The sequence below is a fragment of the Cydia amplana genome, chromosome 5, assembly GCF_948474715.1.
Source record: "Cydia amplana chromosome 5, ilCydAmpl1.1, whole genome shotgun sequence".
Taxonomy (NCBI): domain Eukaryota; kingdom Metazoa; phylum Arthropoda; class Insecta; order Lepidoptera; family Tortricidae; genus Cydia; species Cydia amplana.
In genome coordinates, this window is record NC_086073.1 from 2,674,005 (window position 1) to 2,746,093 (window position 72,089).

The window sequence follows — 72,089 nt, forward strand, 5'->3', positions numbered from 1 at the left end:
CTTTGAATACTGGAACAGTCAATGTTGCTGTCTATCCAATGCGGAGGTCAATTTATGTTATGTTATGTGACGCTGATGAACTGCTCAGTCATGTTGTGCTAGAAAACTTAAATCGGATTTAAAGGTCCCTTTGTAGTTTTTTATAAATAACTCTTAAACGGTGACCTGTAGCAAAAATGTTGTGATACATAAGTAATCTTCATAAAATTGTCTACATTAAATATTCTATTCGCTTTTTCGCTAGGATCAATATTTAAAAAAATATTTAAGAGAGAAAGTTAATTATAATCAATTGTTAATATTTTTTTGTAAATAACTCGTAAATGGTGGCCTGTAGCAAAAAATGTTCTGATACATAAGTAATCTACATAAAATTTTCTACATTAAATATTCTGTACACTTTTTCGCTGGGATCAATATTTCAAAAAATATTTAAGGGAGAAAGTTAATTATTAGGGTTCCGTAGCCAAATGGCAAAAAACGGAACCCTTATAGATTTAATCAATTGTTAATATATTTTGTTAATAACTCGTAAACGGTGGCCTGTAGCAAAAAATGTTCTGAAGCATAAGTAATCTACATCCAATTTTCTACATTAAATGTTCTATAAAAAAATTCGGTAGGTTCAATATTTAAAAAAATATTTAAGGGAGAAAGTTAATTAATGGGGAAGTTAGTGCACTGAGTTGTCCCTTTTGTCCCAGGCGATGCCGCTTGACACAATTGTTCCTTGGATCATACTTAACTGATCTGAAGTCTTAACCTGGATATTAACTTTTGATTTCCCCCCAAAAAGGGAGAGGAGAAAAGTGGTTCCGGCGGTACACTGCGCTCTGTTTGATATAAAGCCGCAATCCGATGATTGATTGACATAATTGTTCTCCCAGAAGGAGGTTCGTGGGGTATTTGTCTTTGGTACGGTCGTATAGAGGGTGGCTGGGTGACCTCCAGAAAATTCCGACTTTTGGTCTACCGCTTCCGGTCAGAAAAATGTTTGACAGCCCGGCCAAATGGTCGGACCTAGGTGGGGGATGCTCGACCAAATGTCATAGAGGGACCCTGGCAGTTTTTGACGCAGCCATTTTTTTTTCAAAATGGCCGACTTTTTTATTTTAATTTTTTCAAGTTTGTCCTAGCGCGCTGAAATTTTGGTCACGGAAACTCGAGGTCCCCTAGATTCCTATGAAAATTTCTTTTTTTGAAAAATGTTTTAATTGCGGAAAAACTGGGCACTTTTATTATGTATGGCAACTTTTAAACGGTGCGTGATAGGTGGGGGGTGCTCGACCAAATGTCATAGAGGGCCTCTAAGAAAATAAAACTGCATTGAAAAAAATTCAAAATGGCCGACTTTTTTTTTTAGATTTTTGAAGTTGGTCCGAGCGCGCCGAGATTTGGCATGGCAGGAGATAAAGGCCTCTAAATTCCTATGAAAAAAATTATTTTTGAAAAAAACTCAAGATGGCGGAAAAAATGGCAATTTTTATTTTGTATGGCAGCTTTTTAACGGTGCGAGATGGGTGGGGTTGCTCGACCAAATGTCATAGAGGGCCTCGAGAGTAATGGAATTGCATATAAAAATTTTCAAAATGGCCGACTCTTTTTTTTTAAGTTGGTCCGAGCGCGCTGAGATTTTGGTCCGAGCGCGCTGAGATTTGGCATGCGGCTGACTGACGAACCAAGCAAAATCCTATATAAAAACTGTGTTAAGCGAGCCCGAAGGGCGAGCTTCAGGCTGGGAGTAGACGTGTGCGCCGCTTAAAAAACGATCGGCGGCGGCGTTTTCCAAAAAATCGCCGGCGGCGGCGTGTTTTCGGCGTAAAATCGGCGTGACCTTGACTTTCAAGTTTCTACAGAAAAATCATTAATTTGTTGTTTTTTCACGAAAATTTCATTAATCCTGAATGGTGGTAAGTGAACTAAGTAATCTACGTATAGTTTTGAATAGGTTGTGAGTAAAATAGGGTCGCGTTTGTAAATGAATATAGGATATAATAACTTACTGTTCCTAGTAACTGGCTTGCATTAAGGGGTTACCAGCGCTCGTAGCACGGTCGCATTTTTATCACCTGTCACCATGCCTATCACGTTCTAACAAGTATGTAAGTACGAAAGTGACAGGCATAATGACAGGCGATAAAAATGGAACCATGCTGCCACCACTGGTCCCAATGACTTTCGATCCGATCTGTATCGCTCTGTGACTCTGTTTTCTCATGCTTTCCATGGCTTATCTTTAAATATCCTTGAAATTTGCTAGACATAATGGACTGCTATGGCTTCCCTTTAATGGTTTTCTTGTCATACTAGCACCAGCCTCACTGAGACGTATCTTCATCTTTCTCGTTTTATCATTGCTGAGGATTGCGACCACTTGTAATTTGTCTCCATTTCGTGCGGTCGCGGTCATAAACCGTGTGGACTGCACGGTGCAGACTGCAGACTGCCACCAGCCATCGACTATCTCCACATGCTCCACTCTGAGCACGTTTGCCATCCATCCTTCACTTCACTTTGTTTGCCTACTGTTCGGTATTGTGAAGTCTCAAGCACCTCGATACCTGCATGAGAAGCTCCGGTTTTTGCAGCGCCAAAGATTATCCACTCTACTCATGTGTCCAAAACACAAAACTGCAGCATTTCGTGGCAGTTTTAAGTATACCGCCACAAAATGCTGGAACTACCTGCCACCACCTTTTAAGCAACTAACTTCTTTACAGTCTTTTAAAGTTAAACTAAAAAGTTATCTTCTGTCCAAGCAAAAAGTAGTGTCAGAGTCAAATTATACAACGGGACTTAATCGCGTATCTAAGTTTTAAGATTTACCTCCGACGTTTCGAGGACGGCGTTGTCCCCGGTCTCGGAAAAGACTGGCTTAAGTTGACATCAGCATCGTCTAACCGCGCGAGTTTTTCGAACTACCCGCACTTGGTCTTGTTTATCCGCTTGAACGTTTTGCGCACTAGGGATGTCACTCTGTCGACACACAACACTAACGATATTCGATTTATCGACTGTCGATATTCGTTTACGCTTACATTTACTAATGACTGGATTCCATGTGAGTAATGTAATGATGTAATGTAATGAGATCTTGAAACCCTCGTCCCGATTGAAATTACTATGTTTTTTGATTTCAATGGCTTCCCGTACTTTCCTGCTGTAGAAATGACGATCCGTGGACAGGATTTTAGGGTTATGCAGCTCAATCCAGTGGTTTGGTCCTGACTCCAGTAAATGCTCAGCCACGGCAGACTTGTTCACCTTACGATTTTTGACAGCTGCAATATGTTCCTTAACTCTTTCTGCTATTGTGCGCTTTGTTTCTCCGATATAGGAACTACCACAACCTCAATCAATTTTGTAAACGCCAGGTGACTGATACGGAATAACGTCCTTCGGTGACCTTAGGCTCCCTGCTACTTTGAATAAAGGAGTGTACACCGTCTTTATAGAGTACTTTCCAAGTACCGTGCCAACTTTATCGGTTACCCCTTTTACATACGGCAAAAATGCCGGTTGTCTGGAGACATCAGGACGTTTTCCTCTTGACTTCCGTCTGGGTTGCCACTTTTTTACCTTGTACCCGTTCCTCCTTAGTACCTCCTGAATATGCGATATCTCGCTCTTTAAATATTCAGGGTCACACAGATTTTGTGCTCTGTTGACTAACGAGCTAACAACTGATTGTAAGTGACGGGGATGGTGGTGAGAAAGGGCGTTCAAATACCTGTCAGCAGCCTTGGGCAGTGAAGTTGCGGAAGAGATATGTAGATGATGTTTTCTGTATTATGAAGGGTGGGAAGCAGGAGGTGGAGCAACTACTCCGATATCTAAATTCAATTCATCCGAAGACGAAATTTACATACGAATTAGGGTCACAGCGCAGTTTGCCGTTTCTGGACGTGAAAGTGATTGGTCGAGTGGACGGAACCCTAACTCACACAGTTTATAGGAAACCTACACACACTGACAGGTATTTGAACGCCCTTTCTCACCACCATCCCCGTCACTTACAATCAGTTGTTAGCTCGTTAGTCAACAGAGCACAAAATCTGTGTGACCCTGAATATTTAAAGAGCGAGATGTCGCATATTCAGGAGGTACTAAGGAGGAACGGGTACAAGGTAAAAAAGTGGCAACCCAGACGGAAGTCAAGAGGAAAACGTCCTGATGTCTCCAGACAACCGGCTTTTTTGCCGTATGTAAAAGGGGTAACCGCAAAAGTTGGCACGGTACTTGGAAAGTACTCTATAAAGACGGTGTACACTCCTTTATTCAAAGTAGCAGGGAGCCTAAGGTCACCGAAGGACGTTATTCCGTATCAGTCACCTGGCGTTTACAAAATTGATTGCAGTTGTGGTAGTTCCTATATCGGAGAAACAAAGCGCACAATAGCAGAAAGAGTTAAGGAACATATTGCAGCTGTCAAAAATCGTCAGGTGAACAAGTCTGCCGTGGCTGAGCATTTACTGGAGTCAGGACCAAACCACTGGATTGAGCTGCATAACCCTAAAATCCTGTCCACGGATCGTCATTTCTACAGCAGGAAAGTACGGGAAGCCATTGAAATCAAAAAACATAGTAATTTCAATCGGGACAAGGGTTTCAAGATCTCATCCACATGGAATCCAGTCAAAGCACATTTAAGCGTAAACGAATATCGACAGTCGATAAATCGAATATCGTTAGTGTTGTGTGTCGACAGAGTGACATCCCTAGTGCGCAAAACGTTCAAGCGGATAAACAAGACCAAGTGCGGGTAGTTCGAAAAACTCGCGCGGTTAGACGATGCTGATGTCAACTTAAGCCAGTCTTCTCCGAGACCACGGGGACAACGCCGTCCTCGAAACGTCGGAGGTAAATCTTAAAACTTAGATACGCGATTAAGTCCCGTTGTATAATTTGACTCTGACACTACTTTTTGCTTGGACAGAAGATAACTTTTTAGTTTAACTTTAAAAGACTGTAAAGAAGTTAGTTGCTTAAAAGGTGGTGGCAGGTGGTTCCAGCATTTTGTGGCGGTATACTTAAAACTGCCACGAAATGCTGCAGTTTTGTGTTTTGGACACATGAGTAGAGTGGATAATCTTTGGCGCTGCAAAAACCGGAGCTTCTCATGCAGGTATCGAGGTGCTTGAGACTTCACAATACCGAACAGTAGGCAAGCAAAGTGAAGTGAAGGATGGATGGCAAACGTGCTCGGAGTGGAGCATGTGTGAGATAGTCGATGGCTGGTGGCAGTCTGCAGTCTGCACCGTGCAGTCCACACGGTTTATGACCGCGACCGCACGAAATGGAGACAAATTACAAGTGGTCGCAATCCTCAGCAATGATAAAACGAGAAAGATGAAGATACGTCTCAGTGAGGCTGGTGCTAGTACGACAAGAAAACCATTAAAGGGAAGCCATAGCAGTCCATTATGTCTAGCAAATTTCAAGGATATTTAAAGATAAGCCATGGAAAGCATGAGAAAACAGAGTCACAGAGCGATACAGATCGGATCGAAAGTCATTGGGACCAGTGGTGGCAGCATGGTTCCATTTTTATCGCCTGTCATTATGCCTGTCACTTTCGTACTTACATACTTGTTAGAACGTGATAGGCATGGTGACAGGTGATAAAAATGCGACCGCGCTACGAGCGCTGGTAACCCCTTAATGCAAGCCAGTTACTAGGAAAAGTAAGTTATTATATCCTATATTCATTTACAAACGCGACCCTATTTTACTCACAACCTATTCAAAACTATACGTAGATTACGTAGTTCACTTACCACCATTCAGGATTAATGAAATTTTCGTGAAAAAACAACAAATTAATGATTTTTCTGTAGAAACTTGAAAGTCAAGGTCACGCCGATTTTACGCCGAAAACACGCCGCCGCCGGCGATTTTTTGGAAAACGCCGCCGCCGATCGTTTTTTAATCGGCGCACACGTCTACTCCCAGCCTGAAGCTCGCCCTTCGGGCTCGCTTAACACAGTTTTTCTATAGGATTTTGCTTGGTTCGTCAGTCAGCCGCATGCCAAATCTCAGCGCGCTCGGACCAACTTGAAAAAAAAAAGAGTCTGCCATTTTGAAAATATTTATATGCAATTCCATTACTCTCGAGGCCCTCTATGACATTTGGTCGAGCAACCCCACCCATCTCGCACCGTTAAAAAGCTGCCATACAAAATAAAAATTGCCATTTTTTCCGCCATCTTGGGTTTTTTCCAAAAATATTTTTTTTCATAGGAATTTAGAGGCCTCTATCTCCTGCCATGCCAAATCTCGGCGCGCTCGGACCAACTTCAAAAATCTAAAATAAAAAAGTCGGCCATTTTGAATTTTTTTCAATGCAGCTTTATTTCCCTAGAGGCCCTCTATGACATTTGGTCGAGCACCCCCCACCTATCACGCACCGTATAAAGTTGCCATACAAAATAAAAGTGCCCAGTTTTTCCGCAATTAAAACATTTTTCAAAAAAAGAAATTTTTATAGGAATCTAGGGGACCCCGAGTTTCCGTGACCAAAATTTCAGCGCGCTAGGACAAACTTGAAAAAATTAAAATAAAAAAGTCGGCCATTTTGAAAAAAAAAAATGGCGGCGTCATAAACTGCCAGTGTCCCTCTATGACATTTGGTCGAGCATCCCCCACCTAGGTCCGACCATTTGGCCGGGCCGTCAAACATTTTTTTGACCGGAAGCGGTAGACCAAAAGTCGGAATTTTCTGGAGGTCACCCAGCCGCCCTCTATACGACCGTACCAAAGAAAAATACCCCACGAACCTCCTTCTGGGAGAACAATTATGTCAATCAATCATCGGATTGCGGCTTTATATCAAACAGAGCGCAGTGTACCGCCGGAACCAGTTTTCTCCTCTCCCGTTTTGGGGGGAAATCAAAAGTTAATATCCAGGTTAAGACTTCAGATCAATTAAGTATGATCCAAGGAACAATTGTGTCAAGCGGCATCGCCTGGGACAAAAGGGACAACTCAGTGCACTAACTTAACCATTAATTAACTTTCTCCCTTAAATATTTTTTAAAATATTGAACCTACCGAATTTTTTTATAGAACATTTAATGTAGAAAATTGGATGTAGATTACTTATGCTTCAGAACATTTTTTGCTACAGGCCACCGTTTACGTGTTATTAACAAAAAATATTAACAATTGATTATAATGAACTTTCTCCCTTAAATATTTTTTGAAATATTGATCCCAGCGAAAAAGTGTACAGAATATTTAATGTAGAAAATTTTATGTAGATTACTTATGTATCAGAATATTTTTTGCTACAGGCCACCATTTACGAGTTATTTACAAAAAAATATTAACAATTGATTATAATTAACTTTCTCCCTTAAATATTTTTTTAAATATTGATCCTAGCGAAAAAGCGTATAGAATATTTAATGTAGACAATTTTATGAAGATTACTTATGTATTACAACATTTTTGCTACAGGTCACCGTTTAAGAGTTTTTTATAAAAAACTACAAAGGGACCTTTAAATCCGATTTAAGTTTTCTAGCACAACATGACTGATCAGTTCATCAGCGTCACATAACATAAATTGACCTCCGCATTGGATAGACAGCAACATTGACTGTTCCAGTATTCAAAGAAACTTAATTGCTAAATTGGGAATCAAAACAACTAAACATGTGCCAGAATCCCCAATTTTAAACTACTACGTTTTTTGCTTATCGATGTCAATGTCGTAAGCGCCATCGGCAATGAGGTCCCTTTTTATAGATAATAGCACATATTATTTAAGTCACACCCTTTCACATAGTTATCATTATGTAGGTACAGTGGGCCAAGAAAGTGGTCTACCAGTTTTGACAAAAGTTTCTGCGAGATCTAACGATCGCTAAGGTTGACAATTGTCACTGACATTCATGTCAAATCGACCTTGTTGTCTCATGACGTTCAAACGAACCTCAACCGTAGGGTGGTAGACCACATTTTTGGCCGACTGTACTACATGACTTAAAGTAAATTATCATTATCAATTCATATACAATGAGAGTACCTAAACTCCGAGTCGTAATTAGATTCCAAAAAAAGGAAGACAATGTTGCCACTTTTTACTAGCGCGTCTTGTATTTATGTAAAAATAAGTACATAAATAAAAGTACTTTTTTAAATCGTAGGAGTAAAATTACCAATAAATAAATTTATTATCTTAGCGTGTTTATTTATAAAAAGGAATTTACTATTTTACAATCAAATTATTGCAGCGGCAACATTCTCTTACTTTTTTTGGAATCTAATTACGACTGGGAGTATAATTAGCGGTGCATGTAATTTTATCAGTATCATTAAATTACTTGATCTTAACTTATATTATATTTTGATTTAATTTCATTTCTTTTTAATTTCAATTAATTAATTTATATTTTGCTACAAAAAGACATTGTATAGTTTATAGAGAATAATACTAACAATATTTTATAAGGCATAGTCGTAAGTACTAACAAAAAATGATCCCTGATGGTCCTTAAATAAATGAATTTATTTATTTATTTTATTTAACGATTAAAATTAATAATTAGGTATATTTTACATCAACAATTATGTTATTTAGTAGGTAGGTAGATAAACCACGCAGACTTTTCGTACACAATCTGCCGACTGATGACGTCAAGACGTTATCTTGCACGCTAGTCGGTAGATGAGCTCCGTAGAAGCTAAAGCGTAATTTAGCACGGGCCACTATCGCCTCCGTGGCGCAATTGGTTAGCGCGTTCGGCTGTTAACCGAAAGGTTGGTGGTTCAAGCCCACCCGGGGGCGTTACTTTTTGTATTTTTAATGTTCATGTTTTCAATGTTTTTATTTATTTGGTAATCAAATGTTTAAAAATGACTCGTCCACTCTTATAAAAAAAATCGGTATTTCAATGTTATTGTCATATGTCATATATTATGGGCCTCACTCGTTATTTTCGACGCTTTCAGTTCCTGAGTTCCCCCATCATACACTTAGTACATTTCTGTGTTTAACTACATATTATTTTATTTTATTATGATCTGTGTGTGTCACAGCATAGAATATAATATATATTATAATAGTTATCACAGAATTATCACTGTGGAACAAAACCGATGTTAAACAGCGAATAACGAGGTCCCTCTCTGACGCATGAGTCGCATGTAACGTTCTCTTTCTCGCTCATTAAACTGTGCCATGAAAACTCTCGGATAAGAATCATATTAATAGACAAATATTTTGATAAAGTAAAAAAAATGCTATTAAATAGGTTCATTCCATATATAGGCATGGCAAACAAACATACGGCCCGCCTGATGTTATGCAGTCACCGTAGCCTATGGACGCCTGCAACTCCAGAGGTGTATATCTAATACGACTGTACTTACATGTATTTTATTAAGTACATATTAAAGTTACAAAACAGGACTTTGTCCTTCGGGATTTATAAGAAATAAACAAAACATAAAGCCTACATGCCTTTTGTTTTTTTAATAAGACAACAAATTGAAACACAAAAAATGAATTCAGCAAACATTATAGTTTTTATAGCGCTGGCGCTGGTGGCCTAGCGGTAAGAGCGTGCGACTTGCAATCCGGAGGTCGCGGGTTCGAACCCCGGCTCGTACCAATGAGTTTTTCGGAACTTATGTACGAAATATCATTTGATATTTACCAGTCGCTTTTCGGTGAAGGAAAACATCGTGAGGAAACCGGACTAATCCCAATACGGGCCTAGTTTACCCTCTGGGTTGGAAGGTCAGATGGCAGTCGCTTTCGTAAAAACTAGTGCCCACGCCAATTACTGGGATTAGTTGCCAAGCGGACCCCAGGCTCCTATGAGCCGTGGCAAAATGCCGGGACAACGCGAGGAAGATGATGATTATAGTTTTTAATAATAGAGATTAATCATCCCTTTACCCTACGGTCATTCACAACTTTAAAAACCGGACCCACTATAATGTGACCTCCTATTACCTACAATTAGTATAAATCAAGGGGTCAAATTATACTTGGGGCTACTTTACACCGTAGTTTGTAACTCCACCCTGATTGATAGCATGTCATATTTTAAAAGCATTCCACACGCGTACATAAATCACGCAATTACCCACATTTATTTAGTTGGTTAAAATTTTTGTGTGTAAAAAATGAAACGGGGTGAATGTAGCTTTTAGGCGGGGCGTTTGTCAGCATCCATCATGTGGGTACTGAATTTGTAGATTATGGAATCATTTAATAATTGCTGGTTTTTTGTGATGTGGTACCTATTACAGAAAATATAATCTAAGAGACTATGCTACAGTTATTTATATTCTGTCAAAGGACTGTCTCATTTCAAACATGGACAGAGAGTATCATACTGTCTTTGTCTTACACTAGTACTAGAAAAGTAAAGGATCAGTATGGTTTTTTTGTTCTTATTTACTGAGAAATTTGGTTTGATCAACTATAAATATCTCTCGCGTCGAATGATGGTCCCTGTGACAGTGTAGACATTTTTTGGAAGATTTGCACATTATTAATTGACTTAGAAATAAAGACTTAATTTAAAAAAACGCTAAATACATAGTTTATTTATTAATGTTTTATTGAGCCCAACTAAAAGAGATTTAAAGGAACTGTCATAGTGACCATCATTTGACGTGATAGGTAAAGTTTAAAGGTGACAAAAAAGACAGGGTCAGGGCGGAAACAGTGGCTCAACTCGAAAAGTGGCGCAGTCGCCCAAATATCGCCTCTCTCGTGTTGAAATGAGGTTGAGTGAGCCACTGCATGTACCCTGGCCTTTTTCTACCGATCCACTGTTCCCTCCTTGACCCTATTCCATAGACAATAAAAGGAGAAAAAAAGGTTTTTCAATAATACATAGATTTATTTCATTTCAATACATCAAAATTAAGCAATTGCTTTGTGCAAAATCGGTAAGTAACATAAGTATATTTACCAGCCACCGTGGCCATAGAGTCCGCGTCCGTAACCAGCGCCGTAGCCACCGTGGGCGCCGTAGCCATCGTAACCAGCGCTGTAGCCAGCCCCGTAACCACCGTGACCAGTGTTGTAGTCAACGCGGTGAACGTATGAAGTCGCAGGAGCGCCGGTGTATCCCAAACCGCCGTAACCAAGGCCAGCGCCATAGCCGACCCCAGCGCCATAACCAAGCTCTGCGCCATAGCCGAGCCCTGCGCCATGTCCGAGCCCTGCGCCGTAGGCGACCCCAGCGCCATAACCAAGCCCTGCGCCATGTCTGAGCCCTGCGCCGCCGGCCAAAGCCCCAGCTTGAGCCAAGCCAAACAGACACCCGGCGATAACAACAATTTTAGTAAACATCTTGCTGTTTCTTCAAATGTTACTATTTGAATGATTCCAAACTATATTATTTCGTCTTTTATATACAAAAACGTAGTATAATATTATGTACATCAAGGTTCTTGAAGGACCATGAAATAATGCATTTTTTCTAGAAATTAGGCTCTGTCGAATAGGTATCTGCTTAGTTAAGAATTTGCAAATGTAATATTACAAACGGCCTTGAATGGGTTAATTAATTCTTGGAGACCTCGTTAATTAACGATATGTGAAAGATTAATTGCTTTGATGTTTACAAGTTAGATAACATGTATCGCAAGGTGTAAAATAACTATACGGACTTGGCGCCTAAAATATGTTTACACGACATTATTGCCTAGACATTAAGGTAGCGTTTATATAGTTTCCGCCCTTAATCTGTATCGGATCGATATTTTAGATCTTGACTGTAGATTTTACCAGTAACATAGGAGAGCAATGATAATTGGGTAGGTAACGGTCGCTTTTTACATACAAACTAACCCTTTTTGCATTGCACGATACCAGTCTTGAGTAGTTAGGTACAGATGGGTACAGATTATTTTTCTATATACCTAGGCGAATAACCGCAGATAGTAGATTTACCTAAATATCTAAAATTGCATTGATATTGTTTTCTTTCCACATTGTGGCTAAAGTAATTGAACATGAAGAATAATAGCGGGGCTACCACAGGTATACCTTAGTGTAAGGCCTGAGTGGACGCTCGAAGCGGAGCGTTCGGCGGGGCGTGCAGCGTGGCGTCGGGCTCTCAAGTAATTTGAGCAGCGTGCACTAAGGCCGCTCCCAAAGAGAATTAAATCACTACGGCCAGGGCCAGGTGTTCAAAATGATCTTGACGCGACTTTATTGTTTAAAAGAATAAGAGCGTGTCATGTCAAGGTAATTTTGAACACCTCGCCCGCTTAGTAACTTCTGCTGCTGACTGTACTTATAAAGCAGTCCACTAAAGTGTAATTTTATGTGCAACATACATTTTTGAAATTAAATTATTTGACATTAAGTACAGTCTAAATAAAAATTACATTATAAGATGGTGTAGCTAATTAAGTACCGGTCCAAAAGGGTTACAAATGAAACACTTTAATTTTTTACATTCTCCTTTAAAAAATATCCAAAGCAAACATTTAAATTAACGAGACGGTGTTCAAAATGAACCCCAATTAATAATCGAGCTACCGAATTTCTGTCCCGCTTTTTTCCACGACTTAAAAAGGGACGGCAGATGAAGAATTCGAAACTAATTAGACCTCCTGTGGATATAGTTTTAATTATTAATATCCTTATCGGGTGTTTTCCTCTTAATTAATTGTTATGAGGATAATGTTTATGGTTTTGTTGTTAGTTTAATTTGTTTTTGTAGTAACTTCTGAAATCTCTATCTTAATTATGTATGTTTATGGATTAAGATGCTATGGAAGCAGTTGATGTTTATATTTAACCACCGGCCTGATTCTAACTTTAAGATACGTCAAAATTTTGCTAAAGATACGATATGGATCAGATATGTCAGTGTCAGTGTAATTCTTCAAAAAATATGGCATTGTTTTACCTTATTAATTGACCGAAGCGTAGTTTAATAGTTTACCTTTACCTTACCTTAATAATTTAGATTTAACTTACCCCTTAATTTGTATTGTTATGAAATAATTTTTGATTTTCTTGGAAAAGGCACGGATATTATTTTTAACAATTTCTCAAGTAAAAATTAGTCAGTAGACCTATTTAATTGCTTGTATCGCATCATTTGATGATTTATTAAACATCATCTAAACTCCAAAATATTTCTAAATAACACCCAGTATGTCCTCCCATTTTATTTATGTTCTAAACACAAAACAAAACTAAATCAGGCCCCCAACGCCGAGCATCTGCGGTATCCCGCAATGTCCCAAAGACAGGTGGTCGGGCCACGGTCAGAGTTCGGTAAAAACGCCATCTGTTGGGGACAAGTGCGAATTTATAGCGTTTTGTGCCAAAGAGAACTTTCTATAGAGAAGTATGCTTAGAGTCGGTTAGCGATGATCACTCCATACATTACGGAAGGTAACTATGGCAAAACTTATTACTTAATTAAAAAGTCTTATTTTATTGAGTTGTAATTGTATAAAAATTTTGCAGAAGTTGGGATTTGACTCTTAACATTATTGCCTATAAATTTGTTTTTAATTAAACTCTTTGTGGTAAATGCAGGCTAGCATCAATCAATGATTCACAGCAGGTTCAAATTCAATTAAAAATAAGTTCAATCGGATAAATCAAGCATCAAAATCAATTCAGAACCCGTTAACTGAACTCCAGACTACAATAATAATTTATTGTTTTGTAAAGACAAATATAATTAAACTATAACAATAAAACTATTTCATTCAATGGCCGAATGTAGTAAACAAAAATAACCATACAAAGTTTAAATCATTGTAAATTGGTCGTATAATCCGCAAACGTTTATTTGATTTTAAGCTTTACACACTTGCTATAAGGTATGTTTTCTTTTATCTAAAGTTATAAGATAAGAGTTTTGGTAAGTAATATGTAGATTTATTTGTAATGGTAACGAAGCATACAAAATAATTAAATTCGAATGAGTGTAACGAGTGCTTTGTTTATTTTTTTAATATTTTATCAAGCCAATCGCGGGGGCGCGATTCTGCATCTTTAAAAAAAAGTTATGACATTGCTTGTATTTAGGGCTTGATTTAAATACTTTACCTAAGTGACGACGAAGCGGTAATGTATGTATGTTATTTGTGTTTCCATGTACATTTATTCTGAGGTTGTGCAATAAAGAGGATTTGTATTATATTTAATTGTATTGTATTGTATTGTAATGTAATAGTAAAATAAACTGCACTACGAGTAACAGGCCAATTCGAACGTGTACCTGACATCAATGCCTGTCATGGAATGTCTAAACTAACGCTGCATATACAAGAAAGCCTTTACTTAATTTTTGGACCTATGTATATCTAATCTATACCGTGCAGCTTTAAACCAGAGGTCCGCAAAGGTTTCGAAGCGTAGTCTACTTAACCATACCCGTATCTATGATTATATTTTTTCTCAAAGCTCATACGGCCATGTCACGACAGGTCAATAAAATGAGTTGAATATTCTTCAGGGCCTATGTTAGCGATAGCGAAGTGATTGGTTGGAGTGCTTTTCAATTAAATTTGAATAACTAACGCGGTTATAACACTGATGCGTACCCGCACGGCGCTCCGGTGTGTGAGCGAGACATTTTCATTGTATTTCTAAACCAAATCTACCTCAATATACTTCTAAGGTCCTATGCTAACCACCGTTTAAATATACGCCCGTTTTGAATTTACACACTGTACACATGTATATGGGATGCCTACAGAGTTAGGTACTGCGTTTTAACTTTGAGTAGAAGTGCGAGATACGAGATTTTTACAAAGTAGTGACGATATGGGGAACACCCAAATATTCCGAAATATGTTTTTCCGACTTTCATAACCTCGATTTTCATAATCCCGATTTTTTATATGCCCGAAATATCGAAATTACGACTTTGAAAACCACGAAAGAAGAAAATCACGACTATGCTATTACCGAAAACTTAAAATCCGATTGTCATATGCACGAAAGCTTAAAGTTCCGATTTTAAAAAAATCCGAAAATATTTTTTCCGAATTTGTCTATTCCGAAAAAATCATTGACCGATCGGAAAAAAGTAATTCGGTATTCAGAAATTCGATCTTTTGTAAACTCGGAATAATGAAATTCGTGATTTTCAAAATAAGATTTAAACGCACTTAGACTTAAAAGTCTATATGTATAACTAACGAAAATCCGAATCGGAGCACCCCACTATCCACGTGGTCTTGTCTGTCCTACCCCTAGAGTGTATGTAAAAAGCCGGAGGCGCGGAGGGGAAGCAGCCCTCGACCGAAGGCGACCAGCAAGCCGAAGCTGCGAAGGCGAGCATTAGTGCCTGCGCTTTGATACGCAAGGGTGAAGGGGCTGCTTTGCCCGTAGCGCCGGAGCAGATGCGGAACACGACTCGATAAATTCGGAATTTTAAAAATGGGGATAGTTAAAATAGGAATCACGTCAAATCGGAATTCAAAATTTCGGAATAATGACAATTCGGAATTCGTGATTTCAAAAATCGAAAATGTTGAATTCGGTGTTTATCACTATCGGAATTTTTAAATTCGGAATTATGTGGTTCGGAATTTAAAAAAATCGGCTTTTTTGCTATTCGGAAATATATACCTTCGTGATTTTCATCCTTCGTAATTACGGCAGTCGGAATTTTGATGGATCGAGCATTTAAAAATCGGAATAATAAAGTTCGATATTCTAAAATTCGGCATTAAATATTTCGGAATTATGTAGTGTACCCGACGATATGTTTTTATATTTGTGATACTACGACACGTTTAATCTAAAAGTAGGTAAGGTAAACGTACTAGTGCTCGACATGCTAATGCCCATTAGATGGCACGCTGCTGTCACCTCTATTGACAACGACTTAAGTTTCAAGATGACATGTACTGGTACCGCGTCGAGCACCAGTACGTTTACCTCACCTCTTTATAGATTTATCTATTAATAACAACAAACATTTTTTACACGTTCTCAAAATTTATATACTTAAAAGGGTGCCGTAATGGCGCTCATGCACATGTCACACATTAATTCACATACTTACCAAATCTCGTATCTATGTCCTATATGTCAATACAATTTGAACTTTATCGTTTTATTTATAAAGTTCATATTCGAATGTAATATAGAGACATGTAAGAGTTATTACAGTTAGGGATACAGGACAGTCGTAAATTACTTTAAAGGACCGCTGTTTTGCTACTTACAAGATTTTAAATAAATATTTTAGTCGTTTGGATAGTTTTACACCTGGTTTCATGTTTTAAAGCATAGCAGCTTGGTACTTTGTACAATTTAAATTGACAACGATCTAAATTTTATCATGCGTCCTAAAAAAAATCTTCCCCCCTAGTTACGAATGACGAATCCGTATGGAATTTTCGTAACGAATCGTTGTGTTCCGTTACGGAAAATCAAACTTTTTTAAGTCTCGTGTTTTTTCCGCCCATACTTACCAAATTTTAACAAAATCTGACGAAACTAAATCGACAACAAAATAAAAATCGCTCATCTGACACTAATGCCATCTACTGAACCAGCGTCGCAACTAGCAAGGCTTTGTTCGCACGCATGAACGTAGAAAGTACGTACGTAGCGTATGAACAATTTACCCGATAGATGTATTTAAGATTTTGGAATTCGTACAGGTAAAGGATTTCCAAACATCTTGAGAAGCATATTAGCCTACTTGTTTTTTTAGCCGTGCCGTGATTCATTCAAAATCGCTTAAATCACTGCTGCTAAGTAGGTATTCAACTAAGGGCCACCCCACATCTGGCGTCTTTCGGGCGTCGGCGTCGGTCAGCGCTATGGAAAATGACGTCGCTGCGCAGTTGCGTCGACGTTGCGTCGACGTTGCGTCGAGCAGGGCCATAGAGTTGTAGACGCCGACGAGACGCCGACGCTCGAAAGACGCTAGATGTGGGGTGGCCCTAATTGGTAGGTAGGATAAGTGTAGCCATTAGGAAGCTGTGGGCAATAATTATGAATGGAATTTAATTCAAACAATTTTGATAATATGTATGTGATTTATGGTTATAAATTGACTGAGAATCTTTGCAAGAATCTCAGAGAAAAAAAACTGAAACGTTGCTTAAATATCTTTAACGAGAACCTTTTGAGTTTCAGAGTTGTACCCTAAGAGGCCCAGTCATACAAATGAAAAATACAAATTTTGCTACTGAAATTTGATCATATAGTTGTAGGAAATAGAGTGTATTATGTTTGGCTTGAAAATTTAACGAAACAGATCATCGAACTGTATAAATACTATAACCATTGAGTATAGATTTTATAGAGAGTTACTGTAAATAATGTAGTAAATTATGTAGCCACAGTAAATTCACCGCCATCTTTTGACAGAAGATTTAAACTGTTCGAACGCCATTTGACTTTGATCCTTATTCTTTCACTGATATGTGTTAATTTGTAATTATATTGAAATTAACGCCATCTAGGCGAGACTAGCCCAAAGGTATGGTGCAATCTTATGGCCTATTCTGTGAATTTACTGTGGCTACCTACATAATTTACCATGACAGTAACTCACTATAAAATATATACTCTTTGCTATAACTAGAACCGTGAGCTTTAGGAGGGTACAGTCACTTGAAATAATAACCCTCACAATGAATTAAATAAGAAGTAAATAAAACATCTGGTTGACACATTCTTATGGCTTCACAAATAACCGTAGAGGTCAGCTCAACGACTTAAATAAAACGATTACGAAATGAACTTGTAAATGATCTTCCAAAAAGCTTATTAATTTTTTTTGTAAGTCCATTTTGGGTTTCACGGGCCTATAAATCCCGGTCTTTTGATAGGCTTGCGTAGGGATATAGATCCAACACGTAGAGGCCCTTTTGAGAGCTTTAATGTCATGTAGAACGCCTGCTGGGACCCGTTCACAGGTGCAACAATAAACACCCATGAACCGGTCTCAGCAGGCATTGGGACTATTGTAGAAAAAGTGAACAGTATACCGGTCTATGGATTGAAGTTTGGATGGACAATGAGACTGGGTGCATTTTTTTTATTTTTTTATTAGGCTAATAAAATTGTTAGGCTTACCTACAAGAGTGATTGCCAAAACAGTCATTTACAGCATGATTTCGCAGATGAACGGGTCTCTGTCATACTTGTTCACGGGCGTCCAGCAAGCCACTGCGAGGTATGGCGCCGTAGGTTGAATGGCTGTCAAGCGGCTCTAAAAAAAACCAGACATCTGAATAATGAAACAGTTTGCTTATTTTATCATTTAACTCATAAATATCTGGGTGACCGAGCTTCGCTCGGAAAACATATAAAAACTCGAAAATGCGCGTTTTCCCAGAGATAAGACCTGGCTAGATCGATTTTTCGCCCCCGAAAACCCCCGTATAGCAAATTTCATCGAAATCGTTAGAGCCGTATCCGAGATCCCCGAAATATATATATAAATAAATAAATAAAAAAGAATTGCTCGTTTAAAGGTATTAGATAGATTATATTGAATCGATTGATTAAGAAGTCTAATTATTTGTAAACGTTTCTATTTTTGTATTTCTAGTTTAAGCATTTAATTATTGTGGGTAAGTACATAATCTTGTGCAACTTTGACAAACAGGAAAAAACTTAAAACAACTACTAACTGATAAAACATTTGCTACCTATATAAAAAGCGTGATAACCGCTTTTAAGTTCACTCTTTATCTTTAAGAGCGTTAATATGTCTCGATTAGTATTATTGTGCTGTGTTTTATTTGTGGGTAAGTTTTTATTGATACACTTAAACTCAACGTTAAATGTAGACTTATTATATATCGACCGGGATATGAACCGTGATTACCTTTTTTGGTAAAGTGTCATTCTATGGAACTTGCTAACTCTGTAAACAAACCGCCATATTAAGATTGTGTCTAAATGCCAATTTACTAGTGACTTTTGTTTACATATAGCAAGTTCCATAGAATGACACTTTATTGTTTTCGAGCTCCTGATATTTCGACGCAGTTACATGCAGCCGACGCGCACGAATGAGGGTAGACCGAGCGCGGTCTACACAACTTTGACACCCACCCGCTAGCTTCAGTTACCCGTGAACAAGATGCAATGCATGTAACTGCGTCGAAATATCGGGAGCTCGAATACAATACAAAAGGTAATCTTGGTTCATTCCGGTCGATTACATCTTAATTAGAGTAAAAGAGAAAGATACCCGCAAATTGCGAACTTCGGTGTTCACGGTAGACCCTCAGGTTTCTACAGTGTCATTTTTTTAACCAGATGTTACTGTTGGTGTTTGCAGACACGATTATAAAGTCCGAATCGCCCTCTTGGTCTTGGTCTTGGTAAAATGGGGTCCCTTTGTTTCCCATAAAGTTTTAAGTCATAATGTATTGTTTGTCATATTATCATTAGTCATAAAACTGAAACCGTTAACTTTTCAGGATTTTCGTAAGGTTATCCTGTAGATAGGTTAGGTTAGGTTTGTTTTATGGCAATCCTGAAAAGTGACGCGTTTCTGAACTAACAAAAATGCGAGCAAAAAATACATTATTACTTAAAACGTTTTGGGAAACAATAGAGACCCTGGTAAAAAATATGTTTGGTTGATTATTCCAGGCCAGCAGTATGTAGTTGGCGTGTTGGATCACAGCTACGAGTACGTGCCGGAGGCGGACGCGTGGCTGCGCCTGCACATCGTGCCAGCTAACTGGAAGAACGCATTTCGCCGATGCCAGCTTGAAGGTAAGATCCTGCTAGCAAGCACACTTGACAAGTTTTGGATTCCATAATCTGTCAAATGACGAAGATTGGTCGTCGATGGAGTCATTAGATTTAGAACTAGGTTAAAATGAAATAGAAAATTACCTACTAATGTGTATGTGTGAAGAAATTGACAATCCCATGGTAGCAAGAGATCTAAGGTCCACCACCTTGCATTTTGGAGACAAAGCAAACCGCTTGGAACAGGTGTTCCTGGGGGTGATCTGAGCTGATTTACCCCGGTTGCCGAGAGGTCCCCCCCAGCAGGTGGGCAGGGGAGGGGGGCAAAAGTGCCTCCGGCGCGCATCACTCTAAATTTTATATCTGCATACCTCTAGCAACTATATCAAGTTTGGTGTCTTTCTCGTATAATTCGAGGATGGAGAATTCATTTCTGTGACTAAACTTTCACTCACCCATACAAAAAAATCGAGAAATTAAAAATTAAAAAAAAATCTTTACACTTTTTTTTTTGAAAATCCTCTACAAAATTAAAACTACGAGGATTTGCTCTACAAAAAAAATACCTGTCAATAGCCTAGTTATCCTTATATATAGAATAGTAAACTTCTCAATCATTTTTCTTTTATAACTCTGTAAAAAAAAATTTTTATGTCGCGCGGAGTACCTGCATTGTAAGAGCAGTATGCAGCTTTTAGGATTTTTAAGTATGGTTTGATGGTTTCTTATAAGTTATTATGCTTCTTTTTGTAGATTACATTAATATATTACTTCTGGACGTGATATATATGCAAATATAAATGAAATATATAAATAATAATAATAAGTGGCAGCACAATTCCAACAAGCCCTCGAGCTTGGTTCTCTCCCAGCTTCCTTAACAACTGGTGTCACCTTCCTGCTCTTCAAGTCCGGTAGTACCACGGAAGCAAAAAACTACAGACCCACCACATGCTTGCCTACACTCACAAGCTCCTTACATCCATTTTGAGAGCAAAAATCAATGCGCACATTGTCGCAAACAATATTTTGGCTTCCGCTCAAAATGGATGTAGGGTTGGGTCCCGTGGTACTAAAGAGCTCCTCCTCATAGACATGACCATATGCCAACAAATCCGGCGGAACAAGGGGGCCCTCTCAGCCGCTTGGATTGACTATAAGAAGGCCTATGATTCGGTGCCTCATTCATGGCTGGGGAGGGACTTAGAGCTGTATAAAGTTGATGCAGCTTTGAGAGCCTTCCTAAGCGCGTGTATGAGGCAGTGGACCACAGTCCTTCGTCAACCAGGAGGCGGGGATGACCGCTCTGGCCCGCAGGATTTTATAAGGATTGAGCGAGGAATCTTTCAGGGTGATAGTCTGAGTCCCCTGTGGTTCTGCCTAGCTCTGAATCTCCTCATGAACCTCACCCTGCTGAAAGATTTGGGACTAGGTTGCCGGCTTCGGAGAGAGGGTGAAGTCATTTCTCACCTTTTGTACATGGATGACCTCCTGAAAATAGCCAAGACTTGTTGGACCTACTGAAAACTACCGAAGTCTTCAGTAGTGCCATCAACATGGAGTTTGGTGTCGATAAATGTGCGGTTATACATGTAGAGCGGGGGAGGGTTGTAAATTCAACAAATTTACAACTCTCTGAGACAATGGCTTTCAGATCTATCTCTGAATCAGAAACCTATAAATACCTTGGTATGTCACAGTTTCTGGGTATTGAGGACGAGGGTATTAGACGGTCGGTGAAGGAGCGCTTTTTCAGTCGGCTCACAAAAGTCCTTAACAGTCTTTTGTCAGGAGGCAACAAAGTGCGTGCCTTCAACGCCTGGGTAATGCCCCTACTCACATACTCCTTTGGCATACTAAGGTGGACTCAGACCGAACTGGACGCCCTAGATCGGAGGGTCCGATCACTGCTCACCATGCATCGCATGCTACACCCACGCTCGTCAGTTATGAGATTGTACATCCCACGGAAGTGTGGAGGCCGAGGCTTCCTAAACGCCAAGGATCTCCACAACCGCCAGGTGTACAATCTCAGGAATTATTTCCTTAACAACGAGTGTGGGATGCATCGTGTTGTGGTGGCAGTAGACAGGAACCTCACGCCGCTCTCCTTGGCAAACGAGAACTGGCGCAAACCTGTGGTACTAAGTACTGCGGATCGCAAGGCGGCATGGGAGAGTAAGGTGCTACACGGGCGGTTCTACAAGGCCCTCACGGGACCCGATGTGGACCTGCTCGGGTCGGTGAACTGGTTACGATTCGGGGACCTCTTCGGAGAAACCGAGGGTTTTGCCTGTGCAATTGCGGACGAAGTAATGATGACGAACAACTATCGGAAATATATCCTGAAGGACGGTACGGTCGACATTTGTGGGGCATGCCGCCGTCCCGGAGAGTCACTCAGGCATATCATTTCCGGTTGTTCTCATCTTGCTAACGGCGAGTACTTGCACAGACATAATCTGTGCAAGCTCGTAGCCAGGATTATTCACCAGCAACTTGCTCTTCTATATGGTCTTGTGGACCGCGAAGTACCGTACTACAAGTATTTACCTGCGCCTGTTGTCGAGAATGGTCGTGCCACGCTCTATTGGGATCGATCTATCATCACTGACAGGACTATTGTAGCCAATAAGCCTGACATTGTGATAATAGATCGATCGCAATGTCGGGCCGTGCTCGTTGACATCACCATCCCCCATGATGAGAATCTCGTGAAGGCCGAGAAGGACAAGTCCAGTAAGTACTTGGCTCACGAGATAACCGCCATGTGGGATGTTGATTCGACGATCATTGTCCCGATAGTCGTTTCAGTGAACGGTCTAATAGCGAAGAGTCTCGACCAACATCTTGAGAGACCCTCGCTAGGTGGTTGGATCAAGGGCCAGAAGGCGCCAGATGCAGAAGGCGGTGATCTTGGAAACGGCGCGGATAGTCCGCCAGTTCCTCTCTCTGCGGCCCTGGCCACCGGCAGCTTGGGCCTTGCCCCGCTGCTGGCGGCACCCTAGGTTAGGTTTTTTATAATGTGTTTATATGTATTTTTTATTGTTTTGTAAGTGTTTTTATATTTTACTTTTATATTCATATTATAAAAAACCTAACTTAAGATGAAAGATAAATAAAGTGAATAATAATAAAATGCTTTATTGCACACTACAAAAGAAATGTTACAAAAGTATGAACAGGTACAAAAATGTCGGTAACAACAGGCGGACTTATCGCTAAATAGCGATCTCTTCCAGACAACCTTCAGATAGTGAGACGGCGGAAAAGATTCAAGTTAACGGAAGTTAAATAAAGATGTTGGGAACTAATACCAACGGTCCCTGAGCGCGAGCGCCGCTGCACTGCACCGCATTCACCTCCGTTTAGATACCTACACTACACGCAAATTTAGTATAATTTTTATGTATACATAGATAAGTATCTCAAAAGACGTAGAAGATAAAAGGTCACAATAACTAAATAAAAAATTGATCTGTCGTGAAACTATCCAGTAGGTAGACAACTCATTCTGCATAGGATAATCCAATATTCAGTTGTATCGTACTTATTGTAAATTCCTTTATTGTTTTAAATATTTACTTTCTGTACCTACTTGCGTTATGCTGAATAATGTTTTGAAGTAAATGCGTGTCTAAACTAAATGCGTGTAGGTATACCTACTTCAGCACGGTCCGCCGTGCGACACAAAACATTTTTTTAAATACAATTATTAGTTAAAAATGGTTGATAAGTTTATTATTCTATATAGTAGAATAACTGGGCTATTCACATGTATTTTTTTTAGAGCAGATCCTCATAGTTTTAATTATGTAGAGGATTTAAAAAAAAAAAAGTGTAAAGATTTTTTTTGAATTTTGAATTTCCTGATTTTTTTGTATGGGTGAGTGAAAGTTTAGTCACAGAAATGAATTCTCCATCCTCAAATTATACGAAAAAGACACCAAACTTGATATAGTTGCTAGATGTATGCAGATATAAAATTTAGAGTGAGGCGCGCCGGAGGCATTTTTTCCCCCCCCTCCCCTGCCCACCTGCTGGGGGGGACCTCTCGGCAACCGGGCGAAATTAGCTCAGATCACCCCCAGGAACACCTGTTCCAAGCGGTTTGCTTTGTCTCCAAAATGCAAGGTCCCCTTAGAAAACGGGATCTTAGATCTAGTACTATGGTTTAAAAACCGGCCATTGTGATTACTCGCGCTCTAAGGCTTATAATCACCAGGGATCGGATATTCGGATCGATATTTACCTAAACTTGGCAAAATTCCGGAAATTGTTGGGAAAATATGGAGTCGGCTTCTTTTTTATTATAAGTTTAATAAATATGCTCCGGGACTCCGGGATCGCACGAAATGACATAAGATGGTACAAATTTACCTACATGTTTAGTTTATGGCTATTTTTGACAATTTTTGTAAGGAAATATGTTGTTATATAGATCTAACAAGAACAGTGTATGTAGTGTAGCCGCAGCGTGAATTGGCAAAATAATGTAAGCATTTCTCTATACATATCTTACATAACTATTTACTACTTATTATAGTAGATTCAAGGGTTCTGTAATATAAGAGAATAATAAAACATTTTTTTTGTATAACACATATATGTGACGTTTTCAAGCAAAAGGTACAATTTTGTCAGTTGTACATAAGGTTCACGTCTAGTTAAATCTTGATGGTATTCGTGACACTATGATTTACTCTCAACACCCCACTTAATCTCTAAGATAAAGCCCACGTACATACTTAAAGTACACGTGGTGACGAATTTTCTTTGTATTGCCCGTCTTTTTTTACCTGCTATGCGTAAGACAATGGCGGTAGCAGAGATAGCGGAAGGGAAAAATTTTGAGACCACGGGCATAATGTCGTCCTTGAAACGTCGAAGGAAAACAATTTCTAAAGTACTCGTAGTTTTAAAAGTACTAGTACTCACGACAAGTTCCGTTAAACTAAGTTATGATAATGATACTTCGCTAGTTGAATAAATCTCAGGTACATTGAATTTAATATTTCTCCATAGTAAATTACATTAAATACATAATAAATAAGCGTATTAAAATGTTCAAATATGAGTTTAGATTGCCTTGTTACATAGTTAACAAATCCCGGGAAATCCCGGGAAATTTATTACGAAAATAAAGTTGAGTCCGTCTCCATACCGTTCACGCCGCCAAAGTTTAGGTAAATATCAATCCGAATATCCGATCCCTGATAATCACACAATGTTTACAAAGTTCTAATCTTATCTTCTGTTTCAGGCGGAGTTTTAGCCTCTCCTTCTACCCATGCCGTGGCGAAAGCCATGCTGGCCATCATGACAGAATACAAGGTCAACTCTCGCAGTGTGTTCACCGGCATCAATGCCCTCGTGTCTGAGGGTGACTACATGTCGCTGGATGGTAAGTAAAATACGGGGAAATCAAACTTTTAAATTGCAAAAATGAATATCAGGCTTTCAACACTGCCGGGCACAACGTATTTCGTTTGACTCTTCATGTCTTATTAAAAAAATTGCGCACTTTGCTTTCTATGGTGGAATAGTAGCATTCGAAACTGAAATATTGATTATGTGTTTGTCGGGATACGAGCACAAAGTTTGATTAATTAAAATACCATTTTTATTCTTAATCTATAGATCAGAACTCCACTCAAAAGGTTTACTTAAAACGTACCCCTTTATCATTTCTCAATCTCGTATATAGCATGTGCGGAAAGAGAAGAGTCGTGGACTGTAAGGAAGCCCATACATTTCACGACTCTTCTCTTTCCGCACAGAGTCTAAACCTGTTAAATTTTGTTCTCTTTCTAACAAACAGAATTGTCAAATTAACCGATAGGGACAAACGATTAGGTATCAAATGTTTGTTATAATTGAATCTGAGGCATGCTGGTTTCCAAATAAGATTGTTTACCTGATTATACATACACAGTAAAAAAAATGTTACTAACTTTAACTTTCAGGGGTTCCTCTATCTGACATCCATCTAGACTGGGAACAGGGCGAACCTTCCGCCCAGGACGATCCGAACGACGCAGACGAGAGTGAGAAGTGTGTGGTGCTGAACGGATCAGCGGAAGCCTCTGACGTGAGCTGCAACACCAAGCATCCCTACTTCTGTCGTAAAGATAATGCTTCCATGTCTAACTACCAAGACTGTCACACTACTGTTGTTGGTAAGACTTGCAGGATATCTATTTATATTGATTGAGATAACGAAATATTAGAATAGATGCTTGCTTGATGCTGAAGGCCGCAAAAATCGCAATTTGTAGCGCAATAAGAGCGTGTCACATATTTTAGGGGCCTTCGGTGAGTAACATATTATTGCAGGTGACTGTACCAAATGTAACATTAACCTGACATTCCTTTAAAATTGCTTATAAAATACTGTCTGGTATTATATATTTCAAGATATATTTATCTGCCAACTAAAAGCTGGCCCTCATACTCATGTACCTAAGTCTAGTCTGCGGATATATTATCTTTTACCGTTTCTTAGCCACGTAATTAGTTAGGTTCCGTAAAATGGGGTGAGTAGGTTTCGCGGGGAGAGTTGGGTTATGAATGGGGAGAGAAGGTTTGAAAGGGGGGTGAGATGGTTTTTTAAGGCTACTGCCACAAAAACAATGCATTCCAATTTAAATTGGAGCTATAGTAATACTCATAATAAAAAAAAATCGATCCAACAATCTTCCAAAATCACCTTTGTATGAAAACCCGTCTCACCCCAAATACGAGGCACTACGGGGTGAGGTGGGTTTTCCTCTTTATCGTCAAAGTTATGAAATGGAACTACCCAAAATAAAATAAAAACTAAAATACAAACGTCCAGAACACTTATTATATACACCATTCAGTTTTCATATGTAAAAATAAAATGTTATCGAGGTTTGAATGTCAGTTTTGCACCGACTCACCCCATTTTACGGTACCTTTATTGCCACTAACTAGTACTTAATGTTACTAAGCACCCAACGGGCAAAATTATAAGAAATCTTCAATTCAAGCCTGCATGATAGCCCTAAAACATCTGTTTAAGGAAAAATACGAAAATTATATTTATTTTCGTATTTTAGATATTTTAGAATATTAGATTAATAGCTTACAGGGTGGTATTTTTTTCGTTATAATATCGTATTGTGCCCTATAAAGGGTTAATGGTGCTAGTATTATTAATGATCAAATTGATCAAAAACAAGAATGTCACAGTGAAGTACAACTCTCATGCAATAGTCTAAAGACTCTAAAGGTTCTCAACAAGTTCTTTTAATTTCAAACTTACTAATCATTTCTGATAACTGTTTCAGGTTATCAATATGAACCGCGAACATACAGCTGCTACAAGTTCCACTCCAATGCTAAAATGTGGCACGAAGCCGCCAAAGTGTGCCATGCTGAGGGAGGACATCTTGCCATCGTCAACAGTGACACCGAAGCTGAAGTGCTCAAAGAGATTTTCACGAAGAATCCTGCAATAACTGTTAGTGGGGCAAAACATGATGACATCGCTATTGTTGGTTTCTGGAAGTGGGGCGATAATAAGGATGGCAATTGGCTGACTATTTATGGTAAAATTGTGAATTTCCTTCCTTCCATCTTTATCGGTCCCTCGTTACTAAGGATCGTGACCACTTGGTTTGTAGCTCCCCAAAACCGTAAAAGACCCCCCCACCAACTAGATGGTCCGACCAAGTTAAAATGGTCATCTCAGGCAAATTCCATCAAACGGTGAGGGCTACGTTAGATCGAGACCGATGGCAAATCACAGGAGGTGCAAAACCAAGTGGTCACGATTGGGAATTTATACTATGATATGTTTTGGTATTTTAAATTAAGTCGCCATATCACTTGTCTCTATTGAGACCATCATCATCATCATCATAATATCACTGATATGTCTTGAGATCGTGGCGGGGCCTTCAACCCACTGCCTAGTGGACTGACTGGACGACTGCCACATTTCTGATCGACAGCTGACAGGACAAAACAATTGACCATGACGTTAAGACATTAAAGGTGACAGTCCATTTCCAACGACAGCTGCACTACTGTTCATTTTACTATGGAAATTGACAGTAACAGCGACGCGTTCAGTACCAGTAGTGCAGCTGCGGTTAGAAAGAAATGGAATGTTACCCTAAAGGCGACAGGTTGAAGGCCTGAAATAAATTTGTGACAGGTATAGTTATATAATATTATATGCTTTTATTACTTACCAGGACAACCGATCTCCGAAGCCGGATACGCCAAGTGGGGCAAGGACCAGCCCAACAACTTTGATGGCCTCCAGCACTGGGGTTCCATACAACGCACTGGCCTGTTTGATGACATCGAGTACGACGACAGGGAACCATTCTTCTGCGAGATAAATATCGGGAAGAAATTTTAATGTTTCTTGGAAAAAATCCTATAAGTATGTTTTTTTCTATATTTTTATTTATTTAAAAGGTTAGTATTAAATTACTGGAATTAATTCTTCTATAAGATTTTTCCTTAAACATTTAAAACAGCTTTCCGATAAAAATCATACTTGTTTATTGTTCTTAATTTTAGATGTATTCAATTTAATACAGTTTGCAATATCGCTGTTTGTTTATTATTGATAAGGCTTACCTAATTACTCATTTCTAGCACATATCCACCAGTTATTAAATGACTATTATTTATTTATATAAAACAGGATAGTCTTTTAGACAAAGGTGAAACTCCCTAATACACTTTCTTAGGATTTATTAATCTATTCAATAAATCGAGGTCAAACAAAGATAAAGGTCATTATAGTTTCACGAAGCAACCTTACAAAAACATGTTATACTCAAAATCATCAACAATCTGTTCAACAAGATTTTTTCAACAAACCAACGACTTAAAAGTGAGATGTAAAAAAATTTATAACCTCTCGCAATACTCAGCCATGCGTTAAATATTAGTCTACCAAAACCCCGTAATTATTACAAACGGGCAAATAAACGGTCAAATATCCCCATAATACATTTTTCCATAAACCAATTTGAGGGAAGTTCAATCTTATTTGTATTGTAACGTAGATTGCTTTTCGTTTGTAGAGTGTTGTCCAAAAATGGGTGCTGTTGAATGGACAATACATGGGCGCCGAGAATTGTTCGAATATTAAAAATCATTCGAGCATTATTGAATTGCTCTTTGCTATTAATTTAGGGTGTGGCGGCTGTGATGGCGGTGCGATAAGCGCGAATACACTGTTTCCTCTTCGTAGGTATTGTTTTATTAAATATATGAAAAACGGGTCACTCACGTATTTTAAGTCGAAAAACGCTCGACATGTTTCACTTAATATACGTTTCTAATATATTTAATATGTCTTTGTCTCACGGAAGTTTAGGTATTGTTTTATCTGATTCGCGCCAATCTAGGCTATCACAAAATATTCCAATGTTATTTCACCATCAAAGTATATATTATTTTCCACTGCCGCGTACGGGTAGGAGTCTTGCCCGCGGTCGTCCTGCCGCGGGACATAGATCTATCTAGGTGAAGGTGAGATCACGCCAATATGCGACTCCGATCTGTAAATGAATTTTATCCTCTAGCCGCCCAGAGGCCTAGGTATAAAAAGGTCAGACCATATATGGAGAACAAGAGATTGCCCGAAGCAGTGTTCTACTCAGTGCTCTTGTAGAAAGAGGAAGCAGGTGGGCCAGTCCCTGCGACATAAATATGTTCTCGACCGCCACCTCGTCGCTTGCGGTAATATACCTTCCGACGGACAGCTGGGAGGACATTGCGCGACAAAAATAGGAATGGTGTTCTACGAGTAGTGTTCATAAGAAAATAGATGGATTTGAGAGATCGATTTGAGTAGCAGCGTCTGAAAGACTTAGACGCAAAGTGACATATCGGCAAGACGCGACCTAAGCCCTCGCACACGTATACCCGCAACTCGACTGGACAATTCCACTACGCAACGTGTGACCGCTGCGCTCGGTCACCAGTGAATGAATGAGGATGATTCATTCATTCATTCTCAGTCTCATTCATTCACCAGTGAAATAGTCTTGTTGCAATAGCAATGAAAACAGTTATTTTTCTCGTTAAATGAATTTACAGAATACTAACATACAGTACAGCCACATTTGTAACCGCTGGAACTGGGCCGCAGCCCGCGCATGCTATTGTGAAGTACGTGGAGTGGTTCCGTTCAAAATGATAATGGTTTTTATAGGCATTGTAGGTGCGGATTTTTGCAAATTGTTATGTGGGCTGAAATCTCTCAATTATTTAATAGCTTATTGCACTCTACCTGCATCCTTTAATGTACATGTATTTAGTAGGTATCAGTTTTTTTTAATGATATCACATGATATGTACCTACCTAGTGAAAACTCTTTTTTTTCAGACCCAATAGACTTGAATTCCGATTCAGATTTAACAACTTCTCCCTGTTTTGATCTTATTTTGATACGACCTTGAAGATCGCTCACGCTGATAGGTGCATGAGAAATGAACTGAAAGTTGTGCGTGAGATGCGCGCCAAGTTCGTATCAAAAACAGTTGAAAACCTTAACAATAAATGCCCTAACCAGGATTCTTTTTAGTGGTTTGGCCAGCATCTACATCACAACAACAGGAACTTTTTCAAAAACTAGGACAAATTATAAGCCAGACTTCCAGCGTAGCCGTAAAAGGTGATCGGTATAAAGCCTTTGGCCGCTCTAGTTTGGAAATAATGCAATTAAATATTTCCACTAGCTATATTTTCCAAGGCCTGAAGTTCGCAAAGGAATTATTTGCAATAGTTTGAGAGCTCGTTAGCGTCCACCCTATTTATGCTTTAGTTAAATATAAGGATCCAAGTAAGACTTAGAATCTAAAGGACTGCCATTAGTAGTAAAATGTAACTATAGGTGATTTGTTTTACAAGGGGGCTAAGATGTTATTTATCTCCTTGTGAATGATTCAGAAATTAAATCACGAGCCTTGCGTGTGTTTTGAAATATGAAATCTTGATCGTTGCGATGATTTCAAGGCACGAGGGGAGGCAACAAACTTTACTATCGAGTGAAACACATTTTTTTTACCACATCGAGGAAAATACCAGCTGTAAAACCTTACATCTCAAATCCAAATGAACGATAGGTTAAGGTTTAAATATTTATCAATCAAAATAATCACTTAAAAGTCAATTCCACCAGCCAAGATGAGGTAGAAACTCAAAATTTACATCACGTTACCTTGAAATTCTTGTGGAAAACCTCCAACTTTCTCGTCAGTTTTTGAATAAAAAAAACCGGCCAAGTGCGAGTCGGACTCGCGTTCCAAGGGTTTTTCCCGAACAAGAGTGAGAGAGAGAGAACGAGTGATCCTATAAGGGTTCCGTTTTTTCCTTTTGAGGCACGGAACCCTAAAAAGAAAGACTTTACGAGCTGGTGTGGTGAAAAATAATTTATCGTAGATTTAGAGCAACCAAGCTAACACTGCACGGACTTTGCAACAACAAAGAGTGAAATTGTCATAAGTCATAAGAGTCAAACTATGAACATTTATAATGACACTTCCAGATTTTGTTCTGTCAAAGCTTAAACTGACTCTAGCCCCATTGACTTGAAGCAAGCATTTCCAATTTGCATGTGTAAAAAACCTGCTTATGTTATAATTATGTTAATTTTTCTGCACGAATAAAAAATGCAGCGCTGACGAAAATTTTTAAAAATACAACTGGCCTGGTTTAATTTACATAATGTATTTAATACTAAATCAAATATAATTCGCAGAGTGTATATCATTGTTATCAATGTCTTGCCTTCTTATTCTCGTTAATAATAGTCTTGTTACAGTTACAATTACAGTTACAGTTGCAGTTATCCGACGAATCTTTCTTATCGTTTTTAAATTCACAGAACATATTTTTTGCTGTTTTATCTATCCAGTCGTAGAAATACGTGACGTTGGTGTAAATAAGGGTTTTGTTGGAATAGTTCCTCTTAAAAAAGGAGGCGAGACCGATCTGTATATGTTTGTGTATCACGAGCGCGCTGCCGGAGTCTCCTCTGCAACAAAGAGGAAAAACAAAATAGAGTCATCAGTCTAAGCTTATATATGTTGTGCGTAAAATCTCCTTTTTAACCTCCGACGCAAAAAGGGGTGGTACTTATGCGTTTTTATTGATTTGAAAGTAACAATTTTAGCGGCTGTTCTTAGACATGTTGTATTAAAATCGATATATCGGTTTCAATGTGTTGAGGGTTTTCAATTTTTATGTACTTCCTCGCACTCAGCATTGCGATACAACAAGGAAATGCCGCCAGCATCCTTTGTACAACGCCTCAAGGGCCTATTTTAGATTTAAGCCAGTTATTAATTTAGTTTATTATTTGTATTGTAGTACCTTTGTATATTTAATTATGTAAATAAATGGTTTATAAAAAAAAATCCTACCGTTGAGGATGACTCCCATCCGGATTGTATCCACAGATGGTCCCGGGGGGTATTCCAGGCAGTTTTTTTAAACACTCCTCATTGCTCATAATCTCTTGGCTGGTAAACTTTAGAAGATCTGTCTTTGTGTTCATGTCCTGAAGTATAAAATAAACTTTTAAATCCAAACTTTCCTCATTTGTTGAAAGTCTGTATAAAACCTTATAATACTGGCACAGTCTATTCTGTATCAATTTTAAAAATTATTTGAATAATTACAACTTTTAAGATCCCTGCTCTCTCTCTAGGAAAGGCACAATTTTTCCTTTTTTTTTCTTTAAGAAATAATTCTAGCTGATTGTTTAATTGCATTTTAGCTTCGACCAACACGGAAGGGACGCGGCATTCGCACTATTTCCCCTCTGCCTAGGTACAAGATCAACTGATCTAGCGCGGGTAACAAAACTAGTTGCGCTCGGATTTTAAACTAGACTGAGTCCAGACGCGCTAGTGAACACAGCAGCAGAAAAAATGCCAATTGCTCGGTTTTTTGTTGTAAAAAGAGGTCGGGGACATCAAATTTACAAAAAGAAGGTGTTACATTTCACATGTAATATTTTTTTTACATATCATACGTTTAATTACATTTAAACACAATTATTATATTTTAGTTGCTTGTAATTGTTAGATTTATCGATTTTTCTCGCCCAGTACAAATTGCGGATCGGTCGAGCGACAAATCCGACTTCTCATCTCTTGACGAAAATCCGTACACAAAAACAGATCGAGGTGTGCAAGATTTGTCGGTGTAGGGTGTCATTTTCTATGTATTTGTGTCGTCATTACAGATTGGATTTTGTATGTAAGTGTGTGAGAAGTGCGACTGTGTGCACGTTCCCCCCCGCGAAAAATGGCAGAATGATTTGAATGTCAAGATATCGCTTGGGCCTATCCCTTCCGACGTGTCGGAAGCCCGTGTTGATCGAAGCATTTTAGCCATTAAAAAATCTTACTTATTTGGTCTAAATCGTATCGTCTCGTCAAACGACCAGTGTGCCTTTGTATTCATATTAATTTAATTCATAAAGCCATTTTATATTATTAAATAGTACAACTGGACTTAATCGCGTATTTAACATTTCAGTTAAAAAAAATAGGGGTCAGTCTAAAGTTATTAATATTTTACACACACATTATTAAAATCAATATTAAGTGTAAGACTTACGTCTATCCATCCCCAACCCGCAATCTCAGCTATTTTGTACTCAGGCAAATTTTTCATCAAGCTAATCTTCTGCACACCTTTCCCAAACTTCAGATTCTTTTCAAGTACCAACACAGCTATATCGTTGGTGAAATTCTTGTGTATGTACTGTTCATGAACTTGAAAACCGACAACCTTGTTCTTGTTACCTTTATACTTTTTAACGCTTCCTGTAAAAGCCCTTATGGAAAAATTTTGTTTATCTGTACATGTATGGAGACAATGAGCGGCTGTCAAAAGTATCACTTGATTTATTATAGAAGCGCCACAATAAGTAGCACCATCTTTTTTACATTTTATATGAAGAAATGCCACATGTGGAAAATCTTCAATTATAGAATAGTTGCCTCCTACTATGAAACCGTCCATGTGTAATATGTGTATTGCAGGTTTTGCTGCTGATAATTTTAATAAACATAAACATGTTAATATTCTGAGTAACATTTCTAATTTTACTGTCAATTTGTTTATGTATTGCAGAGTATACGCGTCAATAAGAAGTGATTGAATTCGCATACACGTGAAATCATAGTTTTACGACCATCTGAGTAATGAAGTACGTTTAATTAGGTTTGATTGGGGGTGTAAAATATAGGTACGGTTTTAATTAATCTGAAACGCTATTATTTCATCTCTTTCGTTATCGATCGCATCTGTGGTTTATTCTTGATAAATTTATTTGACAACACCGTCCTTAGATGTCGATTTTACTGACTTCAGAAGGGCTAATATGGCCGTCTCTTTATCATTTGTCATCATGCCTGTCACGTTCTAACAAGTATGTGCGAAAGTGACGTATGACATGACAGGTGATAAAAACTCGACCATGATAGCGCTGCAGGAGCCCGATTCAGATCTAACAACCTTATGCTTTTGATCGTATTTTGATATGACCTTGAGGATCGCTCACGCTGATTGGCGAAAACGACACTCACGTTTATAAGTCGAAATGGTTCGACATGTTTCGTTTCATTTAACGATGGTCTAGTTATTGTTGGTTTCAAGGTCATTTTATTATGTCTGTAGCTTTAATTAATTTTGCTTCGAGTAATTGAGTTTCTAGTTCCTCATTGCAAATAGGTACTTAAAATTCTACCACGTACGATTTCCGTTCCTTATGGATCGATTTCAACATACGGGGGGTTTCAAGCGTACGTCGCTCAAATGTACAGGGTGATGCGATTCCGGCCAGGTCGCCGTGTGATTGGCCATTACCTCCCTGCGAGAGCCACCTGGTTCCTACAATCTTCTTTATTTAAACCGACTGTATAGGCTTCTAGCTTGATTATTTTTTTAGAAATTTCTTAGTGCTGATATCTGTCGATTAAGTGTTGACACAATTAAAATGTACCGACAGATGTGCCGGTAAAAAATAAATGTACAAAATTGTTACATTTTGGGTGCATTTATCTTGATGTTTTATCTATAAATTTTTCAATATTTAATTACTTACCTGACTATGTCAAACCAAAAAAGAGGGTTTTGCTTTTTAGCGGTATCATCTGCGTAATAAAGTCCCTCATAACTTTTTATGATAAGTAAATTGATAGGTGATTGGCCCTGATGGAAAGTGAAGACAGAGCCTAAGATGCTAGTTCAAACTCAAATAAATATAGAGTAGGTTACTACTACTACATTGGTACTGGTGGCTGGTGTAGGTAGGCTATCTGAACCTTTGAAGTTCGATCTTATGCATTCGATTCCCATAACGTTTAAGTTGTAAGTCAAACCAAACTTAATTTTTATGGTAATGTTTTTATTTTGTAAAAAATATAATTTGAACCCTTTTTGACCAAATCTGCCTGGGTGATTCTTATCTATAGCATTGATAACGGTTCGAAACTGAAGGATTTTTTTTGAATAATTTTCTTATGCATCGTCTGTCAAAGTTGACAGACTTCGGCGCCCTGATACGCCTGACGTATAGGGCGCGCAGCGTGCGCTCCAATGCCGCGCGCCCTCACATAAAATTCATGTCAAGTGACATCAAATAAATTAATCACAATAGTAAAATGTTATTTCTTATGTGATGAATCAAAGTCCTTGGTACAATCATTTACTTTTAATTTACTCCAACTACTTACTTCTACGTACACTCTTAAACAATCTTAAGTTCACAAGCAGTAACCTTCGTGCTAAATTTAGTGTTACTCGTTCCAGTGCCAAGCGAGAATGAATCTTCCACCCCATGGTACGTTATATTTATACTTTTCTATCATTAGAATTGGCGGGTAGGAGAGAAGGGTCATTTTCGCGAGTACCGACAGATTAATTAACAAATATTCGGGTAAACACTGATCATATTTTCAATCACTACCCACTGAATGCTATTAGTTAAACCTAACTTACACTAAATAATTATAATTTATTCTCAAGATCTTATGAAATATCACACTCGGCCATCCGACTGCGTGCTACCTCCGGTGCACGATCAACAATAATATCACACTCGGCCGTGTTGCCTAATTCCTTTCCAATCCTATTTTAGATAACAGTAGTCTGTTTATACAATACCAATACTCTTCATTGTACACCTGATTACAATAAAATAATACAAAGAATTACAGCAACTCAAATAGAGGTAAACTACAAACGGTAATTTCGCTAAAAATAATTTAAACAATTATTTAATTTATTCATGGTAGCAGGTATTGCAGATGTAAATGTTACTTATTTATTCTTCAGACTAATATTAATGTTACTTAAAAAGGGATATTTAAAGACTTATTTACACTACAAACCATGAAAAGGTTCACGAAATATATGTACATTAATAATAAAAAAAAGAAATAGGTCTATTAACCACACTATCGACCCCTTTACTTTACAACATCATAAATCCTCAAACGATTAGTCATTTTAGCTACATAATCATCATACTTGTGAGTTGACCAACGCATTATCGATTGGCTGATTATGATGTTTACCTTAATTACACGTAGGATTATAGTCACATTACTATCGGCAAGTACTATAGAATAAACCCAAATTTATTGCATTGATTTTAGTACTGTAAAACACTTTTTTCAATTAAGTTCTCTAACAAACATGGTGCGATCACCAACATTTAGCCTGATACATTGAAATAGAAATAATGAAACAAACTTTCACAGCATTTAGCAATTGACATCGATAATTAACTAATCTCTTTATATGGTCGTGATTAAATTTACTACGTTCAAATTTTAGACATAGGAACTGTTTTATGGAAATAATGTTTTAGAAGCTACGTAATTACATTAACGGCTTAATTAGGCATAATGTAATTACCAGTTGTAATTATCTAACGTTTTCTCTCTGAAATCAAATTAATTTGGTCACTTACATCATTGTAACCCTTCAAGAGTGTACGATTACAATACTAGCTACAAACTTGATGTGAGCGTGGCCTTAACTCCCGCGGTCCTTCTTCGTAAGAGTCATCAGAGAGAAGCCACCCACGTCAGCGTCTCCTGTGGTGACGACATCTGTCTTTAGGCACCTCACGCTCGGCTGTCGCAGTGTTCCGCGTCATCTGTCCACCGTCGCTGACCTCATTTTTCCCTGTAATTAAATTTCAGTGCGCTGCATGATTGGTTGTTAAAATATATTTTTTTTCACCCTGCACAGCATACCAATGCTTTACCGTGTTTAAATTCAGCACTTGTACATATCTACTTATATGTACTTATAGGTACTTACTTCAATCAATCAATTTTCCTTCCCATAACATACATGTATAAACATATATTAATCAAATTTAGCACATCATTATTGTTTGACAGTTACTCACTCTCTAATTTATACTAATTGTACCTACCTATAGCGGCTATAGCATATCACCTACACAAGGAAAGTGATTCTTTAGACTCATTGATCAGACTATTTATAAACTTTTTGAACTTTTTGAACTTTTTGAACTTTTTGAACTTTTTGAACTTTTTGAACTTTTTGAACTTTTTGAACTTTTTGAACTTTTTACTCTTTTTACTCTTTTTACTCTTTGAACTCTTTGAACTCTTTGAACTCTTTGAACTCTTTGAACTCTTTGAACTCTTTGAACTCTTTGAACTCTTTGAACTCTTTGAACTCTTTGAACTCTTTGAACTCTTTGAACTCTTTAACCTTTAAACAACTATTTTAAACTCTTTAAACTAAGCTCGTACAAAATACTACATCCGTGGACTCTGGCAGCACACCTACATGTCCGCACTCATAACAGCACATCTACATGGCTGTAGACTTTCTAGCTGCGCACTACATGACCGCACTCATAAACAGCACATCTACATGGCTGTAGACTTTCTAGCAGCACACTACATGGCCGCACTCTTTAAAACCTTTAAACTCAACTCAAAACTCTTTAAACTTTAAAACCTTTAAACTCAATTCAAAACTCTTTAAACTTTAAAACCTTTAAACTCAACTCAAAACTCTTTAAACTTTAAAATCATTAAATTAAACTAAACTTTAAAATCATTAAACTCAAAATCTTTAAACTCAAAACTCTTTAAAATCATTAAACTAATCTTTAAACTCAATACTTTAAAATCATTAACTAATCTTTAAACTCAACACTTTAAAATCATTAAACTAATCTTCAAACTCAACTCTTTAAACTTTAAATTTTTAACTCAACTCTTTAAACTTTAAAATCTTTTACTGAACTCTTTAAACTTTAAAATCTTTAACGCAACTCTGCAGCACACCTACATGTCCGCACTCATAAGCAGCACACCTACATGTCCGCACTCATAAGCAGCACACCTACATGGCTCGACATATAATCTAACTAAATAATCAAAGCGAGCACACATAATTTGGCTCATTAGACATTGGGTCTAGCTATAACATACCACCTCCAAACCTACATGGTACCAGTAACATATTGGTCTTAGTATCCATTTGCAATGAACTCAATAACAAATCTCATGTAGTTTGTTTGTCTTGTTCCCAATGATACCTACCATACAAAACATATATATTTTTATTTTATTTATCCAAACCACTTATCATAGGATCAAGCTCTAGTGTACGCAGTATAATATTAAATATACGTAGGTAATAACGTGGCAACTAGATCGTTCTTCGCGTACTCAGGTAATGAAACATCAGGTTCACGAACAACATAGCACTTACAAGTTAACTAACTACACCATAACCACCTACATAGGTAACTAGCCATTAAATCTGGTTTTAGGGTACCGCCTACACGATATGTTACGATATGTTCCCATAGGTCATATATACAGACAACAGTTGTTTATCAATCAGCGCTAGAACAGGTAGCTCTATTATTTAATAAAGCTGGAGCATTAACAGACCGCGCGCGTCGTGTGCATAACCCGCCACCAACTCAATATTCTTACAGCCGGTGACCGAAACAATAAAAATTGTTAGGCAACTCAAAAATAAAAATAGTCTTGGAGTCGACTGCCGCCCGTTCTTATAAAGTTAGCACAGCCACTGACAAAACTGATTAACCAGTTATTTAATCAAGGCATATTCCCGGACTTACTTAAAATATCCATTATTAAACCCATATTTACAAACGGTGACGTAATCAATCCAAACCAATATCGTCCTATCGCACTCTTACCCGACCTTAACTTAATAAATCGAGTCTAAGACAACTTTTTCGTAAAGTGCAGCATTTTATCGTTTACCTTTTTTTTATCAATACATACAGAACATCTAGACAACAGAACACATAATTTAGGATTTTTGCTAGCCATGACATAAGCGTATGAAAAAGTATCACACGAAATCTTACTCTGTAGATTGTACGGGATGGGAATACGCGGCACTGCGTATAATTGGTTCAAACCAAATCGTACCTCGGAAACCGTAAGCAATACGTCCAAGTAGACCACGTTGATAAGGAGGAATTAAAAACTGTGACATCAAAATCGCGTCATATTATTTGCTTAATACCTACTTCAGGGAAGCGTTGGTGGATGCCTACTATTTCTGACATATACCTGTTAAAGACCTGCCAAAAATACTTAACACAGACACAACCTGCGTTATGTTTGCTGACAAAGCCTCTCTATTGTTTAGTAGCAATAACAACTCCGAATGTAGGTCACAACTTCAGAACATTTTTAGTTCCGTACCGAAATGCGTCGGTGAACATAACTTAGAAATTAACTTGAAAAAGACCAAAATCATATAACCCACCCACAAAAATAAACCATGGGAACTAAGTTAGACACTGCATCATGTAATATTGAAGAGGTCGCGGTATTCAATTTGTTAAGTATAGCCATAGATGTGGGCATGAATTAGAAGATCCATATACAAAATATTAAAACGAAATTGTGGAAATTTGTATATGCTTAACATACAAAGAAAGAATACACTTCGAGTATGCATTATCTGCATACTACGCGTGCACATGGCTTCGGTACGCTGTAGTTCTTTGTGGTGATAGTGTCGAGGCTGAACAACTTTCTATAATGCAGAAAAAGAGTATTCTAATTATGACGAATGTGCGTAAAGCAGATAGCTGCCGTCCGTACCTTGTTCGTTACAAACTATTAACACTGCCCTGCATCTATATTTTGCAAGCTGCTCTTCTTGTTCGCGAAAACCAATCATTGATAACTATCTATCACGAACTTGCAATTGTGTAGAAATGGTCCACATTACACATGTATCTTAATAACTAATAAAATTCCATACCTAATTAAGCAACAGAACCTCCATGCGATCTAGAAAACGAAATTACAAAAATGATAACTAGATAATTGTTACATATTTACCGTAACTTCTTTTTAAAATGTGTTTTTCAATTAAAAGACACATCCAGATAAATATAATCTTTAAAAAACATTTTGTAATGTATGTGACATGAACTTTCTTGTAATTGTATCATATCTTAATGTATTACTAATTTAGGAAACTTTATAGATTTGTTAGTACGCATGATGATTAATTAATTCTATTTTATAATGACGTCATAGATTGATTTACTGAACTGTATCACAGGACGTCATGGACCGACCTACTGATCTGTATGCAACACCTTAATTATAATAAAATGTATGTACATGACTTAACAATCAATAACTGAAATGGATATTTCCACGCAATACTTTATCAAGGTGTCGATCTTTGGGGTACAGCTGCTGATCGCGATAGACTGCTCAGAATGCAAAAACGTGCCCTTTGTATAATTGATGGCAAACCCACTGACTATCCTGCACAATCTCTATTTAAAACACAAAATATTAACTACTAAGTGCTTACTGTATGTTTGTCAGAACAAATATACACTTGGACAAGTGTAGTGCATCTAACCGTAGTCGCCCAGCTCGCAGGTTGCCTGTCCTGCTCGTTCCTAAATACCGGCTCACGAAGTCGCGTAAGTCGTTCAAGATCATGAACCAACAATTTATAATTCAGTGCCGACTGGCATAAAGGAATCAAAAGTGACAACAATTCAACAAAAACTGAAATCATTACTTCTAGAACACGATTATTACTCAATTGACGAATTTATATTATCTATGCAAAACGATCACTGATTCCAACACCTCGTATTGAATGGCAATGCAAAATGTATTTATTTTACCAATAAAAATCTGTATAACAAAGACATTAGGGTCTGACTATGGTACACCACCTACATGGTGACTAACTTCATGCTAACTACACTATTACCCACCTACATAGGTAACTAGACATTCGATTTCTTGCTATCCAACCACCTACATGGCACTCATACATAGGTACTAATGACAACGTGTCAGCATTTATTCATTTCAGAAACCAATCAAAGGCGTTATCATGTATGGCTTTACTTATTAGATTATTTAGCTCATACTATGTAAATAGATTAAGTTCAGTATTCGAAAGTCACGTAAGTATATAATATACATCATGTAAATACTTTCAATTTAACGACGGCATAACAACCGAGCACTTCTGTATATTTCTTCACAATATGGGTTATTTAAATTTAAAACCACTCTGTTAAATAATACTTCCTTTAATGACACTAAAGTTACTTGCCTATAACCGTACACGTACAATTATACATGTTTGTATCTTGATTGCTAACGGATTCATTAAATATTTATCCAAATCGTATTCATCGTATTCAATTTTACTATAATCGCGATCACGTATCATTGTATATGCCTATGCTCGGCAAAACATCGACATTACACAAATAAATAACCTACTACTACACTGTACACACGAATTGTAAGTAAGTATTCAAATTCTAAGACACTTGTAACCACGGTCTTATCTTATAACATGGATCTTGTAAAAAAATAAAGTTCCCTCGCTCAATGCCTGTATCGATTTTGATTACCAGCAGAATTCTAAATTATGTAATAAGTCTGCATTTGTTACTTTAACTTGACCATGATCGCGTATCTACACATTCTTAATTAGGTTTTGAGATTACAAGCATTACAACTTAAAACTTACTACCATAACGTCCGAGTATATAAAACATGTATATATATATATACTAGGTACTCACACGTTCTAGTCCTTTTGTGGGCGCCGTTGACCGCCGCTTCTGACTTGTGATGAATCAAAGTCCTTGGTACAATCATTTACTTTTAATTTACTCCAACTACTTACTTCTACGTACACTCTTAAACAATCTTAAGTTCACAAGCAGTAACCTTCGTGCTAAATTTAGTGTTACTCGTTCCAGTGCCAAGCGAGAATGAATCTTCCACCCCATGGTACGTTATATTTATACTTTTCTATCATTAGAATTGGCGGGTAGGAGAGAAGGGTCATTTTCGCGAGTACCGACAGATTAATTAACAAATATTCGGGTAAACACTGATCATATTTTCAATCACTACCCACTGAATGCTATTAGTTAAACCTAACTTACACTAAATAATTATAATTTATTCTCAAGATCTTATGAAATATCACACTTATGACAAATAAAAAAAAGTCCTTAAACCGAAAACCGAATTAAATAAAAAAATAATGAAAAAAACAAAACCCGACTGCTGCAGCAGCTACTTGACTAATATTTACCTATTTATTTATATTTAACTCCATTGATTTGGCTACTACTCCCAAATATAGTTTACTATACTGATCAAGCGTAAATATCTTCAAATAACACCCATAGCGAGATCACAATGTTCGTCTGACCAACGAGAGGTAAGAGCAGAAAGCGGCATCTTGAGTGTCCTATTTGCATACTTGCAATACATTTCTTTTGCATTTTTGACTATCCAGTCATAGAAGTATGGGACGTGGGTGTATACGATGGTGTGATTTGTAAATCTTCTTCTTTTGAAGGAAACGATTCCGATCTGTATGTTATCGTAGATTACAAGGGGGCTGCCGGAGTCTCCTCTGCAAATATGTACCAAAAAACTAATTAAAATGTCAGTATTTTATCATATAAACCAAATCATCCAATTTATATGTATACGAGTAGGAACCATGATTCACATGGATTAAATTATGCTACACAAACATATTTAAACTATGACACGTTTTTAAAGTATGCTTTCCTTTCTGACTTCCTTGACAGTGCAATAAAAATATATATACCTAGGTATATTTATTTTCAAAAAGATACCAATACCATAGATAGCTTTTATTACAATGTTTTCTTGCTAGATCATTGGTATATGCTTCTAATTGTATACAATGAAGCTGTCTATATTGTAAATATGTTAACTTACACAGGTACAACTTACTTTTCAGGATAGCCATCACCATCTATGTCTGTTCCGCAAATCATTCCCATTGGTATTTCTGTATTACCCAATTGGCTAGCACATGCTTCTCGATCTAACACTAACTGAGGAGCATGTTTTAGGACATCACCTCTGGTACCTTTGGACTGAAAAATAAAAATAAGCAATGTATTACTTATCACGTTATTCTCCTAATCTTAATATTTGAATGTTTCTTATCAAAATTGTGTAACAAATTACAAATTTAACACATTATAAAAATTCAAAACACATAAATACGTAAAATTTTAACGCAATTAACAAGCTTAATTTAGACTGAAAAGTAGACCAAAAATTTGCGGCGTCCCACAAGGAAGTGATTTCAAGCCATTACTTGATATAATTTATTTTAATCAGATAGTAAAAACCGAAGAACATTTAAATTTAAACACAAAACAGTTGAACTTACATCTATCCAACCCCATCCAGCTACAACAGCCAATGTATTGTCAGGTGGATATTTCATCAAAATAATTCTTTTCACTGCCCTCCCAAAAATCAGTTCTGTTTCCAATCTCAAAAGAGCGATGTCATTATTGTGACGAGTTGGATAGTACTCTTCATGTCTTTTGTAACTGATGACTTTATTTTCAAAGCCTGAATATTTACGTATGGAACCAGAATAAGCATTGACTGTAAACGGATCACAATTCTTAAAACAATGCGCTGCGGTCAATAATATTACTTGATTCAGTATAGATGCTCCACAGCTTGAATTTCGATACACGTTACAACTTTTACTGATATATACCGCAAAAGGAAAACTTTCTATTTTAGACAAGAATCCCCCCACAATGTGCCCTGTCATAACATTTTCTTTACGCGCATTAATTAACTGAAATAAAATATATGAGAGTATAACAATAAGCGCTCTTTTTACAGTCATTTCTGTGCAGTTTTGATGTGAGGTAGTTTTAACGCTCCACGATAATTACTGAACAGAAACGGGGCGATAAGACGTCCATTTAATTGCAGCGAAATGCCTTGATACCAAACGTCATGAGCTACTTACAGCTGCCACAATTGATTTCATAAATGTCGGGGCAACAAGGCAAATCTAATTACATTAGATTTTACTGGACTTCAGAGACATGACAAGCTACCTACGATTTTGATGGTAGCTAACAGTTTAGTACTTTAAAGGCGAAGTTTGTATGTCCACTGCGGGTGCATTACTGTTGCGGTGTCGTTATTGCCGCCGCCGCATATGTTAATCTCCTTGATAAAATTAGTGACATTCGACGCCTCATTACTGCTGCAGCCATTTTGCACGACGCTGCAACAGTAATAAGCTACAATTGACATCCAGACGACACTTTAAAAGTAGCGATAACATGTTTATTCAGAATACACAAATATGGGGATAAAATCCTACTTCTAATAGACTCATACCTAATCACGTGTTCTGTCGATCCTTCGAGGAAATAAAATGCACCAAAATGTAGGTACATTTTGTAACTCTTTTTAGGGATCCGTACCCAAAGGGTAAAATCGGGACGGGACGGGAATGTGGGGTGGCCGAAATAGACAGAACATGAAAAACCCCAAATTTGAAAAAAAGTAGGGTACACAACTAAATAAAATAGCTCATACATTTCGTAAAGTTGTAAAGCAGCGATGGTGCTAAGATCGCGTAGCTAGCAAATTCGATTAATAAAACACTATCTCCCTCTCAGCCTGTAGTGCCTAATTTGAATGAGACGCTAAGTTTGTTCATTAACTGTAACGAGATTGCCCTTTTGAAGACGGGAAATATTAAATGTACAAAAAGAATATGTTGTTTTAAGAGCTTTTTCTAACATTATTAAATTATACAACGGGACTTAATCGCGTATCTAAGTTTTAAGATTTACCTCCGACGTTTCGAGGACGGCGTTGTCCCCGTGGTCTCGGAGAAGACTGGCTTAAGTTGACATCAGCATCGTCTAACCGCGCGAGTTTTTCGAACTACCCGCACTTGGTCTTGTTTATCCGCTTGAACGTTTTGCGCACTAGGGATGTCACTCTGTCGACACACAACACTAATGATATTCGATTTATCGACTGTCGATATTCGTTTACGCTTACATTATAATTTAATAATGTGTAAAAATCGTGAAAGTTTAAATCAGCTTTTTCTAAGTTGAGTTTACTTTGACGATAGTGTTATGAATATGAAACTAAAGATAACAGTTTTGAATGATTCACGGTTAGTTTCACTACACTTATATAGATCCCCGATATCATATCACGGTCGATATACCTACCTAAGTCTAGTGAAACCAAAGATTATACGAACTCTGTCTAAATAATGTACTTAGTAGCTAGTAATTGTTAAAGTTAAATTATTAAATACCTAATGATGATGGCATGTGCGTGATAAACAGCGATCAAACTGAAATTTCATATATTATCAATACTTACTATACCTATGCGAAAGTCACTCTGTCTGTCTGTATGTCTGTTACCGCTTCACGCTTAAACCGCTGAACCCATTTAGATGAAATCTACTATAGGGACAGTTTAAGGCCCGGGGAAGGACATAGGATTGTTTTTATCAATCTTCATCATTATCAGCAGACAAAGTCACGGGCAGAAGCTAGTTCATTTAAAAAAATACCTAAAATAAAATAAAATTCCATGATACTAAACAATATAAATGCGAAAGGAGGTTCTATACAAACTAACCTAATTTGAATAAAAAACACATCAAACAAAGGACTTCATGTATGAAATTACAATTTAAAATATCATCTACTCTAACTGTGAGTGGAAACAGTTGCATAGATATTGGACATTATTCGACGTATTTTAAAATAAATTGTAAAAAATGTAGAAAAATTGCATACATTTGGTGTGTTAGAATGAGTGTGGTGGGTGAGGTTGAAGTAAATTAAAATTAAAATGAAACTACTTGGATAGGTACCAATTCCAAAAAGGTCGTATAATTACAAAATCAAAACTGTAACAAACTCGAATTTAAACTATTCACTGTAACAAACTGTTGAATAAATAATAAATTGATATGCCTATTCGTGTCAAAACAATTATACTCTTATCATTTAACATAAAGGACAATTGCATACGTCTTAGAAAAATACAATCAATTCAATAGATAATAATCATTTTCTCGTCAATGATGATTCAAAATTAAAAGTGACTTCGGTAATGAACAAGATTCTCATACTTTATCCTTCTTTTTTCTCAATGTAAAGAGTCGCTGGATAATTAATTTTGATCATCAATATTTTACTTCAATGATCAATGACATTTTCCTGATTTTATCTACAAACTGATAGTTTGGATAGCGGTAGCCATACAAACAGAAATAATGGATGTGGATTGGGCGTGTGCGGTGACAAAAAAAGTTCAAGTAAAATATTTTTTATGGAGTAAGTATTTATCGTTTTTTGTATTCGTCTGGTTTTTGAAAAAAAAAAAGCGATATTAGTAAAATCTGTCATAAACACACAAATAAATGATAGGCACTACCGACCCGGCTAGGAGGCCGTATCAAACTGATGACCAAAAACAGCCTCCTTATTCTTAATTTATTCAAAGATGGATATCTACAAGTGTCGGGTGTCCATAAACAAGTAAAGTTTTACTGAGAGCCGCGGGGGCCGAGAAAAAGGTCCCGGAATGTTTAGGGTGAAGGTACTTATGTCGTCAAAGCTACAGCTATCAAGGGCAGTATCTTATCTTTTTTAGATGACATTCGGATATGATAGCAGGATAGGATAGTGAGCCGTGGCCAAATCTTACGCTAAGAGGATTATAATTTTGAAAAATGGATAGTGACAGAAGTAAGTAAGTGTTTTATTTGTAAATATGATAGATTTACCTACAGCGGTGGTCAGTTTATAATATGTACAGTTTCCAAACGTTTTTATTTTTGACCAAACGGCGTACAAAAACATAAGAACAAAACAAAACATAAAAATTACCGCATTACTGCCACAATTAGAAGGTTATCACGTAGGTATATTACACCAAAGTGTGTGGATCGACCGCCATTGTAATAAAAGTCATGCGATGAAGACTGATGCAGTCATAATACTTTATTTTTTAACTGTGACAGATATTAGGGCTTACTTTATACCTGAATCTAAGAGTGCAAAAAAAGGTTTTATCCAGGGTTTTTACGTTGAGTAGAAATATTTTACGTCTAATGCGTAAAACCGTAAAGGATTTAGGTTCATCTACAGCCATGCTTTTATCTGGTGCTCTGAATTCAATGATTTAATTTACTGCTTTTTCTTATAAGGTTTTTTTAGGTACTTACATTAAATATATTACTCGCATAGTTTATACCCGAATACATTTTTTACCCGAAATGCAATATAGTCTTCCATTTGAAAATAAATTCTCAGTTTTGAGAAGATTTAAAATGTTTTATTTACTTCATAGTTTTTGTTATTAACCACACGATTGTTCCACAAAACATCAGCATCGTCTTGCATAATTATTATATTAATAGCCCTATATGTATATTAATTAGAAGGTAATGCTGGGGAAACCACCATATACAATTTTTGGTTGGGAAAACCGTCTAGGTTCGTCTCTTATTTGTATCCGTAGTTCGCTCAGACACAGTCAGGGGGCTTACCGCGAAAACCTAAATTCGCAAATTGCGGCGAAAATTTCTCTTTTACTCCAATGAAGGCGTAATTAGAGTGACAGAGACAGATGCCCGCAATTTGCAAACTTCGATTTTCGCGTTTATAGTCCAGAAAGGAAGAACTTCGCTCCTACTTTACGAACCTTCTGTCAATGGAGTGTGTTAAAAACCCAAGAGTTAGAAGAGACGAAAGAGCTTGTAGACCCAAGCTATATAAAAAAATCAATAAAGTGAATAGGTATACAGGTATTTTGTGGAATGAGTTACCTCCTGAGGTATTTCTTTTGCGCATGGGGTTCTTCAAGAAGCGGGTATTCAGGATTCTTAAATATTTTCCAACGCAACGCACAAGTGGGTTTCTCCGATGTTACTTATGTCCATGGGCGACGGTGACGGTGACCGCTTCCCGTCAGGCAACTCGTCTGCTCGTTTACTGCCAAACACGTAAAACAACATATTTGAAAGCAGAGACATAGTTCTTTTCCATAATTTCCTTGTCATTGAATCTAAAACTCAACTATTTGTATCAAGTTCTTCATACTCCATTAATCAATACCTTAATATTTCTACCTACATGGGATGCCAGTAAATCCTCGGCTTAATTAAAATTGTTACGCGTCCGCGTCTGCGTTATGATTTATTTGACAGCCCTAAGGGGTGCTGTACACGGGTAAGATGGGTGTGAATAACTTTGTAGACTGAATTGTAATAGCTACATTCTTGTTTATGAGTGTGATTTCTTCGAAATTACATCTGGATAAAAAAGATTATGTAGGCATAGTGAGTATTATATTATTTGATTATGTAAGTACCTAAATTACTTAAGTAGGCGGCACATAGGGTAGATGATGTAGGTAGTGCATAATTATTTTCCATCGTATTTTGACGGAAGACTGCTATTTCAATCAGTCTTGGCATAAAAAGTACTGAGGTTGACTGAAGTAGCATGACAAATACGAACGTTTCCGAGAAAATAAGATGGAAAACAATTATACACTACACAACAATTGTACAAAGTGTCCTTACTACATAGTATATGAATTCCCGATCTTACTGACTGCGTCTGTGTGCGTACACCTTTAATAAGCTCGACACTAGTTCAGTTATTTGTCGTCGACTAATTCGGGTCGCTGACAACTAGTGCAGCTACTAAAACTACAATTCAGGTAAATAATCCTGAAAACGCGGAAAACATCAACGAACTATGTTATTGTTATAATAATAACAATGTTCAGTACTCGTAATTATTATAATAATAACAATGTTCAATGTTCGTGCATGTTTAAGTATTAACCTCGCAATATAAATGTCGTAGACATAACAATTAAAGTCATGCTTATAATTGAGTCACAGGAAGCGAATTTAAGCTCTCATTTTTAGACGACATTCTGAAATGAACATTCAGGAGACATAAGATATATTATAATCTATTAGTTTTCGATGCTAGAAACAGGCCACTCAAGGAAGGAAAAATAAGGGAAATAATCCACGTATAAGCCAATTTTGTGATAGTTGTAGATATAGGTGGCTAAAATCACAGCTTTGCTGTATATAGCTAATAGCAAGAAATTTTAAAAATGAAACACACAACATAGTAAAACAACACCTTCTTAATTAAAAGTCAGTTAATAAACAAGCTTTCGTGGTCCCTTTTTTGTCGGCCATCTAATTAACAACACGTGTTTACGGGTGACGTCACATCCGTGACATGACCTATTCGTCATCTATTCCTGTCAAATGTCACGCTCTAATTGTAATGTCAACTGTCAAGTTTGAGGCAAGAGTGATTTCGGAAGTGATGTGTTAGATTTTATTTATAATTGGCCAGTAATTAAAATAAATTATATCATAGAACAATATTAATAATAGGTACGTTTTAGGGCGTCTTTTGAGCGTCGGCGTCTAGTCAGCGCTACGAAAAATAGCGTCGCTGCGTAGTAGCGCCAACGTTGCGTCGAGCAGCACCCATAGAGTTAACTAGAGGCCGACGCTCACAAGACGGTAATGTGAGGTGGCCTTTAACGTTGCTGCAGCGATGACGCGAGCGATGTCTCTGTCAATTTCCTTAGTAAAATTAGTGACGTTCGTTGCCGCATTACTGCCTCGATTAGAAGTAATTAGAACGCTCAATCTGTCACTCATTTTGTCAAGGATATTGACAGTTACATTGTCTGCGTCAATGCTGCATCAATTATGATGCCACAGGAATACTTCTGATGTCATCATTCGAATATCACCTTCTTTCTACTGTGTAATTGTGTATATTCTTATTTTCCACTGCTTCTATTCGTATAATATATAATATAGGTACAAGTAATAATTATACACGTATGTATAATACTTTTTTTAAATTAAAAAGCCTTAATTTACTTATGTTGTAAATATATAAAATTATAAAATCTAAGAAATAACCTATAATAGTATAAAGTCTCTACCTAATCATTCGAACTATAATTTTGTTGAAGTTAAAATCATGAGACATTTCTATGTAAGTTTTATAAACACAACTATAAAATTAACACAAAACGCTTTCACCGTAATCATAATAACATCAAATATAGAACTAAAGGCATTCAATTACATTTCTAAAACAACACCATAACCAACCCGTTACATTTTAATTTAAGCCTAAAACAGTCGGGAATCAAACCCATTGCCCACATGAAACTAATTCCATTCACAGCTGGCCTATAAAAATAAAGTATCCAATATAAAAATCACACCGTACGTTTGTACCCCGCGGCGTCAAAAACGACCCTTATTTTTGTTAAGCCTGGTCTTTAATAGATACAATGATTAGAAATTGTTTGTTTTTATATTTAAATTAAACGGGTGAACAGTTGGGTGCACGAATAATTCTTCTTATTTGTGGCTAACAGGCGTTTTGCTTGTATAATTGGTAGTAGTTACTGACCACATGCCTAGTTTATAAAGAATTCAACGTAAGGTTTATACTTCTTACCAAACCTACTTTTTTTAAACATTATTAAAAATCCACTATATAAATTATGTAGCTAGATTCTAGATTTGTGCAAACTATATACCTATGTAGGTAAGTATGTAACAAATTTTTAACGTGTCAAGTGAGAAATAGATATTTCGTTAAGACCAATTTTATATATAAGTAATATAAGTATTTTGGACGAGAAGATTTATGCACATAATATATTTTATGTATGTCTGCAATGTTTTGAGTTAATTTAACAAATAATAGGTACTCAGTTTCCTATAGTAGTTTGGTTACTTTTTCATAAGTAACTTCAAAACATTTATCTTTCTATGTACAGTAATCTGCAGCGATAACTACCCCCCTGCATAGAAATTTGTTCGCAGGGGTGCAGTTATCTCTGCAGCTTATTGTACTACACGAATCCTTCTCTCCGCAAGAGTTCAAAGCAGACCATCCGCGGCTTTACAAAGACTTTTTATTTCGTGCGTGCAATATCTTATGACTTATGTAGGTCCACCCACCAGCACCCACTCATTCTAAACCCAAAATGTCAAACCTCACTGAGAAAACCCCGTGAGTTAGGTCCTTTTGGGTGTAAACCTGTCACTGTCACGTTTTATAAAGCAGTATGGCGGTCTCACATGTCTGCCGTGTCGGGTGACACTCATACTACATTACCAGCATAATTCTGTCCTCCGAATATGAGTAGTAGTTACAATTCTAAAGGTCTAAATATACTGGATGTAGGCTCGACTAAATATTTTATAGAGATAGTCCGATATGGACCCAGATACGTTGACAATGTCAAAACGCGTCGGTGAAATATAGTGGTCAGTCTATGATAGGACCTTGTCATCTTCATTTGGTGTTAAGATGAAATGGGAGCGTCGGAAGTCACAGAGTCACAATGACAAGGTTGCAGTGGGTTCTGTAATTTAGTAGTTGTGTGGATAGAATTTTAAGTAAGGTGCTGGAAGGTGCTCCTTGTAGCGTGAAAAGTACTTATACATTAACGATTGAACACGCTTGTCAAGGAAAAGTAAGAAGTCAGTCATGCTCACGTAAGATTGACAATTACAACTGACCGTATAGTTAGTGCCAGTACTAAAAATATCCACATGAGTTTTTTTTTAGTCCCATTAAGTGCTTGTGATGTAAAAAAGTAATTTCGACAAAATAACCTCTGAAAATTATAGATACGCCTCCGATTGAAACGATTGTCAAGGGCTGTTACGTGATTGAAGAAAATCTACGGAAATTTTGACTGTCGCTAACAATTTATTGATATTTTTTGATTGCAAATCACTTCAATTTTTTTTATCTTCTCTTAATTCGACAGGCTAGAAGAAATAAGAATTAATTACATATATTAATACACCAATTACATAAATTACACCAATCGAGATTCAAGCAGGCTTACTAATAACGTTTAATAAATATAAAAACCTCATGCGACCACTTAGCAATTCGTTTTATGGAGTTCTGTAGGTATAAAACAATTCACCTACGCAAATGTTAAACAATACTGGGAGGCAGCCTGGGCGTGCGCGACATCGCCGACCAAATGCAGGAGAGTAGGCTGCGATGGTATGGCCACGCAAAGAGGAGACCACCAGACTACGTTCGAAATTTAGCACTACGACTTTCCATCCCCGGTAAAAGAGGCAGAGGTAAACCGAAAACAAGATGGAAGGACGTAGTGCTAAAAGATATGATTGAGTGCAAAGTATCCGAAAGCGACGTCGAGGATGGGGCGAAATGGAAGCGAAAGACACGGAAAGCTGACCCCATCGCCATGTTGGATATATAGCTTGAAAGATAAAGAGAGAGAGAGAAAGATTAATGTTAAACAATACACTGTTATTTATAAACTACTGGGATAGATTGGGGCCTCCATCCGCGTGAGTTTTTGATCTGTGTCACTAATTTAATATCAATCAAAAAAGCTGTTCCGAGAATCCCATCTAAAACTATATTGCAAACTACTTTACCTATAATCACGAAATGACAATGCCAACATAGCCCAAAACTGGTAAAACCGATAACTATTGCCGTTTGTCCGCAAATTCGCTCGCAATTTCCGCCGACGCCGAATTGATTGTGACGCCGAGCGCCGACTTTGCCTCGATGATTCTACGTATTTGCACGGCCCAAGGCTGATTTGTGATACGCGCTACATCGGTGAGATTTGATGCCAATTAATGTGAATAAAAGTTACTGTAAAATAAAAATAAACTAAATTGGAACTAAGATGACCGATTACCTGTTAGGTACTCGACCGGAAATTAGGAAATCACAAAAAAATGCAAATTACAAGAACTTTACTGCTTAAAAGATGACTCACGCTACACCGGGCCGTGGCCGGGCCGGAGCTTCGTTTTTATGGAAAGCATCACGTGATCACCGCGGCCCGGGAGTGGCACGGTGCGGGCCCGGGCCGGTCACGTCCCGGAGCCTCCTGACAACCCGAAGACTCAATTTTTCTCTTCGGGTGGTATTCTACTTGTTCAAGATCTTTGTCCAATGTGCATTGCGTCTCACTCTCTCATTAAGCAAAATGTGAGACGCAAACACACATTGGACCAAGATTGGACAGATGGAATACCACCCTTCGCAATTTTTTGATGCATGCATGTCGACTGCAGCTAGCAGCACTACTGTTGCAACGTTAACTACGTTAAGGTAACATTCAGATGATGCAACGTACTGCTGCGAAGTTGACACCGGAGATGTCACTGTCACATTCATTTATAAAAGGAATGCACAGGACAGCCAAAAATAATCGCCATCATAATGGGACAAAATATAAATACAATACAAATACTCTTTATTGAACACCTCAATAAAATAAAGCAATACAAAAAAATAAAACAGAAACACAAGCCGAGGTAAACAACAGGCGGTAAAATATCATGTATACTTAAAATACTCAAAGCTAGATTTGAATGAAAGGAGATGAAACTTTTTTACTATAAAACAGTTGTGAATCCATTGACAGCAACGAGAAAATGGCAACGCTTCTAGCATTTGGTATTCACTCGATGAGCGCCGTCCCAAGGGCGGCTAAAGGAACTGGAATCATCAGAAGGGGCATCGAAAGATACTGACTTTCTTGCTTATTACCTATTCTCAGTATTTGGTGTGTCTTCTTTTTCTTCTGTCGGTCCCTCAATACTGAGGATCGGGACATCATGTCCTTCTGTTGAAGACCAGGTTCCTCTATAGGATTCTGTTCCCCGCCAAGCGCATGGCCTCGTGCAGTTTTAATTGCATAGGTGCCGTAATTTGAGAACACCATCTAGTAGGAGGAGGGGCCTGAGGTCTCGTGCCTTCAACTTTGCCCGTCATTATTACTCTTTCCATTGTTTGTGTCTCAGTAGTAAGGAAATCCAGAAGGATTTCCTTACTACTGAGACACAAACAATAAACGAGAAATATTTAAAAAGTGAATTCTAAAACGGTAGGTAATAGTACAGATTATAGCGTTCGCCTTCTCCACTTAATTTGCGTAGAAGTTAAACACTTTCAACCCCATCTTCACCCCTTTACGGATTGAATTAAGTATCAAATAGTAATTCTTAATGGTGCTCTAACTAAACTATATAAACAATACGTAATTGGGTCCAACCTTGAACAGTTCAGGCTATACGTCCGTTTGTGGGTACTTATCTATTTTATACTGTTTTGTAAAAGTTTAGAATTACAAACTGACAACGACACACATTATAATAAGTACATAATTTTAGAGAATACCTAATTTTAGGACTCTTGAAAATATATCATTGATTTCAACCGACTCCAATACCTTTTTAGGGTTCCGTAGCCAAATGGCAAAAAACGGAACCCTTATAGATTCGTCATGTCTGTCTGTCTGTCTGTCCGTCTGTCCGTCTGTCTGTCCGTCCGTATGTCACAGCCACTTTTCTCCGAAACTATAAGAACTATACTGTTGAAACTTGGTAAGTAGATGTATTCTGTGAACCGCATTAAGATTTTCACACAAAAATAGAAAAAAAACAATAAATTTTTGGGGTTCCCCATACTTCGAACTGAAACTCAAAAATTTTTTTTTCATCAAACCCATACGTGTGGGGTATCTATGGATAGGTCTTCAAAAATGATATTGAGGTTTCTAATATCATTTTTTTCTAAACTGAATAGTTTGCGCGAGAGACACTTCCAAAGTGGTAAAATGTGTGTCCCCCCCCCTGTAACTTCTAAAATAAGAGAATGATAAAACTAAAAAAAATATATGATGTAGATTACCATGTAAACTTCCACCAAAAATTGGTTTGAGCGAGATCTAGTAAGTAGTTTTTTTTTATACGTCATAAATCGCCTAAATACGGAACCCTTCATGGGCGAGTCCGACTCGCACTTGGCCGCTTTTTTTTTCAGTATTTTAGATTATGGGACATTTACAGCCTCTACAGGAGACTTTAAAAAACATGAATCTTATTTTCAACATTGTACTTAGACACAAACAGTTCTGAGGAAATATACTAGAGTCTGAGGGGAAAGAGAAGAGTCGTGGATTGTATGAGGCCCAATACATTCCACGACTCTTCTCTTTCCGAACAGACTCTACTATGTATGTGAGTGTCGCCAGGGGCATATCAGTTGTTCGTGACAGTGATTGAAACTACCTACTTCGGTGTCACAATTTTGTAACAACATCCTACCGAAACCCTGTCCCTCGAAGCCTGCGATAAGTTCTGGCCCTCCGGCCACAGCCCTCCAAGTTTCTTACGAAATTATTTGAACAAGACCCCTCGCGAACTTTTTAAACCGAACTACACACGCAAATTCAGCCCCTAAGGACTAAGAACAGTCGCCATCAGATATATCAGACCGATGAGCTCATAATATATGAACACGCACTCTAATGCCTCGACAATAGAGGCGTGTTCAGATATTTGTGAGCGTTTTGGACGCTCTGGTGGTGACTGAACGCCGTGACCGAATATTATGATGAATTACCAAGCGTTAGGGGCGAAATTACCGTTAAGGGAAAATCAGGGAAAGGGAAAGAATGGAAATAAAATACTAGGTTGAATTGCCAGTACTTTACACAGTGACTGGCGGGACGTGTGAGACAAATACTGAGTATGGTGACGCGGTTATACAGCTCGTCAAAAACAAACTTTATGTCGATATAATTGCGGTTTATTTTCGTTTGGGGATGTGATCGTTTTCTGTATATTGACATTAGAAGTTTCGTCGACTGAATTATTGTGATCCAAGTGCGTTCTAATTCCATTTAGCGTTTTGTCGTCGCTATTTTTTCATGAAATTGTTCTCGATTTTTGTGGAATATTTGAGAAATGTTTTATGGCATTAATAGAGTTTGTAGCACTATGGTTTCTTAATATTTGTAATACGTTATATTACAAGCAGATAAGGGGTTGTATAAAATGTATTGATAATAAAATCATTTCAACGACGTCATAATCAATGATGAACTTAATTTTAAATTTTAAATAAAACAGGAAAGTCCAATTCTTTTTCGTTTTGAGGTATAGTATCAGGTACCATTAGGTATGGTAACTTCAAAAGCACTTTATTGAAATGAAATTAATGAAATGAAAATGCTTTATTGCCACAAAATTAAATTATTCTAATCAAGTCGGTGCAAAGTTAATCTAGACGTACTCTTCTTTATTTTTGAACTCACATGTAGATCCTTCATAATCTGTTGTTCTCTGCTGCTTGTTATACTGCATATTATCACAATGAACAAGCGAAATCTCACAAAAGACAGTTAATTTCACGCGATAAACGACTTTGTGACTTTGTTTGTTTGTCTGCGGCAACAGATTAAAATGGCCGCGAGCGGAAAGGAGTGCGACGCAGACATATTTCTGACTAGACCACGCTTTTAGTGTTAAGTATTGTAAAATTTATATTACCGTTAGTCTAAATATAAAGTGTTTGTAGTCTGGGTCTAGTTGTCTGAATTAAAATTCAGAAAAATGTACCATACCAAAAATAATATAACGCTGATCGTTTTACAGCGAAGTACATTTTAGTTATTTTATTTGTTATTAATTAAGGTTCGGCAATGAAATTCATTATTCTAATGTTTTTTAGATCATTTTTAATTAAATTTTATATAAATATCAGAAGGCTTATTATATATATGTACCTAAAATAAAAAACGGATTTTCAATCACTGCTGCATATTCAAGTGATAGAGGCACCGAATTTTTTATTTATTTTCGCTTTAGGCCCGCTGATATTCGTCGATAAACTTACACACACCTTACAAATGTACAAATAGACGGGGCATGTCTATTTGTACATATATCTATGGTGTGTGCAGATTGCAGATTAAAAACTGTGAAAAGTTTTTTTAGCAATCTCGGAGAGACGCCTTTTAGTGCGCCTGTTCCTGTGCTAGGACTCGTTTTTGTACTAAAGACAAATTAAATTTATGTGACAAATGAAAAAAGTATGTAAGTACATACTTATGTCAGTCATATTACATAGAACTAAACATTTTTACGTTTTTTGTGATTCGGGTAATAACTGTAGGGCAGAAACATCGACTTTGATATTTGCGGTAGCAGTGTCGCGCTGCATTAAGGATGACTCACGCTAGAACGGTCCGGGCCCGGGCCCGGGCGACCGAAACTTCAGTTTTCTATGAAAGTATATCGTGATCACCGATCACCTGTCATAGAAAAATAAGTGGCCAAAGCTACGTCCTGGCCCCGGGCCGTTCTAGCGTGAGTCGTCCTTTACTGATTACTAAAGCTGGTGTGTCTGAATCCGAACGGTACCTTTAATCTGACGGACACCCCCGTACGTTCCAATTGTTCCTAAGTAATTCCTCTTCCTACACTTAAGAGCTTCCAAAATCAGATTTATCAACTAACTAAACCATTTCAAACCATTTAGCGTTCCACACTCATCAAATTTAAATAAACGTAACACTAACCTTATCGAATCGCTACCTGTCGCCACTGCAACTTACCAACCCTCATACTTATCAACATTTAAAATTTGAACCTTGCATCTTTGTATTAAAGTTGATTGCGACTGCATTATGGAGTTACAGTTATGTTTTCCAACCAATTTAAATTTTACTTAGATCGGTTGATTTGAACCTTATCTAGTAGTGTTAAGGACTAGAGTGGGTGCATAATAGAGTTATAGGTAATAGGTAATTGTGTACGGTAGCGTTTTCGCGCCATCTCGGGTTAGCGGGGTTAAACCGACGTGGGAAGATAAAGGGAAGTCGTTCTCACGACTTTGGGGCAGGGTTGGCCATCAGCTCTGTTCTACCATCAGTTACAATTGATGAAACAAAAATATATAAAATTTAAGAATATTCAGAAAATGATGCGGGAAAATTAGCAGCAGTGGTGCAAAGATAATTTTCCCGGATTTATAAGTTCAAAAGAGTGGCCACCCTACTCGCCTGATCTAAATCCAATGGATTATAGTTTTTGGTCAATCTTAAAGACAAGAATCTGTGCTACTAAACAGAAAAGTGTAAACGTTCTAAAAAGCAACACTTACCAGAGAATGGGAAAAATATCCTCGAAGGAGCTGCAGCATTTCTTTGAAAATTTTAACATACGTTTGCGTTTGTGTAGGTATCAAAGCGAAATGAGGCTTTTTTGAAGACAATTATTTTTTGTTGCATTAAAGGACTGTAGTATTAATTTATAACTTGTTTTGTACTAGTTACGTAAGTAGGAATAATTGGCAAAAACGTTGTCAACGTATTTTTGGGCCACCCTGTATTTATACATAGCTTTTGGAGAGTATTACATCTGACAAAACCCTATAAAGTTAGAAAATAACAAAAAAGCAAAACTGTACGTAATTCGTTGAAATTTTATAAATTCACCCTAAATACAATTACGAGTGAAATGCACGAAGGCTAACTGACTTGGTCCAGATACCATTCGGATACTGAATACGTTCGAAATGACCTGTATTATGAAAATACTAGTACCGATTAATATAGCCTAGTCTAGTAGGTAAATCATACCAATACCACTCCATTGACTAACTTTTATTTTAGGCTTTTAATCAATTAATCATTAACAACCCTATACTCCGAACATCCTTTGTTCTACACCATCTGTCCCTATCGCCAACCTGTCATTTGTAGAGGACATTGATATGCGATCGGGCCATCGACTATTAGAATATGGACTACCTATTAGAACATGAGCACAACAATAATATCAGAAATCTGTTTGGGATTCTAGATGGTAAGGTCATATTTAAATTAGTCCTGGTGTTCCTAGTGAGAATAGAATGAAAGGCCATAGTCGGCTTTCCATAGTAAATCGGCCCTTGCGTTAAACAGACTCTGTTTTTTTATGGCTACCTCTTCTAGTGAAGAATATTTACCTAATGCTAAGTATCAACTTCCTAATTGTGACAGTTTTTGACTTATTCATTTTTTAAGCTTTTTTAATCTATTTTTTTTCGGTTTTTATTCACACGATTGGTTTCAAATGTTGAAATAATGTTCTTAATAATGATTGGCGTCACCAAAAAAAATAACAATACTGGTTGTCATAAAAAAAATTAATATAAAATAAAAAAGTTAAATATTTTGTTTTGGCGATTGTGAAGTAGTGATACCCCTAGATTTTTTTTCATATCGTAGGTCATATATTGGTCTACTATTTGCCAGAACATCAAAATTTTCCGGGTACTTCCGGTTAAAAATCAGCAATACGTGAGGATACAGGTCGGCTGCAGGAATCTGCCGCTTATTTCAGGTTGGACCCTACTCGCGCCTTAAGGAAACTCCATTCCGTGTTTTTAACCGACTTCCAAATCTCAAAGAAGGAGGTTATCAATTCGGTTGTATGTTTTTTTTTATTTTTTTTTATGTTTGTTACTCCATATCTTCGTCATTACTGGACCGATTTTGAAAATTCTTTTTTTGATTGTATGTATATGCATATAGATTGGTTCCGTTTTTGTCAAAACCCAGTTCTGATGATGGGATCCATGACAATGCTAAAAGGACCATCTCCCCTCGGAAATGGATTCCAAAATGTGCTAAGTGAGCTCTTAGTTTTGTACAGTGTTAGATGGCAATATTTGGGGGCTATTCATCTGGCATCTATGATAGATTTTAATTGAGCCTGCTAGGCGGCGCGGCGGCCGAACTGCCTTGTTCCTACACACAATAATATTGCGCGGGTCTAGCATGCTTCTTACAGCGACGAAATATATAACTATAAACGCTCAATACATTTTTATTTTCACAATATCATAATATGTATTGTCTTCGGTTACCGCGAGAGTTTACTCATGAAATAAAACTATTAAAACGGATTATATCGCGTTATTGAATTTATACTACACCCCGACGTACGTGGTCAGCGGGTGACTGAGGAAAAACCCGATATAATCCGTTTTAATAGTTTTTATTTCATACACAATGTCATTTACGTCTCGTACAACAGTTCCCTTAGATTAGATTAAATTTTGTGGCAGCGTTGATTGAACGTTCTAATCACAATAATACGGCAACAACTTGGAAAGCATAAACTAAAATAGATGTCATAATTATATTAAAGAAAAAGTGAGGAAGCCCTCCAGTGGTGGAAGCCGTGGTGGCGGGGTGGGTTCAAGGCGTTAGCGCGGATTGCTAACATTATGCAATTATGTAATTCATTTTTTTCCCAAAGTTGTGAGACATTGGCAAAAAGTTTTTATTTTTAATTGTCAGTAAGCGAGTAAACAAGCCGCCGGATGGGAAGATTTCTATCTATTAAATAGTAGGTAGGTACTTAGATACCAAAAGATCTAATTGTATCACTTGAGACGTTCAGTTTGAAAGTGTTCGTGAGGTTTCTTTGTAATCGATGCAAATCAATTTTTATTTATCATCATGCTAGCGAAGCTTGGTTCGGCCATCGGCCATGTCACTTGTCCGCCCGTGGCTGTCTACGTCTCTGGCTTTTCAAACCAATTATATAGGTACTATGTAGTCTGGTAGTTCGGTTGTTCGGTTAGACTTTTTGCATTTGGACATGATCATTAAATTCCGTTCACTGAACTTTGCGCATGGTTCAGCGCATCAACTCGACGAAATTTTACAATACAATACAAATCCTCTTTATTGCACAACCTCAATACAACATTTAGGTACAGAGAGACACAGATAATACGTGAAGACAGAGGTAACAACAGGCGGTCTTATCGCTAAAAGCTATCTCTTCCAGACAACCTTCAGGTAGAAATGATAATATTTTACTCTGGCTCACGGGTGTAATATGGTTAGATTAGTCAGTCGCCATTATGTAATATTTTTTGGTGATTATTTTGGTGTAACCATAACTAAGAGTTACAAGACAGTTCACCGCTCCTATTTTGACGTTACAAAGTGTAGCAGTGCCTCATAATTATACATATATGACGTTAAAGGTGACGTTCGGACGTCAAAAGCAGCTGTTGCTGCCGCTGTAACTGTGAATTTACAGCACCAGCAGCACCTTTATGGTGAGACTTTCACTTTGAAACGTCACTTTGGTCACTTCACGTTTCGTTGAAGAAACGTCACTTTTGACACTGACATATCTGATCCATGTCGTATCTTTAGCAAATTTTAGACGTATCTTAAAGCTCGAATCAGGCCGTGTGATTAACTAGCTTGGCCAGACTCTATTGTGTGATTTAGGTATGCATTACCTATTCCGTTTCGACAAAAACGATACACGCGTTATAATTAAGGGTGGTTACACAATCAGGACCCTTAATATAATAAGGTTAAGGGCACAATAGACGGGAACAATAACGTATTTAATGACAAAGGGCCAGAGCTGGCTTTAAGCACAATGGGAATGGAATAATGTGGCGTATCGAGATTATGGTGTGAAAAATGGGGAAATGGTGTTTTTTGGTGTTCTGTTTAGATTTGAGATAAGTAAAAGTAGCCTGCATTTGGAGGGAAAAGGATTTGTCGATACATACCAAATACATAAATGGACAAATTTAGAGGAACGCAAAATGAAAAGTTTCATAATTTTGAAATTACATAATTAAGGTGGGTGCTGGTACTGGATTATAATAAATAAAACTAAATTTTGCGTTTCTCTTTTATCAATGAGTACGTAATAGGTTTGATAAAGTACATTACTCTTTTAAGAGTTCTACATTTCCCGCTACCTAGTAGCGTGTGCAACATGTAGCGTGTCATTATAAACGTCAAACTTCTATGATTATAAATGACATTATGAAAACAAGTATTGTAGCCGGAAAGCTAGCCACGGAAATAGGTATGCAATTTATAGAGCAACGAAATACCTCTAGTTATTGTGCCATATTATCATTATTAATTAATTCGGGCGCCTGGCAGCTGTTCAGCGGTGGGTGCGGGAGTGGATGGACAACAAAGTGGTTGTAAAATCAATTGAAGGTGTGCAATTTATAGAGCTCTGAGTTTGGTGTGATATAATAGCTAATTATGTATTTAATTCAAATATAACAATGCCAGGCGTTTTATTTGGGGGAAAAGTAGTGCCAGGTGATGAAAATACACAATAACTTGTGCGCCTGCAGGTAGATCACGAGCAAATTGCACCTGACTCACAATTGCTTTAAGCATAGTGTCGTATATGTCTTCTACTTTTTGTACTCTGTCACAGAATAAATAACAGTACTACCCTGTTCAATTACGCCTAGGTAAGTGTTAGGAAAAAGTAGAAGACATATACGACACTATGCGTAAAGCTATTGTGAGTCAGGTGAAATTTGCTCGTGATCTTCCTGCAGGCGCACAAGTGAATGTGTATTTTCATCACTTGGCACTACTTTTCCCCCAAATAAAACGCCTGGCATTGTTATATTTGATTTAAATACATAATTAGCTACATATTATATCACACCAAACACAGAGCTCTATAAATTGCACACCTTCAATTGATTTTACAACCACTTTGTTGCCCATCCACTCCCACACCCACCGCTAAACAGCTGCCAGGCGCCCGGATTAATTAATAATGATAGTATGGCATACTAACTAGAGGGATTTCGTTGCTCTATAAATTGCATACCTATGGCCGTGGCTAGCTCTTAGACCATTGGGGGCACACCCACACTTTGATTTGTCAAATTCGGTGCAAAAATGGTAAGTAATTATTTCATAATTACTATGGGACTTTTACACTTGTCCAACAAACCACCTATAAGTAAGTATGTACTATAATTATTATAGACACGCTATATTATAATAATAGGCTTACAGAACAGATAGAACCTGATAAAAAAAGAAAATACATCTAACAATGACCTTAAAAATCTTCTAGTCTAGTGGACCAACCAGTTCATCGACCTTCAGATAAAATGGCGGACACCTGGGAATCAATTCCCATCGTTCACCGAGCACGGACGAGTCCAACGATCTAATTTATAGCGAGCTCTCTTATTTGTATCCTCTTTTTCGCATGAAATTAATTGTCATAATTATAATATTTTCACTGATTTATTTAGCTTACTGTTGTGTGTAATTTATATTTCAGTCACTTCGGCCGTCACTATCTACTCGTATTTGAGCTGACTGTTTTTGTATTTTAAACCAAGCTCGTGTAAGGAATTTCCTCACTATGATAAAGTAAAAACGCTAAGCTCGAAGAATTTCGTACAACGACCCGTCATTTCCTTTCTCCATCTCACGCGTATAATTATATTGCTGTCCCGCTCGCATCATGGGCGGGACAGCAATATATTTACGCGCGTGCGACAGAGGTAGCAAATGGCCGGTCAATGTTCAGTCACCACACGGGATTGTTATGCCATTTAGGGTTCTAGCTCTAGCTAATTTGGAAATTCTTTAGCGTGAGTATTGAAGAACCAATTTAGATCGGCCCCTAAATGGCGCAAGAATCGCGGAGCGTGATGATACCTACGAAATTCGCTGTGTTCAAAATCTCAAGATCACTATTAAGGTGACAGTCCATTTCCAACCGCAGCTGCACTACTGTTCATTTTACTATGGAAATTGACAGTAACAGCGACGCGTTCAGTAGCAGTAGTGCAGCTGCGTTCAGAAATGGAATGTTACCCTTACGCTGGTTATTCTCTCAGTTCGACTCATTACTGGGAATAATATATGACCTGGGATTTCCTGTCTGTCAAGGAACCTTTGACAAGGGAGTGGAGACAGTGAAATATTTATGGCTTACAGAATGGAAGGTGCTATATAAAATTCCTCGAGACGTGGGAATATTAAATTGTTAGTTGTCAGAGAAATTTATTGTTTAGTTGCCAATACCTTTATAGATACATATACATACAAGAAACAACTTCAATAGCACATGGGTTATAGAAAGCGTTTACATTGCCGCATTAGAGTTTACGGTCTTTGGAATGGCATATCCAGTCCGTTGCCTAAAGCGCTGGCCACGACATTGCGCGACTGGCTTCAACGATAGGTTAGAACGAAAGGTCCGACTGCTGTGTCTCGCTCCAATCTATGGTTTTCGCCTTAGCCGTAGCCAGTCGCGCAATATCGTGGCCAGCGCGTTAGGGTTAAGAAATATTATTGGCAAAATGGCAATTTAAAATTAGTTTTATTTATCACTATTTAAACTGCATTATACAAAAATGAAATGTGTGTTTTGAAATTCAGTTATCTATAACATCAGCAGTACTTATAAGCATAAAAACTTTTTACAAAAAAAAGAAAACCGACTTCAAAAAGGATGAAATAAAATATTATCCTTTTTGAAGTCTATGCGTTACCAACTGATATGTTTGAAGTCGGTGCCAAGCCAAATTTTGTTGCATACCATGATTTTGGTGCGATTCAATAAGGATGTACGTTGGATTGTCTTACACGACGACAATGAACGTACTTTCTGTAGGTACAGTTGAAGTTAAAAATATGTTTACACTTTTCGCCTTATTACAAAGGAGTAAGGTGCAAAAGTGTAAACGTATCTTTGACGTCGACTGTACCTAAGAACACACGATCAAACCTTCTTGGCGCAGTCCGTACCATGTTTGTCGGCACATAGTGTAAATTCAATGCATTTTTTGCCGTCGTATTTTTTAAAGAACATTTCTTACAAATGTGTGGGATTGGGACTGAGTTATTTCCTGTCCCTTATCCAGAGGACTACATTTCAAAATATAAAAAAATTCAAGGAATTTACCTTTTTGCCAAATTTCACCTAAAGCAGCTCAGTTGTTTAGCCATGAAAAGGCGACAAAGAGGCAGACAGAATTACTTGCACATTTACAATAGTTATTATTAGTACAGTTCTAATGGGATTTATAGCCATAAAGCTGATTATTTTTGACTGGTATTGTTACTACTTGGCTTGGCACCGACTTCAAACATATCAGTTGGTAACGCATAGACTTCAAAAAGGATAATATTTTATTTCATCCTTTTTGAAGTCGGTTTTCTTTTTTTTGTAAAAAGTTTTTATTTTTCAATTTTTAGTTTTAACGCATTGTTAAGAGCGCGACGCATGAATGAAAAACGAGATCACGTTTAACATTAAATTCGTGTACCTAGCTATTACCTTAATAAATATGTAATCAGGAATTTTCTCGAGTCCGTCTGGGAAATTATAATTCCTGTCACTATCACTACACTAAATCCATCTTCCGCCCCGCCACTGACCCAATCCAATCAACCCCTGATCCAGGAACCCCTCGACCCTGAAGCAACAGCCCTTCAACCGCCAGTCCCCGACCCCTTAATTCCTAACCCTAACCCCCGATCAGTAGCCTTACCAGCTTACCACGAGTTTGACATTAATATATTCGCTAGCGTGTGTGTAACTTACTTTCTTTGCATCTCGCTAGTACTGGCATATTAGTGCGAGCGAGATGCATAAAAAGTAAGTTACGAAGACGTTATTAGCGAATATGTCAATGCCAAACTTGTGATATGGCTACTGATCAGGGGTAGTGTCGAACTCATGGTAAGGCTACAGTCGCACTACATCAAATTGGTGGTTTTCCGAAGCAAATGCTCGAATTACTTTAGGAAACACCGAAATCACTTTACACGCGCCTTTTAAAATTGAGGAGTTCCCTCAATTCCTCATGGATTCCATCATCAGACCAGAACCAAAAATAATACGGAAACACCTTGGAGGTAACTTCTTCCAAACAAAAAAAGAATTACTCAAATCGGATCACAGGTGCCGGATTAATCGGTGAACATACTACATTTAAAAAAATCATCATCATTATCATCAAAACAATCATCATCATCAGGTCTACTTCATCAAATTGGTAGTTTTCGGGAGAAAATGCTCGAGTTGCTTAAGAAAACACCCAAATCACCATGCATGTGCCTTTAAAAATTGAGGAGTTCCCTCAATTCCTCATGGATCCCATCATCAAAACAGAACCAAATTAATATGGGACCAACTTGGAGGTAGCTCCTTTCCAACAAAAAAAGAATTACTCAAATCGGACCACGGATGTCGGAGTAATCGGTGAACGTACATAAAAAAAAATAGCCTAACCCGAATACAGAACCTCCTCCTTCTATGAAATTGAAGTCGGTTAATAAGCAGTTTTATACTGCTTTCGTTTCAGTTTCAGTAAGTACCCACTGAAAACAAACACGAAACACCACGTCTACAGGAAATATTTAGAATCGTCCACAATTATCAAAAGGACGTATATCTATAAGAAAATCACGTCGCTTACATCTTTTGGCGTTAAATAAGAGCGGAAATAGTCCCCTACCTTCGACTTCGTGACAATACCTAATCCTCAAAAGCTGCCGACTTTGCTTCTGTTGGAGGGAATCAAATTATTAACGGACTAAAATACGAGTAAATAGACACGTAATTTTAACAATGCTGCTAGTTATTTGGCCTGCCATTCTGTTTGTTTGAATTAAAATCCTGGCTGCCTGTTGGAGAGAAAACAATATGTTTCAGGTACAAAATTAACTCACATTTATAGACGGGTCTAACGCGAAATTTATTCAATTACCTTTATTTACCGACGTTTCGACACAGGTTTCACTGGTCATGGTCGCTGCTAACTGATGTTCCAGCAAAATGTCAAAACAAAGATTTGTGCAACTACCAGACGAAAAGTGTATGAAAAAGTTTGGGGTAGACATCACATTTTCAAACCACCCACTACGTACACATAATGTTAATTATTGTCAATGGTGGTGTTTCATGACCAGTGAAACCTGTGTCGAAACGTCGGTAAATAAAGGTAATTGATAAAATTTCGCGTTAGACCCGTCTATAAATGTGAGTTAATATGTGTTCAAAACGCGAAAGTTTTAAATATTATAGGTACAAAATTGTTCTTGAAATGTTTATTTCTCAATTGTAAGTAGAGGTTATTTGTTACTAAACTACTAATTGCACAGTAAACAGTTTTTCAAATGAAGTAAAAGTCTTGTACAGTAAAAAATTGGTTTGTCCCAATTTCCTTGGCACAGTGACAAAAAGCAATATAGACAGTTTATAGAGTCTGTGTAGAAAGAGAAGAGTCGTGGAATGTATGGGGCCCAATCCCCATCTCTTCCCGCACAGACTCTAGTCACATTAAACACTACATGTTATTGACTGGTACGTGAAACCTGAACATGTGAAAGCAGTCATAAAAAGCCAAACATCCCAACAAGGTAAATAAGGGCTCATAATCCTAACCCTAGCTCGGAGCCCTGTTTATACGCAACTAGTGATGTGACGTTTTCGGTACCTAATGTTTCACAAGGTTGCTGCGTTTGTGTGCTTTAATTGATCTGACTTTGGCGCTTCTGAAACTTGGACACATGAAGAGAAAATCTCTAGAAAATCTGTCCAGAAAAATTTGTAGCAAGTTTTACTTACTATATGTCTGTAAGGGTCAGTAGGGCCACCCCACAATCTTTTGAGAGTCTACTCAGCGCTATGAAAAATGGCATCACTGCACAGTTGCGCCAACGTTGCGTCGAGCTGCAGCCATAGATTTGACTAGACGCCGACGCTCGAGAGACGTTAATGTGGGATGGCCCTAAAACCCAATATTATGTTCTTGGTTTCTGATAATATTGTGAACCGTATAAGGAGCTTTTTGCCATAGTAAGTGGCCATGCAATTTTGCGGCTGGGTGTAGGTACATAAGCCGAATCACATCCAGATGGCAGGCCAAAATTTTGAATTACAATGTATTTTTTAACCGCCTTCAAAAAAAAAGGAGGTTCTCAGTTTGACCCGTATGTATGTATGTATGTATATTTGTTCGCGATTGTCTCGCGTTTGGCTGAACCGATTTTGATGCGGTTTTCAGAAAAGTGTTTGTTACATTCTGGAGAAGGTTTTAGTATACATAGATCTGAGCTGATGCTGAACCCTGGCTGTACCTAGTGGAACTCAGGTTTGGTGCAACATAGGTAGATGCTGTTTTGGTCATCCGACACGCCTTGATGAGCACTTGGGAGAGCAGTACCCAAGATAGAGCTGATGCTGAACCCTGGATGTACCTAGTGGAACTCAGGATGTGCCTAGTGGAACTCAGGTTTGGTGCAACATAGGCCCACGGTATTTTGGTCATCCGTCACATCTTGATGAGCAATTGGGAGAGCAGTGCCCAAGATAGAGCTAATGCTGAACCCTGGCTGTACCTAGTGGAACTCAGGTTTGGTGCAACATAGGCCCACGCTATTTTGGTCATCCGTCACATCTTGATCAGCACTTGGGAGAGCAGTATCCAAGATAGAGCTGATGCTGAACCCTGGCTGTACCTAGTGGAACTCAGGTTTGGTGCAACATAGGCCCACGCTATTTTGGTCATCGTTCACATCTTGATGAGTACTTGGGAGAGCAGTACTTAAGATCGAGCTGATGCTGAACCCTGGCTCACCTAATGGAACTCAGGGTTGGTGCAACATAGGCCCACGCTATTTAGGTCATCCGTCACATCTAGAAAACCAAACCAAATTAAATTAATACTAAATTACACTGAAACTAAATGGAGAGTCTAACAAACTAGTATAGTTTAGCCCAAAACCTAAAATAAATGAAGTATAGTTTGTAGCTTTCTAATAGACCCCGAAGGCTAATCCTATTGTCTATTGTTAAGAAAAACCGCTCGTGCCACGTGCCACAATCACCTGCATAAAAAATTGGTACTTCGGTTACTGAGTGCCGGCGAGTCGAACGCTACAGAACCAGTCTAAAATGTGTCATCGAGATGCGTAACAAAGGCGCGTTATCGGAGAGCGCACCTACACTGGTTTTTTGAGCGTTGGACTAGCCCTCGCTCAAGTGCCAAATAGAATAATTAGGACCCTTTTTTGCAGGTAAGTAGCACGTGCGGTTTTAATGAACAATAGACAATAGGATAAGCCTTCGGGGTCTACTAGAAAGCTACAAACTATACCTACCTATCACTAAAAAGTAAAAAATAAAATAAAATAAATAAAAAAAAGAATTAAAAAATTAAAAACAAACAAAAATAAAACCAAAATGAAATAACTTAATATAATATCTTTTTTTTTTAAAAGGGAACCGCCTTCAAAAAACAAACCCACTGAAAAGCACAAAATAATTTTTATATGGCACCCCTATACGTCTTAGACATGAGCGCCGCGCCGGCGCGCCGCCGCCGCCGACAAAATTTTCGCGCCGCCGCCGCCGACGCTGCGCTATCGGCGTGGCATCGGCGTGACCTTGGTAGTTACTACTACTTTCAGAATCAGATAATATATTTTTAATCGAGTTTAGATCATTAACGGCGCCACTTCGAATAGTTTATAGGCATTTAAAAGGTATTTTAGGCCCATATAATTCAAAAATATCGAAGGCAAATGCAAACTTATCTGTCTAGTAACCGCGCTACTAGTCTTGGGCAAACGAAATTATTTAATATCAATTTTAACATTGTAATAAACATACTGATTTCCTTCCATTTTTATTGTGGAACGTTCCACATTACAATATTTATAGATTGTATATATATACAATCTATAAATATTGTAATGTGGAACGTTCTGTATATACACTAGACATGTCAATCACAATGAAAAAATCGCTCGCATGGAACTAAGCCGCTATCTGAACCTGCAAGTTTTTGGCCCTGTTTGGAGCTCAACTTTCGGCCTGTTTTAAAACGCTTGAGCATTGGTCCTTATCCGATGTTAGCTCCATTTCAGCTCGGCCTTTGGTTCGCACGAATGCGCCCTCAGGAAAGCTCCAGATCTTTAACAATATGGCTTCAGTCTTTATCGGCCTGCACCCTCGCTCTGCTCTCTTGCAGCTCGGCCTCGCACAGAAGCAATCGCCGCAATCGGTGCTCCAGGCGTTCAGCCGTCAGCCAAGCTTACACTTGGCGTAAGCTTATTCTTAGCTGTATGCTTACCTGCAGCTCATTCTCTGGCCTCGCATTGGGAGGCGTCGAAATCAAGTCTTCGGTGTTACATGGAGCTCGGCGTTGGGCCTCACTTTTTGACATACATCTGTTTTGTTGGGTCGATATTGGTTAATGACGGAGCTCGTTTTTTTTGGGCTGTCGACAAGACGTTTCCCTGATACAGTCAATCTGCAATTTTTAACTTAGCACAAAAGATAAGGGCCTCGCTAAGATCTTCCGGCCAAAGCCTCGCCATGATTAAGACCGCCTCTGATGCCGCGCGATACCGCTTATCCACAGTTTATACGATATAAAAATTTTTCGTACCAGTATTCAATAAATTATCCTTGATAATAAAAAATGCATTTATTTCATATCTTTCTTACAGAAAAAACATGTTTTTTCGGTAAAATTTTGGTTTGAATTCTTTTTTTATTAATCGAAGGTGTTTCAAGGCCACGCCGCCGATTCGCCGCCGCCGCCGACCAATTTTGACCGGCGCGCCGCCGCCGGCTATATGCCTATCGGCGCTCATATCTAATACGTCTCCAGTCCCTATCCCGTCGTAAAGCAAATTTCTACCAAAAAGTAATATAATACCTAATAATAAGAAAATTAATAACCATCCGGGTAATTACTTAGTTTTTGAAGGCGGTGCCAAACCAACAAAAACATTCTTTACTACCATTCAGCAAAAAAATACGAGTAAGTAGTACCTACAAGAACTAAATTAATGAGTAAACTAAGTATGTCTTTATAATGCAAGTAAGTGCAGTTCTTCGTTGTCTAAAATATCGGTTCTCAAAAATTTTGGTTTGGCACCGACTGCAAAAACTAAGTAATTACCCGGATGGTTATTAATTCTCTTATTATTAGGTATTAATTACTTTTTGGCAGAAATTTGCTTTACGACGGGATAGGGACTGGAGACGTATAGGGGTGCCATCACTGACTTAATATAAAAGAAATAGACACACAAAGCAGAACAAAAACGTCAAGAAATGTGGATCCCAATGACGTTTCGCACCATTTGCATTGATGATAAAAACGCTTACGTAAATTTTGAGTCAAATGTTTCGTACAGAAAAGAGCTTAATGTCGTAAGCATTAAGTGTCAAATTTGCAAACATAAGTACCAACACTGTTAAAAAATTTAGTCCGATGGCACTAAACGTAACGTATTTACGTCAAACAACGTCAAACGAGAATAATGAACGAATGGAGTCACTTTGGTACACTTTAATATGTATTACTGTACAGGAAAATATTAAAATTGAAGTAATAAATAAAACAAATTTAATTTAATCGGGAGCTCAAATAAAATTAATTCGTGGTTCAAATTCAAACAAATTAAATTTTTAATTCGTAAGTATACGTCTTTAAATACTAATTTCCTTGAAATAAATTCTACTTATTAAATAACTGTGTATTTCAGATCTACATTTACTCATAGCACGGGTGCACGGGGACATTTAGATACTGATTGGATTTTTTTATAAAGTCTACCTATACTTTATAAAAAAAAATCCTGTGGTTGTCACTGTGTTCCGACAGGTTTAGCATTTACAGTTAGTCGATATAAGCCCTTATTGGTGGTGTATATGTCGGAAACAGGGAAATGGGCCAAACACACAAGTGCCGTTTTGCCTTGTTTAAAACTGCATCACCCCTATCTCTTGCTATAATTAAATAGCAGTCCACTTTGCACGTCGCATAGGTTTTCTTGGAAATCTTCAATTTAAACATAATATTATTTCTTATGAATTCCATATAAAAATATAAAAAAATATTGACCTCACATCGACTCAATAGAATTTTGTTCCTTGACATCCCTTCTTTGGTACTAACAAATTAATTTATTCAAAACCATAAAATTACCACCAGATTACATAAATTATGTAATGCTATCCAAAGAACTAACCGAAAGAAATACATTCCATCCTTTTTCCTTGTTTTATCATTGTTATTTTTACATATTTTAACGGCACATTTCGTAATTGTTGACAACTTCACATTTGAGCGTTTCAAACAAGACTAAACGAAAAAGTAATGCATGATCTGTTTTGACATCACTTTTGTGGGGCCATTTTTGGCGGCTGATTGGGTATCCAGTTCTTTATACTATATCAATGGGTGCCATATAAAAATTATTTTGTGCTTTTCAGTGGGTTGGT

At 37.6% G+C, this 72,089-nt stretch overlaps 4 protein-coding genes and 1 non-coding gene across 5 annotated transcripts; 2 read left to right on the forward strand and 3 right to left on the reverse strand.

Moving 5' to 3' along the window:
* The first annotated feature begins 8,717 nt into the window (after positions 1 to 8,717).
* On the forward strand, positions 8,718 to 8,791 carry Trnan-guu (transfer RNA asparagine (anticodon GUU)). The gene has a single exon. It is a non-coding gene; the product is annotated as a tRNA-Asn (tRNA).
* A 2,139-nt stretch (positions 8,792 to 10,930) lies between these two features.
* Positions 10,931 to 11,375, reverse strand: LOC134648162 (keratin-associated protein 6-2-like). The gene has a single exon (XM_063502641.1). The coding sequence runs from the start codon at positions 11,315 to 11,317 to the stop codon at positions 10,931 to 10,933; it is 387 nt and encodes a 128-aa protein (XP_063358711.1). The 5' UTR covers positions 11,318 to 11,375.
* Positions 11,376 to 11,982: 607 nt separating this feature from the next.
* On the forward strand, positions 11,983 to 28,079 carry LOC134648163 (secretory phospholipase A2 receptor-like). Its single transcript, XM_063502642.1, has 6 exons — positions 11,983 to 12,010; positions 19,580 to 19,705; positions 24,948 to 25,088; positions 25,651 to 25,863; positions 26,998 to 27,258; positions 27,910 to 28,079. The coding sequence occupies exons 1-6, from the start codon at positions 11,983 to 11,985 to the stop codon at positions 28,077 to 28,079; spliced, it is 939 nt and encodes a 312-aa protein (XP_063358712.1).
* Positions 28,080 to 31,457: 3,378 nt separating this feature from the next.
* On the reverse strand, positions 31,458 to 33,885 carry LOC134648164 (hypodermin-A-like). The gene is made up of 3 exons (XM_063502643.1): positions 33,309 to 33,885; positions 32,105 to 32,241; positions 31,458 to 31,716 (listed from the first exon to the last, which is right to left on the reverse strand). The coding sequence occupies exons 1-3, from the start codon at positions 33,861 to 33,863 to the stop codon at positions 31,458 to 31,460; spliced, it is 951 nt and encodes a 316-aa protein (XP_063358713.1). The 5' UTR covers positions 33,864 to 33,885.
* Positions 33,886 to 42,424: 8,539 nt separating this feature from the next.
* LOC134648165 (trypsin alpha-4-like) lies at positions 42,425 to 43,981 on the reverse strand. The gene is made up of 3 exons (XM_063502644.1): positions 43,470 to 43,981; positions 43,022 to 43,167; positions 42,425 to 42,671 (listed from the first exon to the last, which is right to left on the reverse strand). Exons 1-3 carry the CDS (start codon positions 43,944 to 43,946, stop codon positions 42,425 to 42,427), a joined length of 870 nt encoding a protein of 289 aa, XP_063358714.1. The 5' UTR covers positions 43,947 to 43,981.
* Between the last annotated feature and the right edge of the window lie 28,108 nt (positions 43,982 to 72,089).

Excerpts from the sequence above, each read along its gene's own strand:
- LOC134648165 (XM_063502644.1), bottom strand. The coding sequence starts at position 43,946 with ATGACTGTAAAAAGAGCGCTTATTGTTATACTCTCATATATTTTATTT. Across the intron at positions 43,168-43,469 it reads CTGGATGGGGTTGGATAGAT|TCCAAAGGTACCAGAGGTGA; the intron begins GTAAGTTCAACT and ends TTTATTTTTCAG. Across the intron at positions 42,672-43,021 it reads GGTGATGGCTATCCTGAAAA|AGGAGACTCCGGCAGCCCCC; the intron begins GTAAGTTGTACC and ends ACATATTTGCAG.
- LOC134648164 (XM_063502643.1), bottom strand. The coding sequence starts at position 33,863 with ATGCGAATTCAATCACTTCTTATTGACGCGTATACTCTGCAATACATA. Across the intron at positions 32,242-33,308 it reads CGGGTTGGGGATGGATAGAC|GACATGAACACAAAGACAGA; the intron begins GTAAGTCTTACA and ends TTTATACTTCAG. Across the intron at positions 31,717-32,104 it reads GATGGGAGTCATCCTCAACG|AGGAGACTCCGGCAGCGCGC; the intron begins GTAGGATTTTTT and ends TCTTTGTTGCAG.
- LOC134648163 (XM_063502642.1), top strand. The coding sequence starts at position 11,983 with ATGAAGAATAATAGCGGGGCTACCACAG. Across the intron at positions 12,011-19,579 it reads TAATAGCGGGGCTACCACAG|GCCAGCAGTATGTAGTTGGC; the intron begins GTATACCTTAGT and ends TGATTATTCCAG. Across the intron at positions 27,259-27,909 it reads CAATTGGCTGACTATTTATG|GACAACCGATCTCCGAAGCC; the intron begins GTAAAATTGTGA and ends ATTACTTACCAG.
- LOC134648162 (XM_063502641.1), bottom strand. The coding sequence starts at position 11,317 with ATGTTTACTAAAATTGTTGTTATCGCCGGGTGTCTGTTTGGCTTGGCT.